The 59435-nt window shown below is 40.9% G+C and overlaps 1 protein-coding gene across 1 annotated transcript; it reads left to right on the forward strand.

Annotated features, from left to right (window-relative positions):
• Positions 1-3130: 3130 nt before the first annotated feature.
• LOC112249919 (brorin-like) lies at positions 3131-51757 on the forward strand. The gene is made up of 4 exons (XM_024419694.2): positions 3131-3481; positions 24607-25364; positions 28095-28224; positions 50911-51757. The coding sequence occupies exons 2-4, from the start codon at positions 24687-24689 to the stop codon at positions 51051-51053; spliced, it is 951 nt and encodes a 316-aa protein (XP_024275462.1). The 5' UTR covers positions 3131-3481; positions 24607-24686; the 3' UTR covers positions 51054-51757.
• The last annotated feature ends 7678 nt before the right edge of the window (positions 51758-59435 follow it).

Consider the following 59435-nt stretch of genomic DNA (forward strand, 5'->3'; position numbering starts at 1 on the left):
ACTTTGTAACACAATAAAATGTGAAGAAATCCAAGGGAGGGGAATATCTATGATACCCTCTGCACAGTATATCTTTCTCATTCACATGAAGAGTGAGACAGAATTCTGATATGGTATGGTAATTGAGTCCACAAATACCTTTCCACTTTGCTAGATTCTTTTTCAATAATTTATTGTACACTAAAGTCTGTTATTTTTGTCAAAATAACCTTTTTCTAGGAACTAACCCTATTTATATCTAGTATTCCTATGGGGGAAATTGTACAGAGTTGCATGACAGCATTCAGTATATGGAGTTTACAAGACTGTTATACCACGGCTAGAGTTTGTCATAATAGTTATCCTGATCATACCATACAAAGTCTAATGCAGTTATAGTTAAGTTTGGAGCATGTTTAGATATGCAAACCTTGATTAGAGTAGTCTGTAGTCTCGCTGGTGAAATCTCTGTTGATCGATATGTTTGTATGACTGTTGTGTGCTATTTATTGCATCAGTTGTTCAATCTTGTTTTGTGGTTGGTCACAAATCACATCACAAATCTTCCGTCTGTCAATACCCTAGTCTAAAACCCTAGTTTCCTATGAACTAATATTGCTTTCTGTCAAATGATACACTGTACCTTTAAGCTACAAAAAGTGGGCAAACTGTTTTAAATAATAAAACATTTAGATGAACTTGGCTTAACCCAAAACATCAACTCAATATTCAACAATGTTTCTCATGTCCAAATAGTGTATTATTTCCATTCAGGTCTAAAATGCTGTTGGTGATAATCAATAGTTAATAGGGGATGGAAATGTAATGACAGTGAGTGAAGCCATTTCAACCTTTGGATGAAGTGTAAATGCAGCAGCCAACTGCCAACAGTGTGCTGTGCTGTGTCCCTGGGCAGTTAGGAGTTCACAGATTCTTGCTTAATGCTATATTAATGATTTCCCCTATCACCCTGTCACAGGGAAAAGGGAAGAGACACTGAATTACTCTAAATAATCAATTATATTAATGCAGTACACACAGTATCGAGAATGAAAAGCATTTTAAGGGCAAATCACTCTGCAGTGCTGCATATCGCCATACTCACTCAGTTAGTTGCCTAGATTTTCAGACAATGACCATGGAGTAAGACATAGACCAAAGGGCTTAATTATGGTCCTGGAAAGCTTTATAAATTATATTATTTTCTCATGGAAAAGGGTAAGGAGTCCTGAAGTTTATGAGGGATGTTTGTGTGTGTATGTGTATGTAAACTAAAAACAAAAATAAACGTCCTCTCACTGTCAACTGCGTTTATTTTCAGCAAACTCAACATGTGTAAATATTTGTATGAACATAACAAGATTCAACAACTGAGACATAAACTGAACAAGTTCCACAGAAATGTGACTAACAGAAATGGAATAACGTGTCCCTGAACAAAGGGGGGTCAAAATCAAAAGTAACAGTCAGTATCTGGTGTGGCCACCAGCTGCATTAAGTACTGCAGTGCATCTCCTCCTCATGGACTTCACCAGATTTGCCAGTTCTTGCTGTGGGAAATTACCACTCTCTTCCACCAAGGCACCTGCAAGTTCCCGGACATTTCTGGGGGGAATGGCCCTAGCCCTCACCCTCCGATCCAACAGGTCCCAGACGTGCTCAATGGGATTGAGATCCGGGCTCTTCGCTGGCCATGGCAGAACACTGACATTTCTGTCTTGCAGGAAATCACGCACAGAAGGAGCAGTATGGCTGGTGGCATTGTCATGCTGGAGGGTCATGTCAGGATGAGCCTGCAGGAAGGGTACCACATGAGGGAGGAGAATGTCTTCTCTGTAATGCACAGCATTGAGATTTCCTGCAGTCTCTGTGACACACCGCCCCAGAGCATGACATGCTGTGAAACACCGCCCCAGACCGCCCCAGACTCCAAATCGATCCCGCTCCAGAGTACAGGCCTAGGTGTAACGCTCATTCCTTCGGCAATATACGCAAATCCGACCATCACCCCTGGTGAGAAAAAAACGTGATTCGTCAGTGAAGAGCACTTTTTGCCAGCCCTGTCTGGTCAGCGACGGTGGGTTTGTGCCCATAGGCAACGTTGTTGCGGGTGATGTCTGGTGAGGACCTGCCTTAGAACAGGCCTACAAGCCCTCAGTCCAGCCTCTCTCAGCCTATTGCGGACAGTCTGAGCACTGATGGAGGGATTGTGCGTTCCTGGTGTAACTCAGGCAGTTGTTGTTGCCATCCTGTACCTGTCCCGCAGGTGTGATGTTCGGATGTACCGATCCTGTGCAGGTGTTGTTACACGTGGTCTGCCACTGCGAGGACGATCAGCTGTCCATCCTGTCTCCAGGTAGCGCTGTCTTAGGCGTCTTACAGTACAGACATTGCAATTTATTGCCCTGGCCATATCTGCAGTCCTCATGCCTCCTTGCAGCATGCCTAAGGCACATTCACACAGATGAGCAGGGACCCTGGGCATCTTTCTTTTGGTGTTTTTCAGAGTCAGTAGAAAGGCCTCTTTAGTGTCCTAAGGTTTCATAACTGTGACCTTAATTGACTACTGTCTGTAAACTGTTAGTGTCTTAACACCATTCCACAGGTGCATGATCATTAATTGTTTATGTTTCATTGAACAAGCATGGGAAACAGTGTTTAAACACTTTACAATGAAGATCTGTGAAGTTATTTTGATTTTTACGAATTATCTTTGAAAGACAGGGTCCTGAAAAAGGGACATTTATTTTTTGTTGAGTTTACGTGCGTGTGTGTGTGTGTGTGTATGTGTGTGTGTGTGTGTGTGTGTGTGTGTGTGTGCGTGCGTGCGTGGGTGCGTGCTATTAGACTATAGGATTGATTCATCTGGGCACACTCTCAGTTCACCATGTATTTCTCATATCAGCTCAATTAAATTACAGTCGTAAAACATTACACAGAGAAAGATTAAAGATTAAACAGGATACTAAAATCAATCTTAATTGGTTAATCTGAGCGTCTTCTCAGAGTTCACTCATTAATTCTCTACAGAGAAGCTATACCCCTCCTAGTGGTCAAATCGGCGCTCCCATTTCACTGAAAAAATGAATATGTGACGTAAGGACCCTAATATTTTTTTTGTCACTCATACCAAAAAAAGTGCCAACGTAGACGAGGAAGAAAGCATTGGCGCCACTCGCCTTGCAGTGTTTCGAACGAGCGACTGAAAGGGAAGGAGGACCTCTCTATAGCAAGGAGGACCTCCCTATATGAAAGAGGACCGCAAGTTGCGCAAGACGCATCTACGGAAAATCAAGCATCCTTATTGGAAACTACTAGACCCGTGTTTGCAATAGTGTTTGTAGTTTTGTTTTGTTGTAGGCTATATGCGACAGTTGTTATGTCTCTATAGTGATATGTTGTTACCGTGAGCAGCTTATAGCCTGCAATAAAAAAAAAGCTTCGACTTCTACCTCAACCCAACCGTCACCCAACGGATAAGGACACATGCAGAAGCTTACAGGTATGCATTTATATTATCTGCCACTCTTTCAATTATTTCGCAACTTAACTGGTGAATACTCAACCAATTAATCCAATATGGAGTAATGTACATTCATACCAACTTACTTTGTTGCAATAGGAGATAGTATCTATACATATAGATGCATAACGTTACGCCCCTGACGTCCATAGTAGCCAATCTGCAAAGGATTTAAAGGTAGTAAATGCAAATGCACAAGCAATTTTTTTATGCATCTGAAAAGCATGGAATCCAGTGAGGTAGTAATAAGAGCACCATTCGAAGACAGTCCACCTGCAAAGACTGTGGTGCTCTATTGTGCCAACCAATTGAATGAACTCAAATTGTGTATGGCGCTATATTCAGAATAATGAACGGTTTTATTGTCATTTTGAAGTGGACTACAGTACGCTGTGGATTGGCTGCCCCCCACCCATTTTTTTTTTGATTTATTGTTTGATCGTGCCTCCTGTTTTGCGACGTTTTGCAATGTCTGAAGTGCATGCAGTAGACTAGTCTAGGGCTGTAACAGGTGGGGATGTCAAGACTAAGCATCATCTATTTGATCATACAATGCATTATACGGCAAATGCACGCCTTGGAATGAGCAATTGCAATATGGAACATTGCATTCTCCTATCACACGAATCATTTGTCATCAAGTTAAATCATATTGAAAGGTATGTATGCATACATTGTGTTGAATGTAAACCCCATTTTTCATGGGGACCCATACATTATCCATCTGCACGATTCCAGACATGCATGGACTTCAGGGGCCAATTTTTTATAATATTAATCAATATCAAAATGATCATGCTTTAAGATTCTGTTCACCCATAGGAGTGGCAATATTTCAGCCAAAGGCAATATTTGGTTGAAATGCAATATTTCAATTACATAGCATGGGATCATTAATAAAACAGGTTCTTTGCTGTTGCACAAGATGCAGTATCATCAGATATCATCAGATACATTCAAATTTGATTTCAAGTTCCACCCAAAAGCAAAGAGATACCAGGGTGGTGGTGGTGAGGGGATACATTTGATCTGGATTACTGGATCAAAGATTTTGCAACCTCACACAATTTCTGATTAATCCCACACATCTCAGATAGCCCACATGGTTAACACATTAACCCCAGCAGACATGAACTGGGGACATTTTGCATATCAGCCTTATTAACTGGCTATTAAGCTTGAGGATCAATATTGAGGATCCAATGTTGTTATTTCCAGTTACAACCTTCAACAGGCTTAAAGTATTTGGGCATACACAATTACATTGATAAATTACATTTTGGGATAATTTAATTATTTTTGATTAAGGATTGTTATTGCATGTTTAGGCTTCTTTTTTGGGGAGTTGGGATTTGGGTCAGTAATAAATATAACAGTCAATGCATGCAATTCAATGAAACACTTGCAGGCAGCATTAGAAAAGTATTGGATTCTGTCTCAGCCACTCTCATTGCTTTAATTCTATTTTTCTAATTTCACACCATTTATTCACATCAACATATGGAAGATTTTCAAGTGAAGGAAAATGTATTCAATCCCGTCCCAACACTGTCAACTCTCAGCCCACTTGCCATCACTGTTGGAACACTTTCCATTTCATCTCACTTGATCTACATTGTCACAAAATTAAACCGATCTCAAAGGAAATGCTTGAGCTGCATATGCCTTCTTTGCAGAACATGCAATGTCATCTATGCGTACAGTGCCTTCAGGAAATATTCACACCCCACATTTTGTTGTGTTACAGCCTGAATTTACAATGGATTAAATCGAGATTTTATTCAGCTGGCCTACACACAATAACCATTGGCCAGATGAATTTGAATTATGTTTTTAGAAATTGTAGAAATTCATTGAAAATTAAAAGCTGAAGTGTCTTGTTATGGCAAGCATAAAATTCAGGAGTAAAAATGTGCTTAACAAGTCACATAATAAGTTTCATGGACTCTGTGTGCAATAATAGTGTTTAACATTTCTTTTGAATGACTGCTTAATCTCTGTACCCTACACATACAATTATCTATAAATTCCCTATATTCGAGCAGTTAATTTCAAACACAGATTCACCCACAAAGACAAATGCCTCGCTTAGAAGGGCACCTATTTTTAGATGGGTAAAAATAAAAAAGCAGACATTGGGATTTCACCATCAGGCCAATGGTGACTTAAAAACAGTTACAGAGTTTAATGGCTGTGATAGGGGAAAACTGAGAATGGATCAACAACATTGTAGTTACTCCACAATACTAAACTAAATGACGGAGTGGAAAGAAGGAAGCCTGTACAGACTAAAACTATTCCAAAACATGCATCCTGTTTGCAATAAGGCACTAAATTAAAACTGAACTTTGAACTTTACTGTGCATTCGGAAAGTATCCAGACCCCTTGATTTTTTCCACATTTTGTTAGGTTTACAGTCATATTTTAAAATGGCTGTAAAAAAAATAGATGAGAACTCTATTGGTAGATAGTGTGGTCTACAGCTTATCATAAGGTACTCTACCATAGGCGAGCAATACCTCAAGACTTCTTTAATATTAGACATTGCACACCAGCTGTTATTGACAAAAAGACACACACCCCCACCCCTCGTCTTTGTTCTGCCGGTGCATTGAAAATCTCTCCAGCTCTATATTATCTGTGTTGTCGTTCAGCCACTACTCGGTGAAACATAAGATATTTCAGTTCTTAATGTCCCGTTGGTAGGATGATCATAATCGTAGGTCATCAATTGAATTTTCCAATGATTGTATGTTAGCAAGTAGGATTGATGGCAAGGGAAGTTTACTCACTCGCCTACGGATTATCAAAAGGCAGCCCGATCTGCGTCCTCTTTTCCTCCGTCTTTTCTTCACGCAAATGACGGGGATCTGGGCCTGTTCACGGGAGAGCAGTATATCTTTCTCATCGGACTCGTTAAAGGAAAAAGCTTCTTCCAGTTCGTGGTGAGTAATCCCCATTCTGATGTCCAGAAGTTATTTTCGGTCATAAGAGACGGTAGCAGCAACATTATGTACGAAATAAGTACACAAATAAGTGACAAACAATGCAAAAAAATGATCAAAATAGCACAATTGGTTACGGGCATGTAAAATGTCAGCCATCCTCGCTGATTCCATCTTAACATGATTGGAGTTCCTCTGTGGAGATGGGAGAACCTTCCAGAAGGACAACCATCTCTGTAGCACTCCACTAATTAGGCATTTATGGTAGAGTGGTCAGAATGAAGCCACTCCTCAGTAAAAGGCAGTGGTGGGAAAAGTACTACATTTTCAAACTTAAAGTAAAGATACCTTAAAACCACTTACAGATAGGGGGCAGTATTTTCACTTTGGATGAATTGCGTGCCCATAGTGAACTGCATCAAAATCTGTCCTAAATTGCTAATATATGCATATTATTATTAATATTGGATAGAAAACACTCTGAAGTTTCTAAAACCGTTTGAATTATGTCTGTGAGTATAACAGAACTCACAGGGCAGGCAATCTTCCAAACAAGTTTTGAAATCCTGAAAGTTGGGGCAACTTTAACGTCATCGCCCCCTCCCTTCCCAACAAGTTATGGATCTGGAAACACTTCCTACGTCTTCCACTAGATGTCCTCATTCAGTAGAAACTGTAATGGAGCATTTGCTGTGAACTTTGACCTAATGGGAAGGAAAGTAGTTGGTGTCGCAAAATAATTCCATTTTGTTGTGGCGCGTTTGTCTTTGAGTGCTTCGGCTGTTCCAATCAGCCCCAGATGAAAACGAATGATCCGGTTGGAATGCTATTGGATATATATGATTATAACATCCTGAAGATTGATTCTGCACTTAGTTTGACCAGTTTCTTCGACCTGTAATATGTCTTTTGGAAGTTTTGGAAGTTTTTTTGGAAGTTTTCATGCAAAGTTATCCTGGACCAGAAGTAATTTTGGGCATGTGAGCTGAAAGTGGTAGCAAATGCTGCTACTTGGACACTAGAATTGAACATTATGAAACAAAACGATTTATTGTTGAACTAGGACTCCTTGCACTACATTCTGATGAAATATCATCAAAGGTAAGGGAATATTTATGTTGTAATTTTGTATTTCTGTTGACTCCAACATGGCGGAGAAATATTGTTACGTCTGAGCGCCGTCTCAGATTATTGCAATGTTAGGCTTTTTCCGTAACGTTAAAAAAAATGTGACACAAAAAAATGTGAAAATGACTCATGGTCAAAGTGAAAGTCACCCAGTAAAATACTACTTGAGTAAAAGTCTAAAAGTATTTGGTTTTAAATATACTTAAGTATCAAAAGTACATGTAGTTGCTAAAATGTATCAAAAGTAAAAGTAAAAGTATGAATAATTTACAATTCCTTAAATTACCCAAACCAGAAGGCACAATTGTTTTTTATTTTTTATTTATGGATCGCCAGGGTCACAATCCAACACTTAGACATAATTTACAAACAAAGCATTTGCATTTAGTGAGTCTGCCAGATAAGAGGATTGGACCATCTTCTGTCCTGCTAAGCATTCAAAATGTACTTTTGGGTGTCAGAGAAATTGTATGTAGTAAAAAGTGCATAATATTCTTTAGGAATGTAGTAAAGGAAAAATAAAAGTTGTCAAAAATGTTAATAGTAAAGTAAAGGACAGATACCAAAAAAAAAAAACTTAAGTAAAAAATACTTTAAAGTACTACTTAAGTACTTTACACCAATGATAAAAGGCACATGACAGCCCGCTTGGGGTTTGACAAAAGGCACCTAAAGGACTCTCAGACCATGAGAAACAAGATTCTCTGGTCTGATGAAACCAATATTGAATTCTTTGGTCTGAATGCCATGCATCACGTCTGGAGGAAACATGGCACCATCCCTACAGGGAAGTAGGGTGGTGGTAGCATAATGCAGTGGGGATATTTTTCAGCGGCATGGACTGGGAGACTAGTCCGGATCGAGGGAATGATGAATGGAGCAAAGTACAGAGAGATCCTTGATGAAAATCTGCTCCAGAGCGCTCAGGACCTCAGACTGGGGTGGTTCACCTAAGGTTCACCTTCCAACAGGAAAATTAGCACACAGCCAAGACAATACAGGAGTGGCTTAGGGACAAGTCTGAATGTCCTTGAGTGGCTCAGCCAGAGCCTGGACTTGAACCCGATCGAACATCTCTGGAGAGACCTGAAAATAGCTGTGCAGCGATGCTCCCCTTCCAACCTCACAGATTTTCAGAGGCTCTGCAAAGAAGAATGGGAGAAACTCCCCAAATACAGGTGTGCCAAGCTTGTAGTGTCATACCCAATAAGATCTGAGGCTATAATTGCTGCCAAAGGTGCTTCAACAAAGTACTGAGTAAAGGGTCAATACTTACAGTACCAGTCAAAAGTTTGGACACACCTACTCATTCAAGGGGTTTTCTTTATTTGTACTATTTTCAACCTTGTAAAAAAGTAGTGAAGACATAAAAAAATATGAGTTAACACATTTGGAATCATGTTGTAACTTAAAAAGTGTTCAACAAATCAAAATATATTTTATATTTGACATTCTTCAAAGTAGCATTTGCACACTGTTGGAATTATCTCAACCAGCTTCATGAGGTAGTCACCCGGAATGCATTTAAATTAACAGGTGTGCCTTGTTAAAAGTTCATTTGTGGAATTTCTTTCCTTCTTAATGCATTTGAGCCAATTAGTTGTGTTGTGACAAGGTAGGGGTGGTATACAGAAGATTGCCCTATTTGGTAAAATACCAAATCCATACTATGGGAAGAACAGCTCAAATAAGCAAAGAGATACGACAGTCCATCATTACTTTAAGACATGATGGTCAGTCAATCTGGAAAAGTGCAGTTGCAAAAACCATTAAGTGCTATGATGAAACTGGCTCTCATGAGGACCGCCACAGGAAAGGAAGACCCAGAGTTACCTCTGCTGCGGAGGATAAGTTCATTAAAGTTACCAGCCTCAGAAATTGCAGCCCAAATAAATGCTTCACAGAGTTCAGGTAACACACACATCTGAACATCAACAGTTCAGAGGAGACTGCGTGAATCACACCAAATTTCAAATCAAATGTTATTTGTTACATGTGCCGAATACAACAGGTGTAGACCTTACAGTGAAATGCTGACTTACAAGCCCTTAAACAACAATTCAGTTTTAAGAAAAATGCCAAGAAAACTAAGAAGTAAAATGAACAAATAATTAAAGAGCAGCAGTAAAATAACAATAGCGATGCTATATACAGGAGGTACCGGTACAGAGTCAATGTGCAGGTGTACCGGTTAGTCGAGGTAATTGATGTAATATATGGGTAGAGTTATTAACCTCTCTGTGATAGGTGGGATGTTAGCGTCCCACCTGGCCAACATCCGGTGTAATGGCAAAGCACCAAATTCAAATTAAATTACTATAAATATTCAACTTAATGAAATCACAAGTGCAATACATCAAAATAAAGCTTAACTTGCTGTTAATCCAACCAAGGTGTCAGATTTCAAAAAGGCTTTACGGCGAAAGCATACCATGCGATTATGTTAGGACAGCGCTTAGCCACAAAAAGCCATTTTCCAGCTAAGGAGAGAAGTTACAAAAATCAGAAATAGAAATGAAATTAATAACTAACCTTTGATGATCTTCATCTGGTTGCACTTGTTTTGTTCGATAAAGTTAATCTTTATATCCAAAAACCTCAGTTTAAATTGGCGCGTTATGTTCAGTAATGCATTGTCTCAAAAACATCCGGTGAAATTGCAGAGAGCCAAATCAAATTACAGAAATACTCATCATAAACATTGATGAAAGATACAAGTGTTATACATAGGCTTTAATAAAAACTTATTCTTAATGCAGCCACTGTGTCAGATTTCAAAAAAGCTTTACGGCGAAAGCATACCATGCGATGATCTGAGTACAGCGCTCAGCTAGCAAAACAAGACATACAGTTACCCGCCAAGTTGTGGAGTCAACAAAAGTCAGAAATAGCGTTCAAATTAATCACTTACCTTTGATATTCATCGGATGGGACTTCCAGACTCACTCCCAGTTACACAATAAAGTTACACAATAAATGTTAGTTTGGTTCGATAAAGTTCCTCTTTATGTCCAATAACCTCCTCATTGTTTGCGCATTTAGTTCAGTATTCCATATGCACAAAGCGAGGTCCCATCATCCAGACGAAAAGTTCAAAAAGTTCCATTAAAGTTTGTAGAAACATGTCAAATGATGTTTCTAATCAATCCTTAGAGTGTTTCTGTCATAAATATTCAATAATATTTCAACCGGACAATACCGTTTTCATTACAATGGAAAGAAAACAAACGGCGCGCTTCACAGGAAAGCGCAATAAACAACTCATGCCTTTGAGCTGAGCCACTTACAGTGACTGCTCTTATTCTCCCCCCTTTCACAAGTGAAGCCTGAAACAACTTTTAAAAACTGTTGACATCTACTGGAAGCCTTAGGAAGTGCAATCTGACCCCACAGACAGGATATTGGATAAACAATCCCTTGAAAAATACAAACTTGAGAATTCCTTCCAGGTTTTCGCCTGCACTACGAGTTCTGTTATACTCACATACATTATTTTAACAGTTACGGAAACTTTAGAGTGTTTTCTATCCAATACTACCATGCATATGCATATCCTAGCTTCTGGGCCTGAGTAACAGGCAGTTTACATAGGGCACCTTATTCATCCAAGCTACTCAATACTGCCGCTGTTCCCAAAGAAGTTAAAGTGAATTGTGCAATGCATGTAGTTTGGGGAGCCATTTGACGAGTTGTTCAATAAGCTAAGGATCCTGGGACTAAACACCTCCCTTTGCAACTGGATCCTGGACTTCCCGACGGGCTGACCCAGGTGGTAAGGGTAGGTAGCAACACATCTGCCACTCTGATCCTCAACACTGGAGCCCCTCAGGGGTGCGTGCTCAGTCCCCTCCTGTACTCCCTGTTCAAGCCACGACTGTATGGCCAAGCACGACTCCAACACCATTAAGTTTGCAGACGACACAACAGTGGTAGGCCTGATCACCGACAACGACAACACAGCCTATAGGGAGGAGGTCAGAGACCTGGCCGGGTGGTGCCAGAATAACAACCTATCCCTCAATGTAACCAAGAGTAAGGAGATGATTGTGGACTACAGGAAAAGGAGGACAGAGCACGCCCCCATTCTCATCATCGACATGGCTGTAGTGGAGCAGGTTGAGAGCTTCAAGTTCCTTGGTGTCCACATCACCAACAAACTAGAATGGTCCAAACACACCAAGACAGTCGTGAAGAGGGCACGACAAAACCTATTCTCCCTCAGGAAACTACAAATATTTGGCATGGGTCTTCAGATCCTCAAAAGGTTCTACAGCTGCAACATCGAGAACGGTAATTGCTCTGCCTCCGACCGCAAGGCACCAAAGAGGGTAGTGCGTTCAGCCCAGTACATCACTGGGGCTAAGCTGCCTGTCATCCAGGACCTCTTTACCAGGCAGTGTTAGAGGAAAGCCCTAAAAAATGATTTGACTTATGACTTGGGGATAGAAGCTGTTTAGACGCCTCTTGGACCTAGACTTGGCGCTCCGATACCGCTTGCCGTGCGTTAGCAGAGAGAACAGTCAATGACTAGGTTGGCTGGAGTTTTTAACAATTTTTAGGGCCTTCCTCTGACACCGGCTTTCATGGTCGAATTGCTGCAAAGAAACCACTACTAAAGGACACCAATAATAATAAGAAACTTTTCTTGGGCCAAGAAACATGAGCAATGGACATTAGACTGGTGGAAATCTGTCCTTTGGTCTGATGAGTCCAAATTTGAGATTTTTGGTTCAAGCCGTTGTGTCTTTGTGAGACGTAGAGTAGGTGAACGGATGATCTCTGCATGTGTGGTTCCCACCGTGAAGCATGGAGGAGGAAGTGTGATGGTGTGGAGGTGCTTTGCTTGTGACACTGTCGGTGATTCATTTAGAATTCAGGGCACACTTAACAGCATTCTACAGCAATATGGCATCCCATCTGCTTTCCACTTAATGGGATTATCACTTGTTTTTCAACAGGACAATGACCAAGATGGAAAGTGATTGAGTGCTGCATCAGATGCCTTGGAATCTACAATCACCCGACCTCAAACCAATTGAGGTGGTTTGGGATGAGTTGGACTGCAGAGTGAAGGAAAAGCAGCCAACAAGTGCTCAGCATATGTGGGAACTCCTTTTAGACTGTTGGAAAATAATTCTAGGTGAAGCTGCTTGAGAGAATGCCAAGAGTGTGCAAAGCTGTCATCAAGGCAAATGGTGGCTACTTTGAAAAATCTGAAATATAAAATATTTTTTGAGCTGTTTAACAATTTTTTGGTTACTACATGATTCCGTATGTGTTATTTCATAGTGTTGATGTCTTCACTATTATTCTACAATGTATAAAGTAGTCCAAATAAAGAAAAACCCTTGAATGAGTAGGTGTGTCCAAACTTTTGACCGGTACTGTATGTAAATGTGATAAATTCGAAACATTTTCTAAAAAACATGATTTTCTTTGTCATTATGGAGTAATGTGTGTATATTGATGAGAGGAAAAAACTATATCATCCATTTTAAAATAAGGCTGTAATGTAACAAAATGTGGAAAAAGTCAAGCCGTCTGAATACTTTCCGAATGCACTGTATGTCCTGAATACAAAGCCTTATATTTGGAGCAAATCCATCACAACACATTACTGAGTACCACTCTTCATATTTTCAAGCATGGTGGTGGCTGTATCATGTCATGAATATGTTTGTCATTGGGCATGGGGTTAGAAGCTGTAGAAACTAGAAACTAGGGAGTTTTTTGGGGGGTAAAAAAACACAATAGGGCTAATCACAGGCAAAATCCTAAATAAAGCCTGTTTCAGTCTTAAAATAAAGCCTAAAGCCTGTTTCAGTCTGCTTTCCAACAGACACTGGGAGTTTAAATTCACCTTTCAGCAGGACAATAGCCTAAAGCACAAGGCCAAATATACACTGGAGTTGCTTACCAAGATGACATTGAATGTTCCTGAGTGGCCGAGTTACAGTTTTGACTTAATCTGTTTGAAAATCTATGGGAAGACTTGAAAACGGTTGTTTAGCAATGATCAACAACCAACTTTACAGAGCTTGACATTTTTTTAAAGTATGATGTGCAAATATTGTACAATCCAGGTGTGCAAAGCTCTTACCGAGACTTACCCAGAATTCACCCACAGCTGTAATCGCTGCCAAAGGTGATTCTAATATGTAATTGACTCAGAATTTCATTTTCAATACATTTGCTAAAAAGTCTAAAAACATGTTTTCACTTTGTCATTGTGAGGTATTGTGTGTAGATAGGTGAGAAAAAATATCTATCTAATCCACTTTGGAATTCAGGCAGTAACACAACAAAATGTGGAATAAGTCAAGGGGAATACTTTCTGAAGGCAGAACAGAAATATGAGCCCTCAGTGTGCTTAGTAACCATCTCTCACACAATCCGTTTAGAAAATTGTGTGTCTATGTTAAAGTTGTAATAGTGCTTACTATAAGCCTAAGGAGAACACTGCCTTTCCCTTTATTGCAGTTTAGCTTTAATTGGGGAATTTTGGTTGTAGACTCCATTTATTTATGTATCTTTTTAAATATTTGATTTGACTAGACAAGTCAGTTAAGAACACGTTTTTATTTACAATGACGGCCTACCCCGGCCAAACCCTAACCCGGCCAATTGTGCTCCGCCCTATGGGACCTCAACAGGATGGAGTGGAACTACTCTGGAGATTTGTGGGGTTTCATTGCTGACGTGATAGGTGACCTCCAACACACAGATGCTACCTGATTCAGGAGGCAATGCCTCTGTACACACTCACGTTGTACAACTGATACAAATGGTAGTGATACAACAGAGAGTTTTTCTGCACAAGAGAAATACACAAGCATTTTGGAGTCACCCCACAGTCGTTGTGTAAACATTATTCGTGCAGTCAAGCTCTCTGTTTGACTCACAAAAAATATCAGCTGTATCACAACCATTCTGAAAAATTCTTTGTACACCAGTTGTACAACATGAGTGTTGTACACGGCCACAAAAGAGGAAATGCTTTCGCCAGTTATCCTCTTCCCAGCCGTAGTCTGTTATAATACACTGCTGATAATATCCTACCTCGGAGGTAAGAGCACACTCCACCTCATTCCTATTTGCATAAGAGTACATTTTTGGGTAGACACTCCCTGACACAGGAGGCTGAACAACATAGTGTAGAGATGATAATCATTAATAAACAATTATGGTAATTATTTGCTTATTGCCCCCAGAAGATTTTGGCATGAAGTGAGAACTCCACTCAAGAATAAGAGATTGCCCCTTCATAGATGTGTGTTGGACCAACAGGAGCATTAGAACAATCAGCCATGGAACAACCCTAGGCTCACAACGAACCCACTGGGCACAGATGTCATTTCAACGTATAGTTTTGATTTACATTTGTTTGAGATGTCAACTAACGTGAATTCAACGTGAAATGAACACACACAAAAAGGACACCATGTCATTGGATTTAGGTTAAAAGTTTGGTGGAGAAAAAAAAGACGAAATTCCATTACGTTGATGACTTTTTGCAAATCCCAATCCGTTGCGTTTTTTGTTGTTGAAATGACGTGGAAACAACCTTGATGCAACCAGTTTTTGACCGGTCGGAAGGAAGGAGGAGGAGGATCAAGTCCCCTAAAGTGCTACTTTGCTGTGTGTGCCTCCAGTTGACGAACTACACTGCCTCCCCAGTTACGCTTACACACGTGTTCCTAGCACGCTAGATGGCTAATTAGTACAGGTGGCCGCCTATGTCTTCCGTCTGTCTTCTGTAAACAAGCAATATAACATGGCGATATGGCCGTGTGGGAACACTAACCCTATAAAGGTGTGTAGTATTTTAGCCTTTTGTTTTTGGAAAATTATTTCTCGCTGATATGAAAGATTAGTTCCATATGTTTCCAAAACCGTACTGCAAACGATACGTTTTAACGATCAGAACGAGTGTCGGGGATCTTAACAAAACTCCTGACCAGATGATAATATCGTCCATAGGCGCGAAAGCAGTTTGCGTCTACGAATGGGTTAATATAGGACAGAGAAAATTACCCAATTAAATTACGGTAAGCAGCCAGTTACATTATATCAAAGTACTGATATACAAAAATAAACAGACAAGCCCTTGTAGAATAGATCATTGTGTAATATGATGAGAAGTAGGGAGAGTGATCAATCTTCAGTCAGTCTTCAATCAGGTTAGATCTTGACCACTTAGCCGGCCACACAGGGACTGACTCTTCCCATCTATGATGTGGAGCTCCTCTTGATGAGCAGCTTGCCATAAGTCCCTCCCACCTGGCCCATGGTCCAGGATTGACACACACACACAGCCAATCACATCCTTGATGAAGTAGCGCACATCAGGACTGTGGGGTATCTGGCCCTAGCTCTGGAATTTCTCATTTCACCAGCAGGTACAGGGGGTAGTAGCTTCTCTGGGTCAGCATGTGTTTCAAGATGCGTGAGAATCTTTCCGAACCGGCAGCACATCTGATCTCCTCTGCTCCCATGTCGAACACGATGTTTGTAGAGGTCAAGCCAAAGGTCACGCCCTCAATGAGCAGGGTGCAGGAGTCAGGCACCAGTGTCACGCGCTCAGCATCATGCTTGCTGAGGTCCGGCAGGGTGAAAGGGGGTTGTGGGTAAATTAAGCGATGGAGGACATATCTCTGGGAGGGAACAAATGCCAACCGACATCCAACTCCTTGTGTGTCCTCTACAATGCTTCCCATACATCTGGAGAAGATGGCATCAAACGTCTCAGTCACCTGAGATTTCTTTATCTGCTCATGCAAAGTCGCCAAGCAGTATGCAGACGCCGGGGCGGTCCCTGACGATGACGTTAATGAAGTCCACCAGGAGGTGAAAGGTTAGGCTGTCAGAGGGGTTTAGGGACCACAGGCCATCAGCTGCTCTGATACATCAGCTGCTGTGATACACCATTTCCTGTTTGATGGGATTTGAGTAGAACAGACTCCCTCATAGAGTTTAGATGCCACCAACTCCCTAATACAGAATAAGACTATAATATAACATATGTCACAATTTCAATGTCTCAATGAGTGCTATTGAACCTGGCAGTCTCACACTCTTCAATACCTTAGCTCAATTAAATGCGGCTGAAATATTGCTCTGTTCAGTCAGTCAGTCACCTTCATCTTTTGCACATCTATCACTCCAGTGTTTAATTGTTAAACTGTAATTATTTCGCCACTATGGCTTATTTATTGCCTTACCTCCCTTACCTTACCTCATTTGCACACACTATATATATACTTTTTTTCCTATTGTGTTATTGACTGCATGTCTGTTTATTCCATGTGTTGTTGCTTGTGTCACACTGCTTTGCTTTATCCTGGCCAGGTCGCAGTTGTAAATGAGAACTTGTTCTCAACTAGCCTACCTGGTTAAATAAAGGTGAAATAAAAAAATAAAAAAATAATTTGACATGTAAAGACAGCCTTGACCTTAAACAGAATGAATTAAAACTATGTCAACAGGAATGACTTAACCTTCTCTCTTTAACAATGAAGACCACACACGTTTATTCATTCTGACCGCAGTAGAGCAATAACGGCCATACACCTTTAGAAGTCACCGGAAACATTGATAGTCTTCTGTCCGCCAGAGAGGAACCATTCATTCTGTGCTGATAAAAACCACCACGCTTGTTCTGTGCTATACAGAAATAGCTAATAATACTGTTTGATAACCATTGGGATTTTTTTTCCACATACGCAATTTCCTCTCACATGCACTAACAGATAAAAGGCAATAAGAAAAAAAGAATATGAGCAAAACAAAGATGAACATGCAACTGACTAGGGCCACTAGAACCAAGGAGATGATGGTTAGCCTGAGGGCCATCCAGAGGCAAGTAGGAGGGGAAGAGGACAGCTAGCAGCAGTAGCAGCGTGGGACTGTGACAGCCAGGCACTAGCAGCTGTTAAAGGTAGTGAGGTTATGGAGAACGGAGCCAAATTAAGTACTTTTACGAATGAACTATTGGCTCCGTCTGCTGCGGCACTATCTGTATGGCACTATCACTAACTCGTTCTGCTACCTCGTTCGGCCCAGTCTTAGCCTTGCTCCTTGGATTTTGCCTCTTGGCTCATACACAACAATATAACAGAACAGAATCACCTCACAACTACCAAACACCACTGGCGTAACAGCTGGGTAGAGTCCATTCATTTTCAAGTCGGGTCTTTTCTGTTCTGTGAATAGATTGGACTGATTTTCGGGCATTGCAAAATGGTCATTATTTTGAAATGCATACAGTGCATTCAGAAAGTATTCAGACACCTTGACTTTTTCTTCATAATGACAAAGCGAAAACAGGTTTTTAGACAATTTTGCACATTTATTACAAATAAAAAACAGAAATACCTTATTTATATAAATTTTCAGCCCCTTTGCAATGTTGACCTAAATGACTAATGATGATAAATACAATCCACCTGTGTGTAATCAAGTCTCCGTATAAATGCACCTGCACTGTGATAGTCTCAGAGGTCCGTTAAAAGCGCAGAGAGCATCATGAAGAACAAGGAACACACCAGGCAGGTCCGAGATACTGTTGTGAAGAGGTTTAAAGCCGGATTTGGATACAAAAAGATTTCCCAAGCTTTAAACATCCCAAGGAGCACTGGGCAAGCGATAATATTGAAATGGAAGGAGTATCAGACCACTGCAAATCTACCAAGACCTGGCCGTCCCTCTAAACTTTCAGCTCATACAAGGAGAAGACTGATCAGAGATGCAGCCAAGAGGCCCATGATCACTCTGGATGAACTGCAGAGATCTACAGCTGAGGTGGGAGACTCTGTCCATAGGACAACAATCAGTCGTATATTGCACAAATCTGGCCTTTATGGAAGAGTGGCAAGAAGAAAGCCATTTCTTAAAGATATCCATAAAACGTGTCGTTTAAAGTTTGCCACAAGCCACCTGGGAGACACACCAAACATGTGTTCTGGTCAGATGAAACCAAAATTGAACTTTTTGGCAACAATGCAAAACGTTATGTTTGGCGTAAAAGCAACACAGCTCATCACCCTGAACACACCATCCCCACTGTCAAACATGGTGGTGGCAGCATCATGATTTGGGCCTGCTTTTCTTCAGCAGGGACAGGGAAGATGGTTAAAATTGATGGGAAGATGGATGGAGCCAAATACAGGACCATTCTGGAAGAAAACCTGATGGAGTCTGCAAAAGACCTGAAACTGGGACGGAGATTTGTCTTCCAACAAGACAATGATCCAAAACATAAAGCAAAATCTACAATGGAATGGTTCAAAAATAAACATATCCAGGTGTTAGAATGGCCAAGTCAAAGTCCAGACCTGAATCCAATCGAGAATCTGTGGAAAGAACTGAAAACTGCTGTTCACAAATGCTCTCCATCCAACCTCACTGAGCTCGAGTTGTTTTGCAAGGAGGAATGGGAAAATATTTCAGTCTCTCGATGTGCAAAACTGATAGAGACATACCCCAAGCGACTTACAGCTGTAATCGCAGCAAAAGGTGGCGCTACAAAGTATTAACTTAAGGGGGCTGAATAATTTTGCACGCCCAATTTTTCAGTTTTTGATTTGTTAAAAAAGTTTGAAATATCCAATAAATGTCGTTCCACTTCATGATTGTGTCCCACTTGTTGTTGATTCTTCACAAAAAAATACAGTTTTATATCTTTATGTTTGAAGCCTGAAATGTGGCAAAAGGTCGCAAAGTTCAAGGGGGCCGAATACTTTCGCAAGGCACTGTACCTTTGACTATTGGATGTTCTTATAGGCACTATAGTATTGCCAGTGTAACAGTATAGCTTCCGTCCCCCTCCTCGCCCCTACCTCGGCTCAAACCAGGAATACATCGACAACAGCCACACTCGAAGCATCATTACCCATCGCTCCACAAAAGCCGCGGCCCTTGCAGGGCAAGGGGAATAACTACTTCAAATCTAAAAGCGAGTGACGTTTGAAACAGTATTAGCGCACACCCAGCTAACTAGCTAGCCATTTCACATTGGTTACACCAGCCATTAGGTTGATAGGCTTGAAGTCATAAACAGTGCTGTGCTTGCGAAGAGCTGCTGGCAAAATGCACGAAAGTGCTGTTTGAATGAATGATTACGGGCCTGCTGCTGCTCAGTCAGACTGCTCTATCAAATCAGACTTAATTATAACATAATAACACACAGAAATACGAGCCTTTGGTCATTAATATGATTGAATCCGGAAACTATCATTTCGAAAACAAAACGTTTATTATTTCAGTGAAATACGGAACCGTTCGGTATTTTATCTAACTGGTGGCATCCCTAAGTCTAAATATTCTTGTTACATTGCACAGCCTTCAATCTGTTCTATTCAAATCCCATCAAACAGGAAATGGACATGCCTGATGTACCAGAGCAGCTGATGGCCTGTGGTCCCTAAACCCCTCTGACAGCCTAACCTTTCACCTCCTGGTGGACTTCATTAACGTCATCGTCAGGGACCGCCCCGACGTCTGCATACTGCTTGGCGACTTTGCATGAGCAGATAAAGAAATCTCAGGTGACTGAGACGAGACGTTTGATGCCATCTTCTCCAGATGTGTGGGAAGCATTGTATGTCATAATTACGTAAAATTCTGGAAAATTAGTTCGCAATGAGCCAGGCAGCCCAAACTGTTGCATATACTCTGACTCTGCGTGCAATGAACGCAAGAGAAATTACAATTTCACCTGGTTAATATTGCCTGCTAAACTGGATTAGTAGTTATAACTAGTGATTATGATTGATTGTTTTTTATAAGATAAGTTTAATACTATCTAGCAATTTACCTTGGCTTCTACTGCATTCGCGTAACAGGCAGGCTACTCGTGGAGTGCAATGGTTAGAGCTTTGGACAAATTAACTGTGCCTTTGCAAGATTTGAACCCCTGAGCTGACAAGGTGATAATCTGTCGTTCTGCCCCTGAACAAGGCAGTTAACCCACAGTTCCTAGGCCGTCATTGTAGATAAGAATGTGTTCTTAACTGACTTGCCTAGTTAAATAAAGGTATAAAACAACAAAAATATATATATATATATATATATATATATATATATTTACAATCGGAAAACGGACCCCAAAAATGCCGATTTCCGATTGGTATGAAAACTTGAAATCGGCCCTAATTAATCGGCCATTCTGATTAATCGGTCGACCTTTAGTCTATATAAGGTCCCACAGCTGACAGCGCATGTCAGAGCAAAAACCAGGCAATGAGGATGAAGGAATTGTCTGTATATCTCTGAGACAGGATTGTGTCACAGCACAGATCTGGGGAAGGGCACCAAAACATTTCTGCAAACCTGGCACCATCCCTACGGTGAAGCATGGTGGCGGCAGTATAATTTGTCAGGGACAGGGACTGGGAGACTAGTGAGGATCGAGGCAAAGATAAATGGAGCAAAGTACAGAGATCCTTGATGAAAACCTCAGACTGGGGCGAAGCTTCACATTCCAACAGGACGACGACCCTAAGCACACAGCAACGACGATGCAGGAGTGGCTTCGGGACAAGTCTCTGAATGTCCTTGAGTGGCCCAGCAAGAGTCCCGACTTGAACAAGATCGAACATCTCTGGAGAGACCTGAAAATAGCTTGAGAGGATCTGCAGAGAAGAATGGGAGAAACTCCTCAAATACAGGTGTGCAAAACTGGTAGCGTCATACCAATGAAGAATAGATGCTGTAATCGCTTCAACAAAGTACAGGGTAAAGGGTCTGAATAGTTACGTAAATGTGATACTTCAGTTTTTTTTATATGGGTTATTGGTATAGATTGAAGGGGGAAAAAACAGTTTGATCAATTTTAGAATAAGGCTCTAACGTAACAAAATGTGGAAAAAGTCAAGGGGTGTTAAGGTTTTCTTCCGTTGAAGGAGAGTCGGACCAAAATGCAGCGTGGTTAATACGATACATCTTTAATGAAGAATGACACACGATAATACAAAACAACAAACGTAACGTGAAAACCTATACAGCCTATCTGGTGAATTACAAAACACTGAGACAGAAACAATCACCCACAAAACAGTCAAAGAATATGGCTGCCTAAATATGGTTCCCAATCAGAGACAACGAGAATCACCTGCCTCTGATTGAGAACGCCTCAGGCAACCATAGACTTTGCTAGAACACCCCACTAAGCCACAATCCCAAAACCTACGAAAAACCCCAATACACAAACACACCACAAAATAAACCCATGTCACACCCTGGCCTGACCAAAATAAATAAAGAAAACACAAAATACTAAGACCAGGGCGTGACAAGGGGTCTGAATACTTGCTGAAGGTACTGCATTGTGACGTAACTGCATCCCCAGGCTGGAAGTCTGAGGCTGTGGTGTTCGAGACTACACATGAAGGGACTTTCAACCTATGTTTAGAGTTGTCTAGAATTGAGCTTGACCACAGCCCTTATCTCTATCTCTTATCTCCTGCTGTTTTCAACTTTCTAGAGACAGCAGGTAGAGATACTCTGAATTATCGGCTATGAAAAGCCAACTGACATTTACTCCTGAGGTGCTAACCTGTTACACCCTCTACAACCACTGTGAATATTATTATTTGACCCTGCTGGTCATCTATGACCATTTGAACATCTTGGCCATGTTCTGCTATAATCTCCACCCGGCACAGCCAGAAGAGGACTGGTTCCTCTCTAGGTTTCTTCCTAGGTTCTGGCCTTCCTAGGGAGTTTTTCTTAGCCACTGTGCTTCTACACCTGCATTGCTTGCTGTTTGGGGTTTTAGGCTGGGTTTCTGTACAGCACTTTGTGACATCAGCTGATGTAAGAAGGGCTTTATAAATACATTTGATTGATTGATCTCAATATACACTTCCCTGAGGTGCCAGGACATGATTTTACTTGTCAGGGGCATCCATTTATTAAAATGTAGTATTCCCTAAGAAATACTATGTTTTTATTCTTACTGATAACATACGTTTTTCATTCCCTTTATATTAACCTACTGCATTTTTTAACAAGGCTGACTTGCTCAGGGAAAGCTTAAAGTATTTATATACCTTCTGTTCTTTCTTGAGAATCCTAATTCGGAAACAGCAGTTGTACTCTACTCTATTGAAAACGAATTCATTGCCAGCGGAGTTGACATATTAATAAATACTGAATGGTTTATTCTTAAATGCTAATTGTCAGGTCAAAGTCAATACAGCTAAAATCTCACCTTTTTACACAAAGATACAAATATTGATCCCACTGCAAGTGTTTTAGTAGAGAGAAAAAAAATGTACTCAACATACTACGCTTAAGAACATGATTGAAAGTCGAAACAAAACACAGTAAGGCATTCAAACTCAAATCATTAACATGTCAAGTTAGTTGGGTAATCAAATCATTTGATTAGTAATGAAACGAAAAAAGAAACTCATCATCTTAATGCATTCATTGTCGTATGTCCTGCTTACCTAAGACCAACTTAGTGGCATTGCGGTTAGTGTCCACCCTGAGATTGGAAGGTTGGGAGTTCGATCCCCGGCCGAGTCATACTGTCAGAGAGCGACTCTCTGCTTTTGCTGGTCTGTGACTCTGCCCCCGGTCAGAGGTGAATAAGGCCTCACAAAAGGTACACACAGGGAAACTTTATTCACACACACACACACACACACACACACACACACACACACACACACACACACACACACACACACACACACACACACACACACACACACACACACACACACACACAGTGAGATTAATTATCTATACATACCAAAGACTGTAAAAATGGGACCAGATGTGGACCCATAGGGTAAACCCTGTCTCACGCTACAGAAACTGGAGATAGGCTCCTGCTCCTACAGCATGAGCCATTCTGGCTCGCAGAAGCCAAGCCTTGTTGCAAGGCTACAACTTAACTAGGATGTTGGTGCCATGATAATATCATAGCCAATGTCATATATAGTCATGACAGTTTGTCTGTTTATGACAGCATGTTTGTCATAAAACAACCATTGTTTGATGACTGAATTCAATAGATTTCATTGTAACAAAAAAAAAAGGGGGGGCATTATTTGACCAATAAAAATAGTGAAACAAATATTGATTCCCTTAAGTGGTCTTAGTGGTCTTAAACTCCTGGCCTGCATGCCACATCAGATCCGTAAGCTGCAGTTTGGTGGCCCCAGGCCTGGTGTGTGAGACCACTGCACATGTACAAAACCAGAGCCATAGATTTAGAACATATAATGGAACACTTAATTTTATTGTTATTTTTTTCAAATTATTTTTTGGGGTTGCATACACATATTTAGCAGATGTTATCGCAGGTGCAGCGAAATGCTTATGTTTCTAGCTCCCACAATGCAGTAATGCCGAACAAACACCAAACAATGCACAACAAGTCCCCCAAAAATGTAAAGAAATAAATGAAGAAATATACACTTTTTACGCTGTTCAGTGATCTAAGTTGGTCTAGAAATGTCCTCTAGCTACAGTAAATTCATTCTTCCTGAAAAGAATCATGATCTCTTTTCTAATCAATTTCTCCCCGTATAGTCTGATTTTATTTGAACCGGAATCCATTGATTATATTTCCTTTGTTCCGGATGGGGAGTGAGATTCAGGTTCGTTTTTGGCAATTTATCTCCACAGTCTGTCCCTGCTGGGAGCATTTGATGCAAGGAAGTTAGTGTAAGAAAGCCTATTGATTTCCTGACACCGGCAATATGAATGCACTCCGTTCTGACAGCCCAAGTCGCTGAGGTTTTCTTTAGGTCATGTGAGGTGTTTCTTTGATAGGATCCGGTATTGCAATGAAAAAGCAGAACCCTTATTGGGGCTAACATGAAGACAATTAGTCAGATATTTTTATGCTTGTATAGCCAACTCCTATGGTCATTGTCTTGGTCAGTGTTTGGCCATGATAACGACAAGAGGAGTTTGCTATAAAGCACAGAATTTGGACCAGGCTAAGAGACAATATCAATGTCTAGACTACATACGGTCAAATACTTAATTCCAGTTTCATCCTCTTTTTCCAGATGGACTGGCTCACACCTGAGATATGAAGTGTGTTATGTGAAGCCAAGGTGTCATCCCACCTTCCAGGTGGTGGGGAGAGATGGTGCACTCTGTTGCCATGACAGTGGAAGTCCTCTTTGTTATGTTGTTTCTGACCAGTACTCAGTGTAATCCCCTGGCAGACTTGTCAGTGAGCCGGGAACGCTTGGAGCTTGTCCTGACCCAGGCCAGAGAGGACAAGCAGGACAAGCAGCAGGCCTCAGTGGGGGCGCTCAGCTACAGCACCCAGCAGCAGCTGGAGGAGATCAGCTTCATGGGCCTGGAGACCAACAGAGGGGCCAGCAACAGAACCTCTGTCAACAGATCCAGGCCAAACTCCAGCATCCAGAAACTTGCTGGATCCAAGGGTGGGAAGGCATCACAGGAGTTGTGGGAAGAGCAAGAGGGGGGCCTGAGCCGTGTAGACGAGGGTCCCACGAGTGAAACAAATCTTTCTCTTGACGCTATCGACGAGTACGCATATCCAGATTACAGGGGGAAGGGCTGCATGGACGAAAGTGGCTTTGTGTTTGCCATCGGGGAGAAGTTTACCCCGGGGCCCTCCACGTGCCCTTGCCTCTGCACGGACGAGGGACCCCTGTGTGCCAAACCTGAATGTCCCAAAGTTCACCCTCGCTGCATCCGGGTGGACACCAGCCAGTGCTGTCCAGAGTGCAAGGAGAAGAAGAACTACTGTGAGTTCAGGGGAAAGGTCTACACAACGCTACAAGAGTTTAAGGTGAGTCTGGAAATTATATCTTTAAAGGTTGACAGGGTGTTATTCTCTAGGAAGCAAACATAAGAAAACAAGCCAAAACGGGAATGGATTACCTCAACGCGGACAACAAGAAACGCTAGTGTTTGTTATCCGTTTCAAAACGTTTTTCTACATGAATACAACCCAGGTGATGATGACATCCTTAGGCAACCTCTTTCATAGTGCTATTTAATTTAAATGTTTTCTTGTGACAGTTTTCTTATGACAGTCTGTGTTTCAAGAGATCAACCTCTGAATTGAAAAGAAACTCCAGCACACTAGTGATCTAGTAGCTGATTAAACGCAACTCCACGATTTACGATGGAGTTGAGCGGCAACTTGTGTGGGAAGACTGGAGCTCTGACGTCACATAAAATGAATTACACACTACCAGTGGTTGAAAAAGTACCTAAATATCATACTTGAGTAAAAGTAAAGATACTTTAATAGAAAATGACTCAAGTAAAAGTGAAAGTCATCCAGTAAACTGTCTTAATAACAGTATTTGGTTTTAAATATACTTAAGTATCAAAAGTAAATGTAATTGCTCAAATATACTTAAGTATCAAGTAAAAGTATAAGTCATTTAAAATTCCTTATATTAAGCAAACCAGACGGCACTATTTTCTTGTTATTTTTTTAAATTTAAGGATAGCCAGGGGGGGCACACTCTAACACTCAGACAACATTTACAAATGAAGCACGTGTGTTCAGTGAGTCCGCCAGATCAGAGGCATGTTCCCTTGACGAGGGATGTTCCCTTGCTTAGTGTATGAATTGGACCATATTTCTTTCCTGCTAAGCATTCAAAATGTAATCATTCATTTTGGGTGTCAGGGAAAATGTATGAAGTAAAAAGTACATTATTTTCTTCAGGAATGTTGTGAAGTAAAAGTTAAAGCTGTCAAAAATATAAATAGGAAAGTAGAGTACAGATAACCCAAAAACTACTATAAAGTATTTTTACTTAAGTACTTTACACCTCTGCACACAACATTGTTCTGGGTAGTTGCGAGCTTTTCTTTGGATGCTAAAATGACGTCGGAGCTCCAGTCCCCACTAGTCGCTGCTCAACTCCATTGTAAATCATGGAGTTGAATTTCATCGGCTGGCAATCTAGATGTTCCACAGTTTTAGTGGAACTTGTTACCAACGTTTCGGTCTCCGTAGACATTCCATGTGGGAAACTGTTGATAGATTGCCAGTGTATCGTGAATACTATGCCAAAATACTTTTCAGTGTAGCAAGCAAACAAGCAGCGAAGCACATTTTATGATGGCAAAAGTCAGCATTTATTTTATTCACACAAAGTTTGAACATTCCTTGGGGCTGCTAAATTCAATAGTATGTTTAAGCTTAAGAGTAATTGTGTTAATATTCTTATCTTGATATATGATATATTCTGGTCTTGGTGGAGTTATCTATTTTAAGCCAAGCCCAGGAGACCTCAAGAGGGCTTATTCTTTTATTTATTTTAGAAGTTCCATCCACAACTATTCCATCAGCCTTCTATTCTATTTTTGATGAAAGAAAGGTATTATATGTGACTGTTTAAGGCATCCCTTTGTGCTAGCACTGGAGGGTCACACCAGGAGGTTAGATCTAATATGGGACTTATTTCCGTTAATGCAGAGTGATACAAGCAGCTCTGTATTGAGAGGCACAGCTTGTAGCTCTCCTGGGAGAAGTCTGTGCAGAGAGAGAGAGAGAGAGATCAGAAAGCGAGAAAGGAAAGAGAGAGAGAGACCCACTTCCACTAAAGTAAATGTCTCCTATCCTCTGTGGATGCCTGCCTAGAGGTTTAGAAACAAAGCAACAGACAGAGCCTTGTGGTCGATTGCTGTGTTCTGCGGCGGTACTGTTTAGTGGGGTCTCTCTCTTGCCGTTTCTCACATTGGACTGCTGGTCAGAAGCTCGAGCCGCTCTGCAATCGTCTTGATCCATGCTGTTAGGATTAACCTATGTTCTCCGATTTAAAAGGAAACACTCACATGGCCACGAGTGGCTTCAGACTAAAGCCTACGGTGGTAGCATCTCCAGTCAAGGGGGGTGACTTGGTTGAAGGCATATTGTCGACACAAGTTGCATCATACGGTCATGGGCCCTGTTTTTCCCCAATACTTTCAGACTTGGAAAGCTCCATTAATCAAACTGTTCTCTCTAGTTCACAAAGCAAGACATTTCCAGCTTATATCTTCTGTTTCCAACTGAGCACACAATCAGCACATTGATTTCCCTATTCTCGGTTGATTGTGCACTGAAGTTCATTTCTCAACTCATGTCTCCTTCAAATGAAGTATGTATTTCCAATAAAGTGCTGTAAGATGGGACCTCCCTGTGTTCTAAGCTCTGTGGCTGAATGTTTGATGTTCAATGTCCCTATATTGGCTAGTGGACCAGACAGGCAAGTGATTGAGTACTTGAGAGAGAGAGAGAGAGAGAGAGAGAGAGAGAGAGAGAGAGAGAGAGAGAGAGAGAGAGAGAGAGAGAGAGAGAGAGAGAGAGAGAGAGAGAGAGAGAGAGAGAGAGAGAGAGAGAGAGAGAGAGAGAGAGAGAGAGAGAGAGAGAGAGAGAGAGAGAGAGAGAGAGAGAGAGAGAGAGAGAGAGAGAGAGAGAGAGAGAGAGAGAGAGAGAGAGAGAGAGAGAGAGAGAGAGAGAGAGACAGAGAGAGAGAGAGAGATTTTTAAACAGTCTTTTTCCCTCTGCCCCCAGGTGTCTCCGTGTGAGAAGTGTCGCTGTGAGGGGAGTGGAGAGGTGTTGTGCTCTGTGTCAGCTTGCCCCCAGACAGAGTGTGTGGACCCAGTGTATGAGCCTGATCAGTGCTGCCCCATCTGTAAGACCGGTGAGAGATCCTGCTTAATACAGAACACACGGCATTTCATTTACCATTTTGATTTGACTGTATGTCTTTGAGAAATCATACATGATTGGCCTGACAAATTATTGCCAATAGTTGGTTGCAGTGCTAGATTTATTCATATGATTGTGTGCATGTGATAATGTATGACTCTTTATTAGCCAGCCCTGTTTGTTTCCAACGCGAACAGATATTCTAGGTTCGGTGCCACAATATGCTGGTGTGAATAAAAGGCGAAATCAGGGTTTGAGCATCATGGGTTAGTGTGTGAGAGCTCTCTGATTTGAAAGAATTACACTGTCTTATAAGAGTGTTTCTCTGGCTCACTGTGGACTATCTGAAGTTGTTTCAGATGATTTTAGACAGCATGTCCTAGATTGTGTCCCCTTATTTTTCTTGGCGTGACTCTAATGCAACATGGCAATGTCAGCAACGTAGCTTCCTTCAGCAGAAAGAATGATGGCTGGCGAGACTCATCTCAGGCGTGGCCTCTTAAAGCGATGCTGTTTATCACAAACAAGGGAAATGCTATCAACATTACATTAAATACAGTGCATTTGGAAAGTATTCCGACCCCTTGACTTCTTCCCTGTATTGTTACGTTACAGCCACATTCTAAAATGTATTAAATAAAAAAGATTCTCCTCATCAGTCTACACACAATACCCCATAATGACAAAAAGACGTTTGGATCCACCAAGACTCTTCCTAGAGCTGGCCGCCCAGCCAAACAGCAATCGGGAGAGAAGGGCCTTGGTCAGGGAGGTGGCCAACAACCCAATGGTCACTCTGATAGAGCTCCAGAGCTCCTCTGTGGAGATGGGAGAACCTTCCAGAAGGAAAACCATCTCTGCAGCACTCCACCAATCAGGCCTTTAGTGTAGAGTGGCCAGGCAGAAGCCACTCCTCAGTAAAAGCACATGACAGCTGGCTTGGAGTTTGCCAGAAGGCACCTAAAGCACTCTCAGACCATGAGAAACAAGATTCTCTGGTCTGATGAAACCAAGATTAGACTCTTTGGTCTGAATGCCAAGTGTCACATTTGGAGGATGTCTGGCATCATCCCTACGGTGAAGCATGGTGGTGGCAGCATCATGCTGTGGGGATGTTTTTCAGCGGCAGGGACTGGGAGACTAGTCAGGATTGAGGCAAAGATGAATGGAGCAAAATACAGAGATCCTTGATGAAAATCTGCTCCAGAATGGTTAGGACCTCAGACTGGGGTGAAGGTTCACCTTCCAACAGGACAATGACCCTAAGCACACAGCCAAGACACAGAAAGGTCGCAAGGAAAGTCTCTGAATGTCCTTGAGTGGCCCAGCCAGAGCCTGGACTTGAACCCAAACGAACATTTCTGGAGAGATCTGAAAATAGCTGTGCAGCAACACTCCACATCCAACCTGATAGAGCTTGAGAGGATCTGCTTGAGAGGATCAGCAGAGAAGAATGGGAGAAACTCCCCAAATACAGATGTGCCAAGCTTCTAGCATCATACCCAAGAAGAATCGAGGCTGTAAGCACCAAAGGTGCTTCAACAAAGTACTGAATAAAGGGTCTGACTACTTATGTAAATATTTTATTTCTGTTTATTTTATATGATATATTTGGAATAAAATGAAATGTTTTTGCTTTGTTATTATAGAGTTTTGTGTGTAGAATTTTAGAATAAAGCTGCAATGTAACAATGTGGGAAAAGTCAAGGGGTCTGAATACTTTCCGAATGCGCTGTACCTTGATATCATTTACCCTATAGCAGCAAACATTCAATGAAAAGTGGTACCAACAAATATTTTGAGGGGGTGTATTTATTGATACACATCAAATAACCAGTGTTGGTGTGGCATTTCAAGTGAAGTTAAAAGGTCACTATGAACCTTATCAACTTCACCTGACCTTTGTCAACTACATTTGAGAAATACAATATTTTAATATTTTTTATATATTTCTAAGTACTGTATTGTTTTAAATTGCAATTGTTGCAATAGATATTTTTGCATACATGTGCATTTGTTCTCTTCAGCAGTAATACTGTCTCTATGGGTGTTATGGGGGTACTATAGTTACTGCAAGTTCCCTGGTGCAGAGATTTAGACAGTAAATAAATGTTTTCCCCAAAGTCAGGATTTAAATGTTTGCCCCAAAGTCAGGAGTTATTTAAGAGGCACAAGGACTAGCAGAACTATGACATACTGAATGTAGTGTCCATGTATATTCAAAGATCGTAACAAATTCATGTGCTCATTCAGGCAATAAGAGCTTTGTGGTTTCATGCTTTTAAGACAAATCAAGGCCAGCGTCAGGCCCTCTATTACCATAAGATTACTACATTACCATTTTCCCCGTTTCAGAGTGCCACTTTAAAATTGTCAAGTGGTACTTGACTCTACATTTAATGCAAATGTTGTCATGGCTTCATTGAGAAGTACTTGGATCAGTAGATTATTACTTGGGTAGCCACATAGGTCTGTCTGGTGACAATGAAACATTTTCCTCATCCTGAGTCCGTAAGAGGACCACTGTCAGCTATAGTAAAGGCCACTTGTATCTGAGTCAAGCTGAGAAGTTAACCTTTTTCTCATTTGTCTCTGTTAATGTCACACCTCCAGCTGCTTTAAAAAGACTATGCGTGAACATTTTGCCGCCCCCAGTCGCACCCATTCGCCACGTTACGCAAATCTAAAATAATTCAAATCAGTGAGGCTAAGTGAACAAGTGCACACCTTGCTAGGAAGCACAGATAATTGTGACGTGGCCAGTGTTGATGCAGGAAGTTGTGTTACTGGGCCAGAAGGCAGCATCGTCATTCTGATCAAAGAGATTAAAATACATGAACACATGTTTGGTTGAGCTCATTTGCTTCCCTCGATGGTTCCCTTGCCACCTCATTCACATTTCTTACATTAGGTTTCCTCGTATGCGAACGTGTAGTTAGACAACACCTTTTCATATTTTCCTACAGTAGGCTACTTTGTTGCTTACAGTATGGGCTCTATTTTAACAAACCTAACACAATGGGACATCTTGGCGCCGGCAGTAGCGCTATAGGTACGATGTCGTAGTTGTTGAACATAGCATTCACACTGATATAGGGGCTAGGCCCTACCGTAAATCCATTATGGCTGAGCTATGGACATGCAAGAATGTTGTCAATAAGCAAGATAGAATGCATTATTTATAAAGCCTAAATAGAGAGTGAATAACTCTAATGAAATTCTAATCAAAACAGCTTGTTTTAAATAGGCTATGTCTAAATACAGTTGGGGGGGGGGGGGGCAGGACTGCTGGTGTGTGTAGACAACACTACAAGAAACATGCACGGTCCAATTCCTCATTAAGCCCTTGTGGGTGTAGAGTTTTTAAGGAGAAGATCCATAGGGCTTCGCACTGGAGAAGGCACTCATCCGTATTGAGGCATCTGCAGCTTGAGAATGCGGTCAATGGCACAGAATTTAAGATCAACCACAACATGATTAGCCTCATGAAAACGTCTGGCCACTGGTAACCTATGGATCTTCTCCTTAAAAACCTCAAGGGCTTAATGACCTTTTATGTTTCTTCTAGTGTTGTCTACACAAACTGGTAGTCCGTCCATATCTATTACTTCTGGTATTGCTATGTAGCCCAGACTGTTGTCTCTTCCCAATTATATCTGACAATGAATTGTCAAAAAAATATATATAATTCCTTTTATATATTATTTGATATATTAATAAGCATTGACTCCCTATTTGCCAGTCTCTAATTAACTATCTGCTTGCACCTGTTGCACTTGTTACACACAGCAGGTGTTTTAAGTACGTGTCGTCTTAATTTGTTTGTACAGCACTGATGAAGGCATATGGTCGAAACGTATGCTCTGTTTATTTAAAAGAAATATATATTTTTTATAAAAGCACCACAGCACTTTCACTTTGTGTATTCTTTTGCGCATGGAATCAATGAATTGTATCATTTTTGGACATCGGCCTGCTTGGGTTATTCCTCTTCATGGTTTTGAGTGCAAGTACTTTTTGAACTCTATAAACAAAATGGAACCATCTTACGAATCTCATTCACACTTCTCCAGAAATAGCAGACAGCTCCTTAATTCTTATCTTAAAGCCATTACGGTGAATTATTCTAATATGTTTGGCTTTTAATGAAATTGTGTATTTAAAAAAAATGTATCTTTCTTTTTCCATAATATCTCTAAATAAATTGGTCAGAAGCATGATATCATAAAATTGCCAAGATAATAAAGACATGACACATTGCTTTTGAACCAGCCTTCATTATAGTAGCCTAGGCCAAGGGTAAATGTAGCCTATTGAGGGCTTGGGTTTTAATCATATGAAATGGAAAACATGCAATTGTTACAGAAAAATAACTTCTAAATACGAGGGTCACCGGCATCATCTCATCTCTCGTTTCATGATGATCATATGGACAAATACAGGACATTTTCCACATTTTGTTACGTTACAGCCTTATTCTAAAATGGATTAAATTCATTTTTCCCTCATCAATCTACACACACTACCCCATTGTGTTGAGGCACAGATCTAGGGAAGGGTACAAAAAAAATGTCTTCAGCATTGAAGGTTCCCAAGAACACAGTGGCCATCATTCTTAAATGGAAGAAGTTTGGATCCACCAAGACTCTTCCTACAGCTGGACGCCTGGCCAAACAGCAATCGGGAGAGAAGGGCCTTGGTCAGGGAGGTGGCCAACAACCCAATGGTCACTCCATCTCAGGACAACCAGGACAACCATCTCTGCAGCACTCCACCAATCAGGCCTTTATGGTAGTGGCCAGAAGTAAGCCACTCCTTGATAAAGGTCACATGACAGCACACTTGGAGTTTGCCAAAAGGTACCTAAAGCACTCTCAGACCATGAGAAAAAAGATTATCTGGTCTGATGAAACCAAGATCGAACACTTTGGCCTAAATGCTAAGCGTCAAGTCTGGAACAAACCTGGCGCCATCCCTACGGTGAAGCATGGTGGTGGCAGCATCATGCTTTGGCGATGTTTTTCAGCTGCAGGGACTAGGAGACTAGTCAGGATCAAAGAAAAGATGAACAGAGTAAAGTACAGAGATCCTTGATTAAAAACCTGCTCCAGAGTGCTCAGGACCTCAGACTAGGGCGAAGGTTTTACTTTCCAACAGGACAATGACCCTAAGCACACAGCCAATACAACGCAGGAGTGGCTTCGTGACAAGTCTCTGAATGTCCTTGAGTGGTCCAGCCAGAGCCCGGTCTTCAACCCGATCGAACATCTCTGGGAGACCTGAAAATAGCTGTGCAGCGATGCTCCCCATCCAACCTGACAGAGCTTAAGAGGTCTGCAGAGAAGAATGGGAGAAACTTCTCAAATACAGGTGTGCCAAGCTTGTAGCGTATTACCCAAGAAGACTCAAGGCTGTAATCGCTACCAAAGGTGCTTCAACAAAGTACTGATTAATGGGTCTGAATACTTACAGTACCAGTCAAAGGTTTGGGGACACCTACTCATTCCAGGGTCTTTATTTTTTTTACAATTTTCTACATTGTAGAGTAATAGTGAAGACATCACAACTATGAAATAACACAAATGGAATCATGTAGTAACCAAAAAAGTTTTTAACAAATCAAAATATTTGAGATTCTTCAAAGTAGCCACACTTTGCCTTGATAACAGCTTTGCACATTCTTGGCATTCTCTCAACCAGCTTCATGAGCAATGCTTTTCTATCAGTCTTGAAGGAGTTCCCACATATGCTGAGCACTTGTTGGCTGCTTTTCCTTCACTCTGTGGTCCAACTCATCCCAAACCAACTCAATTGGGTTGAGGTCAGGTGATTGTGAAGGCCAGGTCATCTGATGCAGCAATCCATCACTGTCCTTCAAAACACAATCCATCACTCTCCTTCCATCACTCACCTGTTTTGGGACAGTGAGCTGTTGAAAAACCAATGATAGTCCCACTAAGCGCAAACCAGATGCGATTGTGTATCGCTGCAGAATGCTGTAGTAGCCATGCTGGTTAAGTGTGCCTTGAATTCTAAATGAATCACCAGCAAAGCACCCCCGCACCATCCCTTATCTCATTGTTGTTATTATGTGTTTAGATTGATGAGGGGAAAAAACTAATGTATCCATGATATACTTTTTAAAACTTGGCAAATTAGTTAAGAACAAATTCTTATTTTCAATGACAGCCTAGTAACAGTGCTGCTCTGTTCAGGGGCAGAATGACAGATTTTTACCTTGTCAGCTCGGGGATTTGATCTTGCACCCTTTCGGTTACTAGTCCAACGCTCTAACCACTAGGCTACCTGCCGCCCCATAAGGTTGTAATGAGGCTGTATAAGGCTGTAATGTCATAAAATGTGGAAAAAGTCAAGGGATCTGAATACTTTTCGAATGCACTGTATAGCTTACATGAAGGGGGTTTTACACATGTTCAAAATGGAAGCTGCCCAAAATGTCAGCCTCTAATACATATATAAAAAGGGGATGTCCGCTCACTGTTTTACTGCTCCCAAACTTGATCTTTTAATAAAGCTTTGTTGTTTGTTGTTAAGATTGATTTCAAACCAGTCACACGAGCCAAACCCTTTATTGATAGGCTTGATTAATTGGCGAACGCATTAGGCAGAACAAAAAAATGTGGCTTCATTGAGGGGAGGTTATGCTTGTTTTAAATCTAATGAAACTAAATCGAAAGAAAAACATTAGTTTTTTATCTTTATTAATGCAAGGGTTACTGGCACCAAAACAGACCTCCTCTCTTGTTCCAAGAGCATAAAAGGCACTGTGCATCGCGGCCGGATAGGTTGCGCTTCCACTCACAAAATCCATGGCATTACCAACTGCCTTACTGCTATGACCTGCTTTTCGTTGGTCTTTAAAATTCCGATATGCGCTTAATTTTAAGCACACACCTCAAATATTGCCACCTCTCCCACCCAACAAGCGAGCTGTTATTAGACAAGTGAATTGCTGAACCTGGCTCAAGGGCTGGAAAATGCCAGAATGCCAGTTTTTACATGCTGAAATGGCCAACTAATGTGCGTTTGGCACTTGCACCACCTTAGTAGAGCCCTATGTGATCTTTATGTCCTTATCCACTTCAGTGTTGATTATACATCTACCAATATTCAACAACTCACCCATTCTCCAATAAGTTTGACTCAGGTAGTCTCAAGTTTTGATTGTATTGTAGGTGACAGGCTCACACGCAGATGTTGTTTAAGGCGGAAACAGCTGTTGCAACCTCCTGAGAGCTCCGTGCATCTGAAGTATGACATCAAAGCATCTCTCATTGCTAATGGCCATCATGCTGTAGACAGGGTGGGAGCCTCACACAAAAAAGATTGTGCCGTCATGGAAATACCTTTTTCTTACCCTTTCCTTACTGACATGTACAACAGGAATTGTTTTTAGAAGAAAGTCTGAGAAATAGAAGTTGGTCATAGAATAGTTGTCATCATTCATGCTGTCATTCTTTTTATCTAATTTTCACACACATTACATTACTATCATTCATTTGAAAGTATGCATTGTATTACCGTTGTAAAAAACCTAAGGTTTGGGAAGATTGACACAGTCATTTGGGCTTTTTCAGGCATGCCAAATCCGTTATAATCAGCAGCTAGAGAGCACCATGTCTCAGATGTGTTGTTCACACTGTATGCAAAGAGACACTTGAGGAAGAGCCAGGGAGAGAGATGAAAGTGAGCGGTATTGCTAACATCCACTCCAGGCAGTTGTTCATGAATATCAAAGAACATCTGTGGCATGGCACCTTTGTGAAATTAAAACAGGTTCCACCAGGTCTTTACCTGTTCATTTAACCAGGGTAATCTGTCGTGACGATACAATCATCACGTTATATTTTGTTTCATATAACAGCTCAAATACAATTAGTCGATTGTTTGGTCGTTGGGCTGTTGGTCGACCGAGATTGTTTTAGTCGAGCAGTAACAAATATATATATTTGCGCCCATCTCAGTGAACTAATCCATTGCGGAGCCTCGAGGCATGCAGAGGCCAAATCGAGCTCTGTACCACATTGCCAGTTCTGTCAATTTAGTCATTGTCTTTTGTTTGGAGAACTCAATGTTGAGTAAGGACACACATGCATAAAAATAGGCCTATGGGCTACCTGGCCTGTGCACAAATGTAGGCATATGAATGTGCCCATTTGGGGATCTGATAGTATTTCTGATTGGCCTTAACTCACCACCACTAATGACCTGTGGAGCTTCTCCAATTTAATGTTTCCTTCACATCAAACAGCAAACAACAAAGTCTGTTTTTACATCCATTAAGATTTACAATAGTTTCTCAATGTATTTGAAAAATCATTCCAGCTCTCTCCCTTTCGATATCCACTCAGCGTGAAAGGAAAAAAATGTTGTGTTCTGATCTAGTGGAAACGTCATAAAATAGGCTTCTTATCAGTGCATGACTTGGACTGAAATAGGTTCCGGTACTCATTTTGGGTGCTGGTACTGTTTTATATTTAGGTGGAGGAGCTCCATAATATTTTTTAGCAAATATTCTACAAGAGGAACAGGAGCTCAAGCAGTAGAACATTTGAGGTACCGCTACTCAGCTCCGGTGAGCTCCTGCCCAAGTCAAGCACTGCTTCTTATTCCTTGCGCAAATAGCCTAAAGCTGTGTCTACCCCGAGCTCACTGGCGCGGGCAACTGCGGGCCCAGAATATTTTATACAATGTTGTAAGTTTGCTAGTGCAAGCTTTGGACCAGACCCAAGTTAATAGTTGATACAATGTATCAAGTTTGTTGCAGACAGGCTATGTGTAGCCAATGCGATTTATAGGATATTTATTTTTTCATTATATTTTCTACCTGCAGGTTGCAATGTTTTTATTTGTTGGCTTTATGTAGGCTATTTTTACATAGTTGGCAATGGCAGTGGAAGTTACTTTTTAGGTTTGTATCATTTTCATTTAGCTTTGGATATAATTTTGATTAGCCACATGACAATGATTTTGAGATATGAAGACTTAATTAAACTGTTTCACGAAAATGTGCATATGAAAACCATAATTGACATGCAGATCAGTAGAAATGGTAAGATAACTTGGCATTCCATATGAGAAAGGTTGCCGACTCCTCGTGTAGCCTATTACCGGCATCTTCAGGAGAGTAATGGCAGAATCTGCGAAAGCCAGCAGGAGCGGGGAGGAGAATAGTTGGGTCAGGTTATTTTATTTCTTCTGGTTATCTAGATGTCTGGCACCCTCTTGAAGCATCAAACCATAAACTTAAAGCATCAGACAACCTCAATGCACATAGTTGATTTTATTAAAACACATAGGGTGTGTCTATATATGGAAAAATACACCTATAACATTTTGAGCAAATGATTGGTCGAAATAACAGAACTTTCGGTCGACCAATATTCTTTTTAGTTGGGGACAGCCCTAGTTTACCATATAGTAGAATCTGGAATGATACAGTAGATGTCAGAATGCATGCACAATCAATTTTGTAATATTTGTGTTGTGGAGAATAACACCAGGCAGGAGACGGGAGTACAGGTTAGCGTGTCGTTTAGTTAAACATCTCGTGTAATACCACTTAGGACCATAGTGCGCATGTGCACTGTCTAATAGGTGTCGTAACGTAACACTTTTATAATGCATTACTGCTTAGTAACATAATTGCAACTAATATAGACAGACGTAGATCACAGATACTGCGCTCCTGCGCCATAGCTTTTAACTCCTAAGAATGAGGTAAGTATTTTGGTAATACTCTAATGCAATACCTGAACAATGCATATTTAAAATGTCTCAACTACTGGGTGGAAGTAGACTTATCAGAGCCCAGCACAAGTCCAGGGGATTATTCTGCCCTGAAGGAGGAACTTGTGCTCTATTAACTAAAGAGGTAATGTCCTTTTTCTTTCACTTTGCTTTAGAACGTATCAGTCTTTGTTATTTCACTGTTCATTTTTCAACTCAAAGGTCAAGCTTTCGAGGTGCTCTTTGCTGTTGAAAAGGATACCTCCGCTCTTCCTGGGCTTCCAGTGGTAGGCCAGGTTCGGGTGGAAGGTCAGGCTCTGTCTCTTTTGTACGTCCACAGTCAGGACCATCGTCCTGGGGGTCGTTGTTGTCGTTGTCTCTGCTGGGGCATTGGACAGTAGCAGATGATCCACATAAACGTTGACATGGCATTGATCAACTTGGACATGGTAGGTAAAAAGAGCTATGCGTCGAAGGATCACACCTTCTTGGGGTGTCTGAAATCATGTACCATCACCCTTATCATCTCCCTCTTTGAATTCTCTGACAGTCTGAGTCTGTCATGAGCTTTCTTCTGCTGTATCTGGTGCTTAGCCACAGTGTTGGACAACTCTGGTTTCAACAGTGTCAGGTGGGTATGTGGTTGGCGTTTCAGAAACAGTTCAGCTGGTGTACATTCCGTTATTCCTGTGTGTGTGGTGTGTGCCAGTAAATGAACAGCAAATGGGCAAGCCTTTGGTGGGTGGGCACAGACTGAACCTTGAGTCTAGTCCTTCTTAAAGGTTTGCACTGCTCTCCGCTGCTCCTTTTGATGCAGGATGGTAAGGTGGTAGCAGGATGTCCCTTAATCCGTTGTTTTGCAAAACATTTAGAAGTGGTTCCAGATAACTGCGGGCAAGTGCTTTAATTTGAGTGACCCCTGGAAGTCCCTCATACACGTCAGACAGCAGTCTCCTCCAGAACTTGGGAGGTTAACACCACCCTTGATCCCCACAGAACACAGCCTTGATTTGTAGATAACTGATATTTGTTATTGTTGAATGGACAAAGGCTATTGTCGCTTACAAATGTTGGCCCGCCCACCTATGTTAAGTCCAAGACTTTTGAAAGCACTGGGTCTTTCTTGGTTTCCTTTGCCCTGTCTGAAGGAGATATATGCAGTTTGTCGATGAGAGAGATCTGGAAGACTGCTCCATTACTTCAATGGCGGTGTCACTTTTGCATGGTAGCCTTGATAGTGCATCTGCATTTGCGTGATCACTGGATCGTCTGTACTCGATCTCGTGGTCGTGGCTAGCCGTATCAGAGCCCAAAGTTGCATTCGAAGTACAGCCATGGTTGGTATGGCTGATTTTGGTCCAAGGATGGCCAACAGAGGCTTGTGATCTGTCAGCAATTGGAAGTTCCTTCCGTAGAGGTATTTGTGAAAGTTCTGCACTCCAAATATTATGCTCAGGGTTTCCTTCTGAATTTGAGCTGAATTTTTCTCACTTGGTGACAGTCTGTGTGTCACTGTCGTCGTTGGAATGAGGTGAGGACCAAAGCGCAGCGTGGTAAGTTGTCATCATATATTTATTAAGCCGAGAACACTAAACGAAATAACAAAGGGGAAACGAAACGAAACAACTAACGACACCTGCTTCTGATTGAGAACCATACCAGGCCAAACACAAAACACAACATAGAACATATAGAACACAACATATAAAACAAAGACATAACAGAAAGAACTAAGGTCAGAACGTGACACTGTGATGCAAATGCGATGGGGGTGTTCTTCACCCGATGATAAAATATCTGAGATGACGGCTCCTACTCCTTATGAAGATGCATCACACGCGAGCCTCCGCTTCGTCTCTGTGTCGTAGTGGTCAAGCCGCTTGCTCTTTCGAAAGATGCTGTTCGCAAGTTTTGAATGCTTCTTCTAATTGCGAAAAACATTTCCACTTTGTTGGCCTGCAGCAGTTGGTGAAGTTGATGCAACAGTGTGGATACGTTTTTGTAGGGGATAATACATTTTTCGTAACGAAAAAATCTAGTCTGAAATTTCTAAGTGGAAATTACAAACTTCAGATGCCTTTTTAAATCTCAAATACACTATAGAAGTTTTACATTTCCTACATTGCAGGGTGATCAAATTAAGATCCTACGTCTGTAGTAGGAACCCCAACAATTCTCTCCGCTCTGATACATTCGTGGTTGCTGTTGCTGTCGGTTTGGTGCAATCCTTGTGCTTTGATCTTGTATCTGAGATACCTGGAGAAACTCACGTAATTGTCTGCGTTTAATTCTCACTCCAAAACATTGAGAAACACGTCTGCTTTTTAAAATCTTTTGAGTTCATTTGCAGCCAGCCAACGCTCAAAGCACTCTAAATAGTAATCAAAATCCTCTTTTGTAGCTTCAAACTCTGGTACTTGACCAATGGTTGCCATTTTCATAGCTATTTGTTCTGTTTCTACATTCACTTGTATTCCTTAAGTTTCAGAATGTTCATCTAATTCTTCAAGTTTTTGCAATTTCTTCATTCTCTGCACACATTTGTAATCATGCCTATTTTTTTCGTATGCCTATTTTTTTTGTTAAAAATATTTCCCCCTTTATCAGAATACATATTCTCCACTGAGATCACCTTTTTTTCCAATGGATTCAATGCCAGTTCTTACTTTCCCCACCAGTGTCGATTTTCTGGACTCCAATAGGATCACTATTAGCAGCTTCCTATCACTGTGCTATTTAGTAATGCTTAGCTAGCTTTATAGCAGTCTTCTACTGGTGGTAAAAACCATTGCCATTGCCATCATATTTTCGAGTTTCATTACTCACGCGATATTCTTCCCTTCAAGCAATGTCCGTTTGTGAAGTTTGATCACCTCATCGCCACTGTAATATTTGTGTTGTTGAGAATATCCCCAGGCAGGAGACAAGAAGTGTGTCGTTCATTAAAACATCTCGTGCAATACCACTTAGGACCATTAGGTGTCTGTCTATTAGGTGTTGTAACATAACACTGCCTTAATGCATTACTGCTTAGTAACAGCATAGTAACTAATATTGACAGATGTAGATCACAAAACTAAATATGTAAGTCTCGGTAGTTCTAAAGATTCCATTTCCATATTTTGTACACACAACCAAATTATACCTGTCAACACAATACATAAAAAGCATGCTGAGGAACTTCAGCTTCACTTCTGTACATTTTCAGTTCCCTGCACTCTCCAAGAAGGCATGAAGAAGAAAGTCAATCCGGTAGTTGACTTGACTAACTTTCAATCAGTGTTGGGGAAGCTACATTTACATTTAGAAAATATAGTTTACCAAGCTACCAATTACTTCCCAATGGAAGAAGTTAAGCTACCCTTAAGAAAATTATAGTTTACTTAACTAAAGTTGCCTTGAAAAAGTAGTTTTTTTACGGAAATAAACTGAACCAGAGCCAAAACCACTTCAAACAGCGAAACATGATGAAACCTGGTCGTCAGGGGAAGCCTAGTCGTCAGGGGGAACAGGAACTCTCATTTAAAATGAGGTAAAAATATTAATGGAATAGGTTTAGAGATGCTGCAAAAATATATTCAAAAGCATTTATAAAATGTCAGGCCTTGAAGATACAGTGGGGCAAAAAAGTATTTAGTCAGCCACCAATTGTGCAAGTTCTCCCACTTAAAAAGATGAGAGATGCCTGTAATTTTCATCATAGGTACACTTCAACTATGACAGACAAAATGAAAAACAAAAATCCAGAAAATCACATTGTAGGATTTTTAATGAATTTATTTGCAAATTATGCAATTGAGATTTAGTCACCTGGTGCTGATGTGAGCCATGACCTGCCTTTCAAAGCACTTCATGGCTACAGACGTGAGTGCTACAGGGCGGTCGTCATTTAGGCAGGTTACCTTCTCTGTCTTGGGCACAAGGACTATGGTGGTCTGCTTGAAACGTGCAAGTGTCAGTGAAGACACGTCCTGGTAATCATCTGTCCCCGCGGCCTTGTGAATGTTGACCTGTTTAAAAGTCTTACTCACATCAGCTACGGAGAGCGTGATTGCACAGTCGTCCGGAACAGCTGGTGCTCTCATGCATGCTTCAGTGTTGCTTGCCTCGAAGCGAGCATGAAAGGCATTTAGCCCATCTGGTAGGTTTGCGTCACTGGGAAGATCACGTCACTGGGCAGATTGCACAAGGTTGTGCTATTTTCTTTGTTTTTTTGCATTGTTTGTAACTTAAAAAAATATACATATATTTTGTACATAATGTTACTGCTACCGTCTCTTATGACCAAAAATAACTTCTGGACATCAGAACAGCGATTACTCACCTCAAACTGGAAGAAGAGTCCGACGTGAAGGATATACTGCTTTCCCGGGAACAGGCCCAAGTCCCTGTCATTTGCATGAAGAAAAGATGTAGAAAAAGGAGGCGGAGGTCGGGCTGCCTTCTGAAAATTCGTAGGCGAGCGAGTAAACCCCCACTGCCATCCATCCTATTGACCAACGTGCAATCATTGGAAAATAAAATCAATGACCTACGATCAACATTAAACTACCAACGGGACATTAAAAGCTGTAATATCTTATGAGTTGTGGCTGAACAATGACATGAATAACATACAGCTGTCGGGTTGTACACTGTAAATTAAAAACGGGGTTGAGAGCTTCAAGTTCCTTGGTGTCTATTTCACCAACAAATTAACATGGTCCAAGCACACCAAGACATGTCGTGAAGAGGGCACAACAAAACCTATTCCCCTTCAGAAGATTTGGCATGCGTCCTCAGATCCTCAAGAGGTTCTACAGCTGCACCATCGAGAACATGCAACCTGACTGGTTGCATCACTGCTTGGTATGGCAACTGCTCGGCCTCCAACTGCAAGGCACTACAGAGGGAAGTACGTACGGCCCAGTACACCACTGGGGCCAAGCTTCCTGCCATCCAGGACCTCTGTACCAGAGGAATGTCAGAGGAAGGCCCTAAAAATTGTCAAAGACTCCAGCCACCCTAGTCATAGACTGTTCTCTCTACTACCACACTGCAAGCGGTACCGGAGTGCCAAGTCTAGGTCCAAGAGGCTTCTGAACAGCTTCTACCCCCCAAGCCATAAGACTCCTAACCATCTACCCAGACTATTTGCATTGCCCCCTGCCCCTTTCTTTTACGCTGCTGCTATTCTCTGTTATTGTCTATGCATAGTCACTTTAATAACTCTACCTACATGTCCATATTACCTCAATTTCCTTGACTAACCTGTGCCTCCGCACATTGACTCTGTACCTGTACCCCCTCTATATAGCCTCGCTATTGTTATTTTACTTCTGCTCTTTAATTATTTGTTACTGTTAATGCTTTTTTAAATATATTTTTCTTAAAACTGCATTGTTGGTTAAGGGCTTGTGAGTAAAGCATTTCGTTGTAATACCTGTTGTAGTCGGCGCATGTGACAAATACAATCTTATTTTATTTTTTATATGTTAGGAACCCGTAAAACGGCAGCCTTCCCCTCCCGCGCCATCTCTCTCAGCACTAAATAAATCAAATGTTGAAACAGAATGGCATTGCACATCTCACTGTTAATATTCCCACTATGATGAGGTTTTAATATGTCCTTCTTTTAAAATTTTTGTCCAAATCATCCTAAAGTATCTAAAAAAAAAGAAGACTTTTTATCTGTGTAAACAGACTTTATTAGGGCAAGTCTACAGTGTGCACAAATCAGTTCACTTGCAAGACCTATTACGCTGGAAATATTTTAATGTTAATTTCAAGCACTTTTGATTTAGCTAGAGTGCGCTTGCCAAAGATCAGAATGAGCACAATCACTTTATAACGCAACATTGTTACAGACAAAACCATCAGTAGAGTCATTTTTATTTGCACAGCCTTTTATCCCCAACAAGTCAGTTTGATGGAAACACCCCTCTTATGGGAAAATGTGCAGTGTTTTTATGCAGATTTTTTGAATATTCGCATGTACACATCTGTCGCCACATGGATGGCAACCTAGCTAGTAACCAGATTTCCATCCAACCTTTCTATGTGAGGAAAGTACATGTACATAATCATTCTGTGCCTACTTGTTCGGTCTGTGGTTGTTTATTTTATGCCTGCTGGTTAGTCGGGCAGACACAGAGAGAAGTGACAGAGGAATGCATTATCAAGAAGGATAGAGAACAATTGCTTCACGAGGTATCTCTACCTGAAAATGCATGATCTAAGTGATTGATAGTTGGTATTCAGCATTCATAAAAGTATGCCTTATTTACTTTGAAGAACTACTAAAATAGTGATTTTTGTCAGACAGCATATGCAACAATTGAAATATTTTATTAAAGGAAAGTAATGTGAACAAATTATGGTTAAGTGAAAAGCAGTAATGGGCAGTCTACCATCATGAGACTTTTATACATTTCTTTATTCTGTCTGGTTACAACATTCAACCCACATAATACATTGCATTTCATTTAGAAACTGAAAACCGTGATCATTTTTTAATAATAGATCAGAACCCAAACTGACACTAATCGCTTAGCACTAGTAATCGCTCAGCATTGATGGTTTTGTGTTTCATGACAAAACCACTAGTAAAGTTCAAAACCCATTAAACCTTTTTTTTGGTACATAGGAATTTAATCTTTTTTTTGTTGGTATGTGCACTATTTCATTACACAGTCAATTTGATGGAAACACATCTCGGGTGGGAAAATAGGCATATTGTTTTTATGCACTGGTGTAAAGAACCTCAGTAAAAACACTTTAAAGTACTACTTAAAAGTTTTTTGGGGGCATCTACTTTACTTTACTATTTATGTTTTTGACAAATTTTACTTTTACTTCACTACATTCCTTAAGAAAATATTGTACTTTTTACTCCATACGTTTTCCTTGACACCCAAAAGTACTTGTTACATTTTGAATGCTTAGTAGGACAAGAAAATTGTCCAATTCACGCACTTATCAACAGAACATCCCTGGTCATCCCTACTGCATCCGATCTGGCGGACTCACTAAACACACATGCTTTTTTTGTAAATTATGTTTGAATGTTGGAGTGTCCCCGTGGCTATCCGTAAATAATTTTAAAAACGAAAAAGTGGTGCTGTCTGGTTTGCTTAATGTAAGGAATTTGAAATGATTTATAATTTTACTTTTGATACTTAAGTATATTTTAGCAATTACATTTACTTTTGATACTTAAGTATATTTTAAACCAAATACTTTGACTTTTACTCAAGTAGAATTTTACTGTGTGACTTACTTGAGTCATTTTCTATTAAGGTATCTTTACTTTTACTCATGTATGACAATTGAGGACTTTTTCCACCACTGTTTCCATACGGATTTTAGAATATTCACATTAAAATCTGTAGCCAATTGGATGGAAACCTAGCTAGTGACAGCTTGTGAGATAAACAAGAATGGAAAACGCTCTACTTCTAGATCAACACTAAAACCTAATATACCCTGTCGCTTCACAAGATAAAACCTTCTGCTGTCTTACAGCATCGTTCCGGAATAATAAGATAAAAAGAAAGAAACAAAGTCACACACTCTAATTATTCTCATAGTTTACTCTCCGTTAGTCAGCACCTCTAAAAAACAAACATTTTTGGGTGTGCGTCAGCTTATGCCTTTTACTAGACTAGAATAAAAAGAGGACTTTTAACATGTGACAGCACATATTCAAGACTACACACTTATTCTATTGCAACATGTTGGGAAGTAAATGATTCATACCATAGAAAAATCACTGCTCCAAAGGCTTCTCCCCTTCAAACACTTTCACTTACCATTTTCACAAAGCCAAGGCATTTTGCTGCATTCATAATGCATATGTACTAAGGAACTGCATTACGGGGAAGTGATTTTTGTCTATTCTGCTATTTCCCTTACCTCAGCTCGCAGAGCCAGAAAAGTGGAGCATTAAGGTGTCCCTGATTTCTCTCATCTGGTAATGGCTGTTCCTTTCACACTCAGTCCACCTGCTTAGTGACATATTGGGACAAGTTTTCAGTACCTGCATATTACACAAGCACATATTACACCAATCCATTTGTGTTTTCTGATACATTCTGATGCTGGAGGTTATTAATGGTGGATAATGCTCTTTTGAGTCCCTTTTTAATGTGTTCGGATAAAAACACGATCTACTGTCAGAGATGAGAGACGTGTTAATGAAGCCACTGTGACTAAAAGGTGGGTGTTCAAGTGCTAAGCAAAAAGAAAGGGTGACAGCAATGAGTAAGCACAGCGAAGCACAGAATGGGTGCATAAATTATAGCAATGAGTGTCATGCTAATCATTCTGTGCACAAATTGATGACCGGCCGTTGCTTAAGTCTTGGCTGCATAATAACATTTCGTCTGATTTGTATTGGGGTGCAGTCTACCTCTTTATAGTGTCAAACATATGATTATATGCCAGTTTGTTCATTCAGAAGTGTGTCTCAATAATTGTGACGGACTATCCTTGAGGCAATATTTTGCTTATTATTATTAATGAATCAATTGCGACAGCAGACAGGGACATGTGGTGAGTTGTTATTCAGGGAGTGTTTCTTCAGTTTCCATTTGAAGAGTTATAAATGTGTGAGTGCTCACATTTTTACAGCCTCAACAAACTGTTCATTATTGATTGATGCACCAGCATGCTTTTCCTTAGTATTTCTGTCCAGTGAAGATTCCTTTGCTTCAGCTGAAAGACTTGCCATTTATCAGTGGCAGCGGCATCTTAATACTAGAATAGTGTTGCTCAAGCCCATGTTAAAGAAGAAACCATTCCCTGCAGCTGTATGGCATGTTGTGGCTGCAGCTCCAGGAGTGGGTATTTGGGTCTATGCTGCTTGAAGGGGTGATTTATGTGAATATCTTTTTCGCCAGTTGGGGAAGACAGATGGGGTTTTTCGAGACAATGGCTAATGTTTCACATTGAGAACCAGAGCTAAGTAGGTTATAATGTAGGTTATGTGTAACTGAAGATTGATGAACAGAGATTGTACTTTTCATTGCAACTGCATCATTTATCAAATCAATGTTTTATTTGTCACATGGGCCGAAAACAACCTTACCATGAAATGCTTACTTACAACAAGCCCTTAACCAACAATGCAGTTCAAGAAATAGAGTTAAGAAAATATTTATGAAATCAACTAAAGTAAAAAATAAAATGAAAAGTAACACAATAAAATAGCAATAACGAGGCTATACACAGGGGGGGTCAATGTAAATACAGTGGTTTGCGAAAGTATTCACCCCCCTTGGCATTTTTCCTATTTTGTTGCCTTACAACCTGGAATTAAAATAGATTTTTGGTGGGTTTGTATCATTTGATTTACCCAACATGCCTACCGCTTTGAAGATGCAGCATATTTGTATTGTGAAACAAACAAGAAATAAGACAAGAAAAAAGAACTTGAGCGTGCATAACTATTCACCCCCCCAAAGTCAACACTTTGTAGAGCCACCTTTTGCAGCAATTATAGCTGCAAGTCTCTTGGAGTATGTCTCTATGAGCTTGGCACATCTAGCCACTGGGATTTTTGCCCAATCTTCAAGGCAAAACTGCTCCAGCTCCTTCAAGTTGGATGGGTTCCGCTGGTGTACAGCAATCTTTAAGTCATACCACATATTCTCAATTGGATTGAGGTCTGGGCTTTGACTAGGCTATTCTAAGACATTTTAATGTTTCCCCTTAATCCACTCAAGTGTTGCTTAAGGTCATTGTCCTGCTGGAAGGTGAACCTCTGTCCCAGTCTCAAATCTCTGGAAGACTGAAACATGTTTCCCTCAAGAATTTCCCTGTATTTAGCGCCATCCATCATTCCTTCAATTCTGACCAGTTTCCCAGTCCCTGCCGCTGGAAAATGGATGCTGTTCTCGGGGCGATGAGGGGTGTTGGGTTTGCGCTAGACATAGCGTTTTCGTTGATGGCCAATAAGCTCAATTTTAGTCTCATCTGACCAGAGTCTCCCACATGCCTTTTGGCAAACACCAAACATGTTTGCTTATTTTTTTCTGGCCACTCTTACGTAAAGCCCAGCTCTGTGGAGTGTACGGCTTAAAGTGGTTGTCACACCCTGACCTTAGATATCTCTGTTTTCTATATATTTTGGTTAGGTCAGGGTGTGACTAGGGTGGGTACTCTAGTGTTGTATGTCTAGGGTTTTGTATGTAAAGGGTTTTGTAGGTCTAGGGGTTTTTGTATTTCTATGTTGGCCTGATATGGTTCCCAATCAGAGACAGCTGTTTATCATTGTCTCTGATTGTGGATCATATTTAGGCAGCCCTGTTTTCCACTCTCTGGTGTGGGATCTTGTCTACGGTTAGGTGCCTGTGTGCACACTAGTAGCTTCACGTTTCGTTTGGTTGTTTGTTTTCGATGAGTTTCAGTTGATAAAAAATATGTGGAACTCTATTCACGCTGTGCCTTGGTCCCATCATTTCAACGAACGTGACAGTGGTCCTATGGACAGATACTCTAATCTCCGCTGTGGAGCTTTGCGGCTCCTTCAGGGTTATCTTTGGTTTCTTTGTTGCCTCTCTGATTAATTCCCTCTTTGCCTGGTCCTTGAGTTTTGTTGGGCAGGTTTGTTCTTGGCAGGTTTGTTGTGGTGCCATATTCTTTCCATTTTTTGATAATGGATTTAATGGTGCTCCGTGGGATGTTCAAAGTTTTGGAGATGTTTTAATAAGCCAACCCTGATCTGTACTTCTCCACAACTTTGTCCCTGACCTGTTTGGAGAGCTCCTTGGTCTACATAGTGCCGCTTGCTTGGTGGTGCACCTTGCTGAGTGGTGTTGCAGACTCTGGAGCCTTTCAGAACAGGTGTATATATACTGAGATCATGTAACAGATCATGTGACACTTAGAGTGCACACAGGTTGACTTTATTTAGCTAATTATGTGACTTCTGAAGGTAATTGGTTGCACCAGATCTTATTTAGGGGCTTCATAGCAAAGGGGTGAATAGATATGCATGCGCCACGTTTCCATCTTTTAACATTGTAATATTTTTTGAAACAAGTTATTTTTATCATTTCACCTCACTAATTTGGACTCTTTTGTGTTTGTAATGCAACAAAATAGGAAAAATGCCAAGGGGGTGAATACTTTTGCAAGGCACTGTAGTCCTGGGTGCCATGTGATTTAATTGTTAAGCATTATTTTGCTTGGGGGAAGAAGCTGTTAAGGAGCTTTTTGGACCTAGACTTGGCTCTACGGTACCTCTTGCCATGTGGTAGCAGAGAGAACAGTCTATGACTTAGGTGACTGGAGTCTTTGAAAAAATGTTGGGCCTTCCTCTGACACCTCCTAGTATATACACTTCTGTTCAAAAGTTTGGGGTCACTTAGAAATGTCCTTGTTTTTGATAGATAAATGATTCATACCATAGAAACATCACTGCTCCAAAGGCTTCTCCTCTTCAAACACTTTCACTTACAATTTTCACAAAGTCAAGGCATTGCACAGTGAAGAGGCGACTCCGGGATGCTGGCCTTCTAGGCAGAGTTCCTCTGTCCAGTGTCTGTTCTTTTGCCCATCTTAATATTTTCTTTTTATTGGTACTATTTGATGAAGCTGCCAGTTGACACTTGTCAGGCATCTGTTTCTCAAACTAGGCACTAATGTACTTGTCCTCTTGCTCAGTTGTGCACCGGGGCCTGCCACTCCTCTTTCTATTCTGGTTAGAGACAGTTTGTGCTGTTCTGTGAAGGGAGTAGTACATAGCGTTGTACACGAACTTCAGCTTATTGGCAATTTCTCACATAGAATAGCCTTCATTTCTCAGAACAAGAATAGACTGACGAGTTTCAGAAGAAAGTACTTTGTTTCTGGCTATTTTGAGCCTGTAATAGAACCCACAAATGCTGATGCTCCAGATACTCAACTCGTCTAAAGACGGACAGTTTTATTGCTTCTTTAATCAGAAAAACAGTTTTCAGCTGTGCTAACCTAATTGCAAAAGGGTTTTCTAATGATCAATTAGCCTTTTAAATTGATCAACTGGGATTAGCAAACACAACGTGCCATTGGAACACAGGAGTGATGGTTGCTGATAATGGGCCTCTATGCCTTTTCCAGCTACGATAGTCATTTACAACATTAACAATGTCTACACTATATTTTGGATCAATTTGATGTTATTTTAATGGACAAAAATGTGCTTTTCTTTCAAAAACAATAATTTCTAAGTGACTCCAAACTTTTGAATGGTAGTGTAGGTCCTGGATGATAAGGAAGCTTGGCCCCAGTGATATACTGGGCTGTACGCTTTACCCTCCTTAGCGCCTTATGGTCGGATGCCAAGCAGTTGCCATACCAGGCGGTGATGCAACCGGTCAGGAAGCTCTCGATGGTGCAGCTGTAGAACTTTTTGTGTATTTGGGGATCATGCCAAATCTTTTCAGTCTCCTGAGGGGGAAAAGGTGTTGTCGCGCCCTCTTCACGACTGTCTTGGTGTGTTTGGACCGTGAACCTGCTCCACTGCAGCTCCTTCAATGTTAATTCGGGCCTGTTCGGCTCTCCTTTTCCTGTATTATCCATTGGATATCTGTGTTTTACAAAGTTGTACAGTGTGTTGTATGGTATCTTGGTTGATATACTCATGATGTTGAAATGGTTTTGTTTGGATAATCCCTCAACTATTAGTAAATATTTTTGGTTAATGGTCATTTGTGCATCAGTAACATTATCTTTCATCAGAGAGACAATCCAATGAAGGGCAAGGAATTAAGGCATGTTTTCCCTTTAACCAAACAAAAAACAGCTCTGTGGGATCGTGGGTGGAATGGCCCTACTGTGTTTGCCATTCCATCCACTCCAACCACAATCCCACTAAACATTTTTTCAGGTCTTGGATTGACTGTATACAAGATCATGAGATTGACTGAGACCAATTTAACAGTTTATTCAATTCCTCTTTTGCCAGGGCCAAACTGTTATGCAGACACACAAGTGATTCCAGCTGGACGTGAGGTGAAGATTGATGAGTGTTCAATCTGTTACTGCACGTATGAGGAGGGCACGTGGCAGATTGAGCGTCAGGCCACCTGCAGCAAGAATGAATGCTAGCAGAACTAGAGACTGGCACTGGAAGTGGGCATGGGGGCAGGGGTTATGGGGCAATTGGTGCTCCCACCGTGATAATTGCCAGTAAGTACGCAACTCAATGCTAGCCTGACTAAACCAAAGTGAGCGCAGTGTTCATTCTGGTTTGACCAGGCTAACTCAACGCAGCCTTCACTCAGTCTAAACCTGAGGTCAGGGTCACCCTCCAGACCGTATGATTTCTGCATTTATAACCACATGGATTATTAAATCAAGCTTTGTATGAAGATTTGTAATCCACATACAGAATATCTATTTATCTATGTACTGAATTATTTATGGAGATATACAGTAGAAAAACTATAAACTAGCCAAAATATATTTTTTATAGGCACTGTATTTTATTAAGCTGCTATGTATTGGGTTAGAGATCAAATAAACATCATGGAATGTATAGAATCCTTACTGTACAGCTGTCTGTGTTTTATAAAGGTAGAAACCATAGCCTACAGACAGGCAAGTGTCATTACCTGAGGTTAACCAATTGGTAAGGTTTCAATATGACAACATTATGTAATTTTGAAAATTACTTGTTGAAGAAATGTAAGAAGTTACTTGACTGTTTAAAGATTTAGCTCTCTTTTCTTGCCATTTTGATGTGTTTTGATTTTATGTGCATTTTGTAAGCAGTTCTCTATTATGTATTCATGTTTAAAATAAACAGCAACCTGTGCACTGTAGGCGCCTGTATGGTAATATCAATTCCTTGAACCAAATACAGTTTTTAGATGTCGCAGCACACATCCTATTGATTCATGTTGATTTAGATATTTCATTTTTGCAACTGTTAGCTCACAAGACTGTTTTTATATGCTTGATGCAAGAGCTGATGGCTAATATTTCATAGACTGTCAAGAGAACATAGAAGAAATTATTAAACAATTGTGCCAATTAATATGCAACCGCTATCTGCATTACAATAGAGGTCCAATGGTAACTGAAAATCTTGAATTTCCATAAAATCTGCCTAAGGACATAAGCTGGAATCGTGTTATTTTTAACTGAATTAATAAGGAGGAGACTGGGCTCTAATTACGTTGATCCCCACTTCCTGCTCTCTTTCCCAGCTGTAAAAGGTTTGCTTACTGGGAATATGTAAGTCGGAATTAATATTTAGGGAAGAGAAAAGGTTGTCTTTAATCATTACAGGTAGGCTAAGGATGAAAATACAGTACAATGTCATGATACAGTGCATTTGGAAAGTATTCAGACACCTTCCCTTTTCCCACATTTTGTAACATACAGCCTTATTCTAAAAACCTGTTTTTGCTTCATCAGTATGGGGTATTGTGTGTGGATTGAGGGATTTTTAAAAATAAGGCTGTAATGTAACAAAATGTGGAAAAGGGGTCTGATTACTTTCCGAATGCACTATATGATGAAGTACTAAAACCAGCTCCAGGGTTGGAGACACAATCTGTAATGGTGGATTTAGTGTTGAGCTGTGTTTTTGTATTGGACCATTTTCACTCACAGTGTGATCTGTTGCAGTAGTACCAGATGTTTATACATCTAAACTCAGCAAAAAATAAACGTCCTCTTACTGTCATCTGCGTTTATTTTCAGCCAACTTAACATGTGTAAATAGCTGTATGAAATAACAAGATTCAACAACTGAGACATAAACTGAACAAGTTCCACAGACGTGTGACTAACAGAAATGGAAAAATGTGTCCCTGAACAAAGAGGGGGTCAAAATCAAAAGTAGCAGTCAGTATCTGGTGTGGCCACCAGCTGCATTAAGTACTGCAGTGCATCTCCTCATGGACTGCACCAAATTTGCCAGTTCTTGCTGTGAGATGTTACGCCACTCTTCCACCAAGGCACCTGCAAGTTCCCGGACATTTCTGGGGGGACTGGCCCTATAGCCCTCACCCACGATCCAACAGGTCCCAGATGTGCTCAATGGGATTGAGATCCGGGCTCTTCGCTGGCCATGGCAGAACACTGACATTTCTGTCTTGCAGGAAATCACGCACAAAACGAGAAGTATGGCTGGTGGCATTGTCATGCTGGAGTGTCATGTCAGGATGAGCCTGCAGGAAGAGTACCACATGAGGGAGGAAGATGTCTTCCCTGTAATGCACAGCGTCGAGATTGCTTGCATAGACAACAAGCTCAGTCTGATGATGCTGTGACACACCGCCTCGGTGTAATGCTCATTCCTTCGACAATAAATGGAAAAAACCATGACTCGTCAGAGAAGAGCACTTTTTACCAGTCCTGTCTGGTCCAGCGACGGTGGGTTTGTGCCCAAAGGTGACGTTGTTGCCTGTGATGTCTGGTGTGGACCTACCTTACAACAGGCCTAAAAGCCCTCAGTCCAGCCTCTCTCAGCCTATTGCGGACAGTCTGAGCACTGATGGAGGGATTGTGCATTCCTGGTGTAACTCAGGCAGTTGTTGTTGCCATTCTGCACCTGTCCTGCAGGTGTGATGTTCGGATGTACCGATCCTGTGCAGGTGTTGTTACACATGGTCTTCCACTGCAAGGACGATCAGCTGTCCATCTTGTCTCCCTGTAGCGCTGTCTTAGTCGTCTCACAGTACGGTCATTGCAGTTTACTGCCCTGGCCACATCTGCAGTCCTCATGCCTCCTTGCAGCATGCCTAAGGCACGTTCACACAGATGAGCAGGGACCCTGGGCATCTTTCTTTTGGTGTTTTTCAGAGTCAGTAGAAAGGCCTCTTTTAGTGTCCTACGTTTTCATAACTGTGACCTTAATTGCCTACCGTCTGTGAGCTGTTAGTGTCTTAACGACTCTTCCACAGGTGCATGTTCATTAATTGTTTATGGGTCATTGAACAAGCATGGGAAACAGTGTTTAAACCCTTTACAATGAAGATCTGTGAAGTTATTTGGATTTTTACGATTTATCTTTGAAAGTCAGGGTCCTGAAAAAGGGACGTTTCTTTTTTTGCTGAGTTTATGTCTGACTCTACTACAGACTACTTTTGGACAATTACCCTTCTTAATACTGGTGGAAGAATTTAGCCTAATCCCATTATGGTTTTACAACGTAACAGCACAGAACAGTGCATGATGAAAAGGAGGCAAATGGACAGATGTGGTGATGTTTTGTCGGAGAGGGTCTGCTCTTCAGCTTGGCTCTCGGTGCCCCGGTCCCTAATGAGCAAGCCACACAGCAGCGCTCTTTGATCCAGGGTTGCCAGACAACGGTAGTGTGCCTCCAGCAGTGAGACGTGCCTGTGAGCCAGCCCTGCAGGATCGAGGTAAATAAGCCCAAATGTGTGCATTTACATGACAAGCTCCGCTCAAGCAGCAGGGGAGCAGTGCCACACATCCGTTTCTGTCTCTCCTCATCTACCCCTGTTCCCATACGCTTCCGCTCCCTTTCCAATCACATCTCAATTCACTCTCAAGATTTATGGATTGGGAATGTACTTGTGTGAAATGAATGCTCTTCTTTCCCTCTTTTCCTGTATACAATAGGTTACACTTGCTGGTGTGCACTGTGCCTACTCCAGTCTCCATTTAGATGTTGATCTCTTTACTTTGTTTGGATAGTCCATCTGTAGATGCTTTACAGACTATCTCGCAGCTTCTCTCTCCCCTCCCTTCCGTCTGTCTCCGTCTGTCTCTCTCTCCCCTCCCTTCATCTGTCTTTGTCACTCTCTCTCCAAGTTAGCAATGAAAGAAAATGTAAGATTCACTTCCAAATGACTAATTGTCAAAACAGAAGAGAGGCCAGCTGTGTATCCACTCCAAAAGTAATGAATGTGTGCATGGACTTTATTTTATATCTCTGGTGATTGTGGATCCAATATTAATGAAATATTGGTTTTGGGATTCAGCCATTTATTCAACAGTTATCTATTCAAAGTTGTCTGACGTGAAGTTTAAGATTGAAAAGCATGATTAAAACCATCTCGAATGTCTACATACTCAAAGAGAGACTAAATGAGTTATCTACTTTGAAATGAAATTCCCAAAGTATCTTGCTTCAAGACTGCCGAGTCTTCCATCAAAGAGTGTACATTAATTGGAGACATATGTCTGGGAAAAACACAAGAGATTATCCTGGTTCTCTCGACACAGTCACCTCACAATGAATCCCTATCGTTCTGGACAATGCTCATATCAGTGAGCCTGCATGCCTTTGCTCCTATTAAATGATGAAATTCATTATTCATTAATGGCACCCAGCCATGGACCTCTATAAAATTAAAAAAGTGCCTGCAAGGATTGAAGGACCATTTGTGTAGTCAAGTGTTCAAATAATGAAGGCACCATCAGTTAACCAGTATCTGCGACAGTATAGCAGTATTTGAGACTAGAATCTGTCATTAATTACATTTTGTTAGGATTACATTGCTGAGCTATCTCTTATATTAATGTGTTAGTAACATCTACATAAATTACATACAATATCCATACGGCTGTGGAATAAACAAGTTGTGATAAATACCATTTACATGTGGATGCCAATGTAGCTAATCTATGCATACTGTACACACACACACATATATATATATATATATATATATATATATATATATATCAGCATTCAAAGAGCTACAGATCACTGCATTTGAGCTCCTCAAAGGTTCCAGGGATATTACAAGGACACCTCAAACAGAACATGTAAAGGGTCTGTGTGCCTCATAAATACGGCGGATTCAAATGATGTATGATATCAAACATAGGCATAGCCAGAGATAATTTGTTTACAGACACATTCTCTTGATATTTTTCATCATTGCCCCCAGTGGAAAAGTCTGGCAAAAAAAAGTCAAGAGTTAACGGTACTGTACTGGAGGTTTGGAAACAGCCCAGACCTAGGCTACTGCCTGTGTATGCCAAGAAGAGTTGAGGCATTTTGTTGCCTAATCTGTTAGGAGTGCATCTCATGCAGCTTGTCAGTTCTCAGAGGATAGGATGCAACATCGCTGCATTCTGAATGTGCCCGTAGGAAATATCTGTAACAAATGCTTGTGCTGAAATACGTTTTTTTTTTTTTACTCTTTAAGTTTAGGAGATGTGAGTAATTCTGAGTCTCCTTTCTATCTGTTTATGACATTGAAAGTAATATTGTTTACCATTTTACATCTTTCTTTCTTCATGACCTGTACCTTTAATGGGAGCTAAAGGCCATGCTTCCATGTTGTCATGTAGAGGCCAGCCATTTAAAATGATTTCTGCTTCTGGCAGAGTTCACATTGATAAGAGAATTCTGTTCTCCAGGTTCATAACCCAATTTAATTATATTACTCCGCCTGCAAACCAGAATTTGTAAGATCCTGGTCGAATGAAACAGACGGAGGCCCAGCTAAATAGTCAAAAAGGTTTATTCACGGAACGTTCTAAAGTCAAGAATACAAAACAATTTATTTTATACATTTTATACAATTCATTTTATACATACGCACACACATGTCCTGCTACGCATACACTGTCTGTCTCACTTCCCAGCCGACAGAGATAGTGACATTGTCCTTGAGACGTACTCCCCGTTCTCTCCCAAATCTCTAGTGGTTGGTTTTACCCTAATTCTGACTAGGACTACACATTTATTGATTATGATTTTATACATTCTAATCAATTCCATACAATTATATGTTTCAGAGCGGAATATTCTAATCATTCATTTAACAGACAATTCTCACCTATCACACATCCACAAACAAATCTACCTTTATACCATTTCAGTCCGAATATTAGGAATGTGTGTTGCTTGTGAGTGCATTGAGGTGTGCTGTTTTCTGTAATGTGTGGCTGTTATTATCAACACTCTGACTCGTTAAGATATTTCATATACACAGACTTCGAGACTAAAGTTGCAGTAATTCAGTCAGTCCTTCTTTATGTATAGATATAATTGTTTTTTCTGCCTTTGTGTATTTCAGTCATGCTCTTCACTTTATTTCTTAAGAATTCTGCAGTGCAGCTGTACACACTGTACATGAATTACACCAGACAGCAGCCTAATGCTAGTAAACAGCTTTGATAATTCCATTTGCTTCCACGTCCTTCTGAATCAGATCTGTTCAAATCCATTAAATCCATCTCTAGAAATTCCACAGAACACGTACAGTAACATTCCCATGTGACCTGGCACTCCTTGATCAATTTCAGTTCATCTGTTCATGATTGAATGCAGAGCTCTAGAGAGTCTGACTGGCCTGAAATTGTGCTTTAGATTCAGTGTTATATTTCGTCTGTTGCTATCAGCCACACGTTAACATTTTGAATTTCACATTTCTGGATGGGGTTACATTCAGCTGGGGTTTACACAGTCACAGGGGTGAAACGCCAACATCTCTGTAACATACCCTACCATAGCATTATATTCCAGAATCCCAGTCCACCATGTTTGGTTGAAAAGGGTCCAGTTGTGGTATCAGAAACCAGCATCATCAACAGACAATGCTTTACCTCCATATCAACATCAATCACTAATGAAGAGAGGAAAGCATGTCTCCGTCTCCCCTTCTCCCAAAAGTAACTGTCTAATGGATATTGGGGATTTAATCTAGCTCTATCCATCATGGCTTGTTTTCCGTCCAGATGGGTGAATGATAAGATAAGGACTGCACGTCTTCTAGGACAACACTGCAACACCATCTCCTCCAGAGAGAGGCAGCCAAACTCCGGTGTGACCTGATTACTGGATGCATGCCAGGTGGTTCAATAATGAAGAGCATTGTTTTGATAGGCACATCTGCGTAACTAGCTGTCAGTCAGATTGCAGGGAGGATTGTGTTATCGTAAAGAAAGCAGCCTTTCTCTTCGTCGACTGAGTACCACATGTTTGTATTTATAACCCACCATTTTATATGGCCCTCGTATTGTAATTCATCATCTAACACTTGATATGGGCTGTCAGAGCACACAGTGCATATATTAACTTGGCTTACAGTAATATCGATGGCCCGATCTTCAGTAATATCGATCTTCTCCCCTGCGGGTACCTAGTTTGTGAACAACACAGGTGTGTCAGAATTAAATGCAAACAACTCTTGACATTTTTAACCTAGTCTTTCCTTAATGACATCTATCCTCCAGATACCTGACAGCAGTTATTGGTTAGCGAGTGACTGACTGAGGCAGTGCATTTGCTGCATTTAAGTTTCAAAAGCAGGTAATTCCACTTTGGTCGGTGGGAATGAAAACAGCTTGGCTAGGCAATAGTGGGGTTGTTTAATAATGGACACAAGGGTCTCTGAAGACAAGTCCATTTCTCTGAGCAACAGAGGAAGTCCATTACCCTCGGGGTTTCTTTGCCTAATGTAAACGCGTACTATCTTAATTCAGAATCAGAGATGTATTATTGCACACAGATAAAGAGCTTTTAGCCACATCCAGAGCTGTCTCTTTCTTCTGCCTCACCTATGGAAAATACTACACAACGAAATATATACAAGGAGAATGGGTCTGAAATTCCTTCGGGTAGATTGTTTCCTGTGAGCAATTTCCTATTGTTTCCTATGATAAACCATCTGAATATAGTTTGTTTCTGAGGAATAATTGTTTGATTGATTTTTCTATAGCCTTTTAATGCTGGGTCATAGTCTACATGTTAAAAACCTATTTGATTTAAGTACAAATGGGTGTAAACATGGGCGCTTGCCAAAAATGGAATTCCATATTTCAGTCATAGACCATTGACCTAAACAGATACACATATTCAGTCATCACTGTTCTATTACTAAAATAATGCATTAGCATCAACCAATAATATGGCATTATTTTAGTAATAGAACAGTGATGACTGAATATGTGTAACTGTTTAGGTCAATGGTCTATGACTGAAATATGGAATTCCATTTTTGGCAAGCGCCCATGTTTACACCCATTTGTACTTAAATCAAATTGTGTACTGCTAGCTAAGTGTACTGTTAGCTAGCTAGCTAACGTTAGCTGGTTGGCTCACTAGCTAACGTCACGTGCATGATCTTATTATTCGTATCTCAGAGCCATTTGCTTGGCTAGTTACAGCCTAATGTTAACATTGAACCTGGTTGCTTAGCTACCTGCAGATTCATGCAGGGTAGTAACGTCATGAGTTGGGATTATGGTTCATTATTTAGCTGGCTAAATAGCTACATGTCTTAACAAAAGACTCCACTAAGTAACCATTTCGTGTGTGTTCGTAAATTCAATCTGGCCATCTACTCCGATTTCAGAGCACTCTCGTCTGACTCTGCACAGAGCACAGAATAACTGATGAATTTACAAACGCTCAACACCTGTTGAATATGGCCGGTGTCAGTAAACGTTGTTAAAAAAGCGGAATTCAATTGTTGCCAGCAGCGCAATTAGTCACCAACTCTCTGGATAACATGAAAACAGCCTAACCAGCTTTGCTAGGGCGAGTAAAATGGT

The sequence above is a fragment of the Oncorhynchus tshawytscha genome, linkage group LG01, assembly GCF_018296145.1.
Source record: "Oncorhynchus tshawytscha isolate Ot180627B linkage group LG01, Otsh_v2.0, whole genome shotgun sequence".
In the NCBI taxonomy this organism is placed as follows: Eukaryota; Metazoa; Chordata; class Actinopteri; order Salmoniformes; family Salmonidae; genus Oncorhynchus; species Oncorhynchus tshawytscha.

Excerpts from the sequence above, each read along its gene's own strand:
- LOC112249919 (XM_024419694.2), top strand. The coding sequence starts at position 24,687 with ATGGTGCACTCTGTTGCCATGACAGTGGAAGTCCTCTTTGTTATGTTG. Across the intron at positions 25,365-28,094 it reads CAACGCTACAAGAGTTTAAG|GTGTCTCCGTGTGAGAAGTG; the intron begins GTGAGTCTGGAA and ends CTCTGCCCCCAG. Across the intron at positions 28,225-50,910 it reads CTGCCCCATCTGTAAGACCG|GGCCAAACTGTTATGCAGAC; the intron begins GTGAGAGATCCT and ends CTCTTTTGCCAG.